General features: G+C 41.7%; 6 protein-coding genes across 10 annotated transcripts; 2 read left to right on the top strand and 4 right to left on the bottom strand.

The window, feature by feature from the left end:
- Positions 1-11,293: 11,293 nt before the first annotated feature.
- On the bottom strand, positions 11,294-12,160 carry bhlha9 (basic helix-loop-helix family, member a9; the record flags this gene model as incomplete). The annotated part of the gene is made up of 1 exon (XM_079566094.1): positions 11,294-12,160. The coding sequence occupies one exon, from the start codon at positions 12,158-12,160 to the stop codon at positions 11,294-11,296; it is 867 nt and encodes a 288-aa protein (XP_079422220.1).
- An 11,006-nt stretch (positions 12,161-23,166) lies between these two features.
- On the top strand, positions 23,167-41,669 carry sptbn4a (spectrin, beta, non-erythrocytic 4a; the record flags this gene model as incomplete). 3 transcript variants are annotated; one of them, XM_079566014.1, is made up of 20 exons in its annotated part: positions 23,180-23,904; positions 24,115-24,269; positions 29,905-30,168; positions 30,665-30,898; positions 30,983-31,072; positions 31,151-31,429; positions 31,505-31,635; positions 31,715-31,919; positions 32,198-32,443; positions 33,443-33,577; positions 33,773-34,014; positions 34,140-34,278; positions 34,349-34,433; positions 34,635-34,846; positions 35,152-36,443; positions 36,563-36,623; positions 36,699-36,967; positions 37,690-37,860; positions 37,949-37,991; positions 38,186-41,668. In XM_079566014.1, the coding sequence occupies exons 2-20, from the start codon at positions 24,147-24,149 to the stop codon at positions 38,483-38,485; spliced, it is 4,521 nt and encodes a 1,506-aa protein (XP_079422140.1). In that variant the 5' UTR covers positions 23,180-23,904; positions 24,115-24,146. The 3 variants fall into 3 exon arrangements, with proteins under 3 accessions (XP_079422142.1, XP_079422140.1, XP_079422141.1); XM_079566015.1 differs by lacking the exon at positions 23,180-23,904 and having other exon boundaries at positions 24,126-24,269; positions 38,186-41,669; XM_079566016.1 differs by lacking the exons at positions 36,563-36,623; positions 36,699-36,967; positions 37,690-37,860; positions 37,949-37,991; positions 38,186-41,668 and having other exon boundaries at positions 23,167-23,904; positions 35,152-36,447.
- A 716-nt stretch (positions 41,670-42,385) lies between these two features.
- Positions 42,386-49,959, top strand: micu2 (mitochondrial calcium uptake 2). Of its 2 annotated transcripts, none has more exons than XM_079566056.1 (12): positions 42,386-42,663; positions 43,334-43,466; positions 45,576-45,607; positions 45,695-45,770; positions 45,844-45,891; positions 46,058-46,140; positions 46,623-46,682; positions 46,773-46,867; positions 48,935-49,106; positions 49,182-49,290; positions 49,376-49,533; positions 49,604-49,959. In XM_079566056.1, the coding sequence occupies exons 1-12, from the start codon at positions 42,466-42,468 to the stop codon at positions 49,703-49,705; spliced, it is 1,266 nt and encodes a 421-aa protein (XP_079422182.1). In that variant the 5' UTR covers positions 42,386-42,465; the 3' UTR covers positions 49,706-49,959. The 2 variants fall into 2 exon arrangements, with proteins under 2 accessions (XP_079422182.1, XP_079422183.1); XM_079566057.1 differs by having other exon boundaries at positions 42,389-42,663; positions 46,776-46,867; positions 49,604-49,958.
- A 905-nt stretch (positions 49,960-50,864) lies between these two features.
- Positions 50,865-52,864, bottom strand: LOC306970840 (interferon regulatory factor 2-binding protein 1-like). Its single transcript, XM_079566871.1, has one exon. The coding sequence runs from the start codon at positions 52,627-52,629 to the stop codon at positions 50,872-50,874; it is 1,758 nt and encodes a 585-aa protein (XP_079422997.1). The 5' UTR covers positions 52,630-52,864; the 3' UTR covers positions 50,865-50,871.
- Positions 52,865-53,385: 521 nt separating this feature from the next.
- LOC306969838 (heterogeneous nuclear ribonucleoprotein L-like) lies at positions 53,386-59,368 on the bottom strand. 2 transcript variants are annotated; one of them, XM_079565539.1, is made up of 14 exons: positions 59,216-59,368; positions 58,908-59,026; positions 58,585-58,822; positions 58,420-58,505; positions 58,206-58,302; positions 57,345-57,417; positions 55,191-55,226; positions 54,880-54,948; positions 54,561-54,811; positions 54,361-54,482; positions 54,085-54,286; positions 53,948-54,005; positions 53,731-53,826; positions 53,386-53,654 (listed from the first exon to the last, which is right to left on the bottom strand). In XM_079565539.1, the coding sequence occupies exons 1-14, from the start codon at positions 59,336-59,338 to the stop codon at positions 53,596-53,598; spliced, it is 1,629 nt and encodes a 542-aa protein (XP_079421665.1). In that variant the 5' UTR covers positions 59,339-59,368; the 3' UTR covers positions 53,386-53,595. The 2 variants fall into 2 exon arrangements, with proteins under 2 accessions (XP_079421665.1, XP_079421666.1); XM_079565540.1 differs by lacking the exon at positions 55,191-55,226.
- A 2,788-nt stretch (positions 59,369-62,156) lies between these two features.
- slc8a2a (solute carrier family 8 member 2a) lies at positions 62,157-67,061 on the bottom strand. Its single transcript, XM_079566232.1, has 9 exons — positions 66,853-67,061; positions 66,493-66,771; positions 65,979-66,416; positions 65,438-65,799; positions 64,637-64,740; positions 63,602-63,714; positions 63,128-63,227; positions 62,791-63,057; positions 62,157-62,711 (listed from the first exon to the last, which is right to left on the bottom strand). Exons 1-9 carry the CDS (start codon positions 67,009-67,011, stop codon positions 62,335-62,337), a joined length of 2,199 nt encoding a protein of 732 aa, XP_079422358.1. The 5' UTR covers positions 67,012-67,061; the 3' UTR covers positions 62,157-62,334.
- Positions 67,062-70,434: the final 3,373 nt, after the last annotated feature.

Here is a 70,434-nt window from a genome sequence, read left to right as displayed (position 1 = left end):
TTTAGTCAAAAGCTTGACCGGACTGTAATAAATAATAACAGAATACACTTGTATTGCACTTTACGATCCTGTGTAACAAGTTCCTCAAAGTACACTGTAGTCATTAAACTGTAGTCATTATTCATTCACTCTACACTCTGTGTGCTGCTATTGTAGCCACAGCCGACCTGGAGCAGGCTGACCATTTACTATGTGGCTATAATGTGTTTTTTATATCCTATCTCTTATTATGTCAGTGCCCTCTGCTGGACACGTGTGTGAATTCTGTCCTTTTTTTTAACTTAAGTTGCCCCCTAGTGGCTGGAATGAGCATACTGTTTATTTCCTTAAAATAATCATGACTCCGCACAGGAATGGGCTAGAGACGGACATTCACAGGAATTTGTGCTCTACAAGCCGGGGGCCACATCAGCCGCCTGCGTGACTTGTGATTTAAATTAAGTTGAGGCATACTTTATTAATTTCCGTAGAGAAATACGTCTCTGCATTTGACCCATCCTCAACGCCGCTGGGGCAACCTGTAGGAGCAGTGAGCAGCCAGCGTAGACTGGCGCTCGGGGACCCATCTCCAGATGTGGAGCCAGGCTAATGATCAGAAACACCTGGTTGGAGGATTAACTTATTGTACATGTTTTTAGTGGTAGGGGAAACAGGACTACCCTGACAGACACAGGTAGAACATGCAAACTCCACACAGAAAGGCCCCGTCCAGGTGGGAAATTAACCCTTCTATGAGGCACGAGCACTAACCACGAACAAGTGGTGCAAAACTTGTGTTTATTACAGTATTAAGGCCCCAAGTGGGATATGTAAATTAAATAATTGCTGTGTGAGTAAAAAAGAAAGTGTAGCTGCTTTTGCCATACCGCCTTTGCTATGCCCATCAGATCTCAGAAGGTAAGCAGGAAGGGCCTGTTCTGTACTTGCATGGAGACCATTTGGGGAAACACAGGAAGCCTGGGTGAAAGTAGTGAGTGAGTGGATGGTGGTGGCCGGAGGGGCCGATGGCACAGATTGGTAGCCTCACTTCCATCAGTCTACTCCAGGGAAGCTGTTACCATAACCAAGTATGGAGTGAATGAATGTAAAGCATCTTCGAGTGTCCAGAAACAAATGTAAGATGTAGATACAGATGGTGTAGGTACAGATGTAAATTATCATCTTTGTATTAATTTACATTCATATTCAAGACACCCAATAGTAAAATGGGAAATTTACTTTACTGACTGTTGAGCTGCATAGGGTCCATAGGATGCAAAAATATGTCTTTGTGAGTGTGAGTGCAAGTGTGAGACAACAGATAAAGCGCCCTCACAAGTTTACAGGCAACATGCACTGAAAACCCAAAACTCAAACAATGCTAAATGAAGAGAAATAAGGGAATTACATTTTTTGCTGGTACTAATTTTGTAGTGAAGTTTACAGCCTTTAGCCAAATCTAGATTGACAAACCCAGCAGAATGTCTCCCTCTTTGATCTGTGTTTCACTTGTATGATTTGACAAAATGCCCGTCTCACTGGCCCTGATTGCGCTATCTTACTTCAGCCGTTCATAATAAAAGCTATGTAATTGCTTTTTTTAAACATGATTTCTATTTCATTATGCAACAAGATTTTTTAAACGCTTTTCCTCCGATCCAATAAAAGCGCGGTGTAGTTTGGCTTCAAGCTGACTCTACATTATCGCAATAAATATGTAATGCTAATTTTAGAACAACTCCGCTTTACTCCCCTGCCCGAGCAGCATCACCACAGGCTTTTGAAGTGCAGTCAGCAGCTCGGCAGCCTCTTTGCACGAAATCTAATTGAAGCCAAGCGAAGAGTGCACAAGCCAACAGGGAAATGGACAAATCAAAGACTAATGAACAGAGCACAGGGCCAATATGGACAAAACCGCAGCACCACGCCAACACTACAGCAGCCTCAAGTTTCAGGTCGAAGGAGGGAGTTTTTTCTTCTTTATTTCTCCAGGGAAAACATTCGATCAGTTCATTTGCTTTGTTCTAGACCACACACTTTCAAGCACCTCCTAAAACAATTGGGAAGCTTCCGCTCAAGGCTGGCATTGAAGTAGTTGCGTGCAATCTTTCCTCCGAATGCCGCATACCTGTGCAAAGCTAAACCTCTCCTATAATGATATTCCTCTTAATGGATCTCACACCGCAGTCACTTTTTATTTGTGCTGACAGTTATGAATAGTGCATTTCGCACAGCGCACAAACACTTCTGCTGAGGGGGCTCGATGCAGAGATCTAAGGCGCGGCAGTGTGGACACAGACATGTTGACAGACGGCCCAGATGTTTTTCGCACCGTGTTTTTTTGTCCCTCTATTTAAGATGCAGGTCTAATTGGAACAGACTGTCCTCAGAGCTGCAGTCAAAGACAAAAAAGTCAGTGGATGTGTTGTATACAGACAGCACACTTTACTGGGATGTTATGGGTGTTTATAGCACATAACGCTTAAGGAAAAATGGAAAAACAAATTGCCCTTAACCTTACTGTTCAAAGGAGTTTTGTTTGTGTCTGTTTGTGGCCTTTAATACACTCGATACAATGCACAAAAATACCCCGAATGGTAAATGTCATCAAATTCCCCTGCCTCTAGTTATTTCCGGCTGCATATCAACAGTCGACTCAATAGCTTTTTCCCATCACCGAGTGGATAAACAACTTGTTTCCGTAAATGAAGGGAGCCTGAATTTAATGAAAAGCCGACCACGTCGACAAAATAAAGGTAGAAACTCCATTAGGGACGGCCGCTCATGGGCAAATGGCATCTTCACCTTGGCGTTCAATCCACCGCTCTGATCCCAGAGCCAGAGCTGCCGCCTTCTATTCTCAGCTTATCCCCCCGTGTCTGTAACCTCAGTGTCAGCCAAGCAAGTTATCCACGCCGGATTGGGAGATGTGTCATCTTGTCAGAGAGTCACCTTTGTGCACTCTGCCACAGTCTGCTCATAGCTCAGCTGCACACTTCAGCAATCTACAATCATATTTCTGCAGAACACATGGCCATGCAGTCCTATTTTACACTTTCTCCACTGTGGTGAAGATTCTAGGTCAATGGTAAAAATGAGCATTATATGTATAGATGCCTACACTTATACGCAGTTTGACTAATTCATTTAAGATACGATATTACAATAACATAAATATAGTTAATTGTCAATTCACAGAGAGATTAACATTGTGTCTCTCTAACCCTTGCCGCAAGTTGAATTCAATAAAAATATGTGCACAATATATACAAAACTGGGGGAAGGAGGTGGTTGGGTTTGAGTTTGACTTTTCTGTTGCCGGGTCGTGGGGTCAACCATTCGCACTGCCCAAATCACATTGCACCAGCCCCCTGTTGCTCCTCCTGCAGGTGGTTGGTCCACAGAAGGACAGCCTTACGATTCTTACCAGGCCTGTTGGCCTCTGATAAGGGGCTTCTGAACCGCACTTTGTCTGACCCGTCACCTAGGACCTGTTTGCCCTGGGAGACCCTACCAGGGGCACGAACAACAGAGCTCCCAGTATTATTCGGGTGCTGAAACCCCTCCATCATGTTAAAGTGACGGTTCGAGGAGGGGTGACTGTGTTATAAGATAATACTTGATTGATCTCACAATGAAGAAATCCACTGGGTGTTTCTGAAGGCTGTGGGGGAGATGGCTGAAGTAAATGTCCTGAATGGAGGAAAGAGGGGCATAGGCACGGTAGCACAGCGGTTAGTGCTTGTGCTTCACAGCTAGAAGGTCCGGGTTCGATTCTCACCAAGGACTGGGCCTTTCTGTGTGGAGTTTGCATGCTCTCCCCGTGTCTGCGTAGGTTTCCTCCGGGTACTCCGGTTTCCCCTACCACTAAAAACATGTACAATAGGCCAGGATGTTTGAGAGTGTGCATGGGGGACGACGGATGAAAATTAGCCTAAGGCTACAATCCCGTGTGGCTTGTTCATTAACTTGCACTGTCCCTACCAAATAAACCATAAAAATAAATACAAAAATTAATCTTCTTAGCTGATCTCACGATTTGCTGGAGGCTCCAGGATGTAACACGCAGTCATACAGAGACAGAATCTCTTTATTGTCATTGCACAAAAGCACAAATAAAATTAAAAAGCAGCTCCACAGTGGTCTCAATAATAACAACATTAAAGTTCAGTGTAAATTGCACTTATTTAACAGCATCAGCGCGCTACACAGAGTTCAGTGCAGCATGTGTCCCTCTGTAGATGGTGAAAATGGAAAAAGTTCCGCACAGCCGGTAGCTCCCAGGAAAAGGTTTTCTTTCTTAGCACCAAGTAACGTTTCGACATGATGAAGGGCTGTAGAATGTGCACATAATGGGGACTGGCTCTTCTCAATTCACAGAGAAAGTAGAGTCGCTGCTGACCTTTCTTGACCAGTGCAGTAGAGCTTGAGGAACAGGTTCTCTGTGATGTGCACTCGCAGAAATTTGGTGCTGGCCACAATCCCCACAGCAGCATCGATGATTGTCAGAGGAGCATGCTGCATTTGCGCTCTTCCAATGTCCGCAATAAACTCCTTTGTCCTCTCCACATTTAGAGAGAGATAGATATGTGTGCACCATGTGACCTGGCTGCTCACCTCACTCCTGTTTGTCTTGTCTCACCACACAACCTTGAGGGACCCTATGTTCAGAGTGATGGTTGTGGAGATACGTGGCTGCCTGTGGTGACCCCTGTCTCAGTGCACGGCCTGGAGTGTTGTCTGGACCCGGCGCTCAGGGATCTTCTTGCACTGTCAGGAGTGTCAGCCTGGTGGGGGTGATGACTTTTGTGCAGGGGAGCTGTTGAATGCCATGACGTGAGAATCATTCCATGTATAATGCCTGATCCTGCAGTGGTTTTGTTATTTCATATATATATATATATATATTGAAAATCATCACTTCTAAATTACACGGTACTACCTACAGCAAAAATAAAGGACTTCAATTTTGACAATGGTCTAAAAATTAGTTTGAGTATTTTTTCAACAACAACATGGTTTTTTTGACCCATGGCAAGTGAGATTCCGCAGCACCCACATCAAATCTTAAAACCTGGTGTTTTATAAATCACAGCTTGCATCAGTGCGCTTTTCACGGTCAACAGTTCATCCCTCATGAGAAACACCTCATCTGAGCTGGATAAAAAAAAATCCATTGTCTGGTCTGTGAGAGAAGGTATCTATTCTTTCTGATGGCTTAGAGTTCGGGGGAACTCAGCTTGTTTCTCTAACACATCTCTGCTCAAGCTTGGAATCGATAAATAACATTTTTGCATGAGATGGCATTGAAAAGGCTGACTAAAACCGCCCATGTGCCAATACTCTGTTGTTAAGGCTGTGAATCACTTTAATATTACCAGCACTTCAGTCTCTGAAATATAAGACCAGACCAAAGAAGCCTTTATCAAAAGGAGCAAAGGAAAATAGAGTGGATCTGGCAACTGCACGGTTAGAGATGTTCTGGTTTTTTAAGCTCTGCTGCACTGCATCAGGGCACATCAGGCCCTGGTCTTAACCAGAGCAGAAGATATTGTTGAAAGAACTCCGACGTAACGAGAGAAACAAGAGCAAGGCAGTTAACATCCATATAAATGTATAATTTTATATGTGCACTACCGGTCAAAGGTTTGGGGTCAGTTCTATAGCTTCAGTTTTCAGCAGTGCTAGCATAATTGCACAAGGGTTTTCTTATCATCAATTACCCTGTAATACGATTAGCTACGATTAACACAATGTACCATTCGAACACTGGAGTGATGCGCCTCTCCACACATATGTAGGTATTCCATTAAAAATCACCAGTTTCCAGCTAGAATAGGCATTCATAACATTAAAAATACCTAGACTGTATTTCTGAAAAAAAAACAACAACAAAAAAAACAGTGCTTTTCTTTAAAAAAAAAATGAGGACACCAAACTGTAGTGTGTATTTATTATTTTAGATGGTCTCCTTATACAATGAGCGACCTTAGACATTTAGTGCTTTTTCATAAAGGAACCACTCACCCATTCACATTCATGCACCGCTGTGCACAGACACAGTACAGTGGCAGAGCTGGTATTCGACCTTCCAGAGCAGAACAAAATTATATTATTGCTGTACTTTGTTTATAAAAGAACCTTTTAATTGCATTTCCATATTGTTCCACACGTTATCTCACCTTTTAGATGATTTTGGTTGACAGTGTTAGAAGTACATATCATTTTTATCATCCCTAACAAATGTTGTCTTATTCGGAAGTGTCTGGGTTACTTTATTTAATACCATGAAGAGATGTAGTTTTTGATGCAGTGTGATCAATATTTCAAAATAACATTTCTTCATACCACAAATAGAAAAGGAATTGTCTTCAATATCAATTGAATGAAAACTAGAGCCTTGTCACTCTGCCTTTGTGCTCGTCTCTAAATAGATTCAGTTCTGCAGACACACAGTTATTATCCTGGCTATAGCTTCTATTGATCCCTGCGTTATGAAAGAACTTTTCTCTCCCTCTGAATGCTCTGCTTACAGCTGAATCTTTTATACATTGTCCTGTCTCCATCTAGTGGTGTAAATGTGCCAAATGTGTTGGGACAAGAAAACAAAACAATGTTTGTTTGCCATTACAGAATTTGTGAAACAACAATTCATAAATAACAGTATTTATTAATTTATGTGGAGGTTATAGAGCCACCTGGTAGCTTTGGTAGGATCCTGCTTTGTCACCCATTGACCTCACAAAAACTGTTTAATTGTTTTTAGACTACCGGTACTCCCTTGTTATCAAAATTTTCTTCTTATCTATCTTTAAGTAAACAGAATTCATATCGAGAATTGAAGTGCACATGCTACAAGTGGGCTCTTGTCAATTCAATATGGGGGAAAATAACATGACATCATTATTTTTTCAGTTTTGTATCAATGAAAATGCTGTATAATGTTTGTTCTTAATAGGAAACACTGCACAGCATCTTCTCCCTTTGGTCTACAATTAAGCTAAGAAATAAATTGGGATATGAAATCTTGCTTATTGATTATTGCATTCATTCAAAACATTTACACTTAAAGGCCCTATACTTAATTGTTTTATAGTATCACAAACTAGTTCACATGTGACAATGCTGTTTCTAATGGGGACGTTAGAGCTTGCTATGCATTTCCAGCCATCTCCCTGCGCTTTAATGTGTCTGTTTCTGCATGTCTGCCTGTCAGCTCTGTCTTCCAGCACCTTCACCTGCACCATGATGTCATGGCAGCTTTGCTTGCGTGTCAATTATTTGTTTCATTGAGTGGGCAATGAAAATCAGCATGCCTTCCCACCGAGCGTGGCTGACTCATTCTCATATATCAAGTAAACACACCCCTATGTCCTGACACCGTTTCGCTCATGTTTTCTTGTTTTCATTCCATTAGCCTGCCAGCGGGAGATGTCAGGGAGGCGGGACAGACTCGAGAAGCGATGCATCACTGGCACGCTCGCATGTCAGAGGAGTGAAGTAAATCCTCAGGTGAGTCACACGCATTGTAAAAACAGCGGCTCAGAGAAGAGCATTCCTCCAAAATAACAAAGGCCTGCTTTTGCTTGTTTCCCAGATATGCAAGCGACCGCTGAACAGTAAAAGATGGGACAAGTAAAGCAAGGTGTTAATCAAAGGCAATAGATCATACCCACATATTTGATATTTGAAAACTGACAAATACACTTACACGCTCTAATATTTGGTTGGATTGCCTTTAGCTTCGATTGCAGCACGCATTCACTGTGGTTTTGTTTCAATAAGCTTCTGCAATGTCAAAAAATCCAGTGTTGCATTATTTTTTCTCTCAGCTCTTATATTGTTGATGGGAGAACATGACCACGGTGCAAAACCTTCTCCAGCACTTCCCAAAGATTCCCAATAAGATCTAGAAATGAATGCTAATAAGTAAGTGTTTTGAATTTCTCAGTGCTGATAAAGAGTGTTGAGGCACCTTTACAGATCTAGTACAAAATAGTACATTTATATAATTACATATATAGGATTGGCACAATAAAAGAAAAATCTGGTTAAAAGTCCTTTATTGGATGGATAATATGCTGACGCGTTTCAGTCGCATTCGACCTTCTTCAGGGCATGCAATTAAAAAAGTAGTTCAGGTTTGCTTAATAAGCCCAGTCTCAGTCACGTGATAGAGCTTGAGACAAAAGAGTCATATAAATAATACAGAGAAAATCCAAAAGCAAATTAGGACAATTAAAAATAGACGAGGATGGTAAGGTATAGATGGCAATCATGTAGTAAACAACAGGCGATATAACATTGAATACCACATAATTAAAGATCTACAGCACCCTGGAGTATGCTAAGTGGTTGACCACACTAAACTAAACTTAATTTACTTACATTACAAGATAAGAAAAAGTACAGCATCAGATATAATGCACTATAAACAGTGTTGAAGTGGAACAGGATACAACAATGCAACACGCAACGAGAAAAATATATAAGCCATAATGAAGCACACAATGAACACTGGAAAATGACTGAATAATCAACATCTTCATTAAGACCTGGAAATGTTGTTGATTTTAGGGTCTCAATCCAGTAGGTTTCCCTCTGTGCGAGAGTTCTCAATCTATCACCCCCCCGTAGGGGTTTTGAATGGTTTCAATGACCATAACAGTGAGTTGGTAAGGGTTGCAGAGAGTGGAAGTTTGGAAACAATAGGGTAGTTTAAGTTTGATGTTCTTATAGCGTGTGTTCACCAAATTGTTCTCTGAGTCTTCTTTTTGTTAGGCCAACATAAAAAACAACAGTCCAATCTGTAAACTACGTGAGTGGAGTTGCAGTAAAACGTTTTGGTTCCTTGAAGGTGGTGGATTCGTCTGTGAGCAATGGCTGCAGGATCCACTCAGATCCACTCAAATTTCTTTTAATAATAATAACAATAATAATAATGCATTGGTTTTATATAGCGCTTTTCTGGACACTCAAAGACGCTTTAGATTGCACTATTCGTTCACTTCATACTCGGTGGTGGTAAGCTACTATTGTAGCCACAGCTGCCCTGGGGACTGACGGAAGCGAGGCAACCAGTCTGCGCCATCGGCCCCACCAACCACCCACTCACTCACTCACTCCATTCGCTAGGCCTCCTGGTGTTCCCAAATGGTCTCCCATCCAAGTCCTGCCAGGCCCTTCCCTGCTTAGCTTCCAAGGTCTGACGGCATTGGGTAGGGCAACGGTGGTATGGCTTTTAAAGTGGATATGTTTTAGTTAGCACAATTTGATGATAGTTAGCTCAATTCGATGAAAAGTGTTTCCTAGTTTTACCACTTTGTGATGTATATTGTTGATCGTCGGGCGTAGGATGATTTATGAGATTTACAAGTCATAGCATGGTCACACGTTTGAGAGAAGCATTTGCACAATGTAGCGTAGTGTATGAATCCTCCTTTAAAAGTATATTTAAACAATACTTGATGATAATAATTACGTGACATTACAAGTCGGAACATTCTTTAACGGCGCAGCGGCATCAGTCCACTTTTACTCCCCGCGTGCCCTTGTAGACCCAAACAAGTCAATAAACCGCCACAATAATATGAGAAAAAGTGTTCTCGAGCCAAAAGGGGAGGAGAGAGAGACATGCCGTCACAGAGCGCTGCCAGTCACTCTCATCTCTCACTGGTGACTCAAGCTTTTCCCGTGATTCATGTCTGTGAAGAAGACCCACGACAAGAGATGAGTAGAGAAGAACAAATATATTCTCAAGCAAGTGTGGCGTTACGTTAATATCATTACTCAAGTAGGTCAAAAGTCGTCATCCAATGGACTTCTCTTTTAAGAATAAGAAAGGGTTTGGTGAAAAATACATGTACTTTCCTGACCAAAGAAACAAAAAAACACTAACAAAAAGCACTGAGCCACTGTTAATCCAGCATTGATGCAGAATTTAAAAAATAATATTAATCTTTGCCCACAACTCCAAGTTCAGCCACCTGTATCCATCCTCTCACTCCACAAATCCCTTGTCCCTTTCCGTTCCACCCACTAATTGTTGTTCTGTATTTGCACTGTAGTTCCTCCCTGGCTAACTTATTTTTCCCCCTCCCCGCCTCTCTGGGCAGAGGTTTTCAGAGGGACCTCCAGGACGTTCAAAAACTCTCCCACTCGAGTGCACCTGCGGGCCCTCGCAGACCGACAGGGGATTTCACCACGCTGATGACGGGGCACACTCTTCCTTCCTGAGCCCACATAAATCTGTCGGTGGCTTCAGCCCCGTGCTCTAATATTAAAGCTGTTTTCCATTACCTTTGGCCCTGCAGGAGAGGGAAATCTTTTGTTGATGAACGTGTTGTGGTTTTGCTCGGTGGTGTAAAACGTGTTGTGGACCAGAGTGATCAGACGTTTATTGATAATGGTCCTAAATTGCAGCCTTTGCCTGGAGTGTATTGTCTTCATTGTAGAAACCAAATATCATGATTAGCATTTTTATGTGTTCACTATTTACAAGAGGCAGTTCAGGCACTTTTCATGCCCCTGTAATATGCATCGATTTTGAACACACCAGGTAAAAACACTGTTGTCCTTCCCCTAATGGGCTGTGCTTTTATATAGCTGTGTGTAAATAGCGCCTTGACTTCCCTTCTCACAAAATGACATGAATGGACTTGTGAGGACATTTCTCAACAGAGTGAAGGACCTCTGTCATCTCAGGGGCAGACTGGTAGAAGATACCGACCTAAGGCTATAATCAAACTCACACACCCCCTCTGCTCTCATGGACATGCATGCACGCTGTTGTGCAAAACATGTTTAAAATAGAACGAGTCCAACAATGTTCATACTTTTAAATATTTATTTTAAAAATCAACACATGGTACAAGAAAATTATACAGCCAGAAATAATAAAAGTAATAAATACATTTCAAAACAAGTCACATTTTTAGTTTAACCAGTGTAATACAGTTGGGTTTTTAAGTGCATGACCATACAGTATATACATGTACATTTGTATTATGTCATTTCAGCATTTCCACAACACTCATGTTGTGTGTTGTGTTTGCCATGTGACTAAATACAACCGTTTCCGTAAACAGCACAGTGTGACACAATAACGAGAACATCAGAATTCCTGCATGATTTATAATATATTCTAACATTCTGTGGTCTAGATGCCATTGCACATTTATGTATCTGTACAATCTCCATTAGTTCAGCCATTCAAAGCCCTGTCATGATCTCCCCGTGTATCCTCCGGGATGTTCTTGTTGGACTTTGGGTTTTTTCTTTTTGCAGTCATGGCTCAGGCGAGGTATATTGTATGTTAAAGTACCTCTGAACACAAAGACAGACTGTGCTCAGGCTCTTGCACATAGCCTACCTGCCAGTGGAGCCCTGAAGTTGTAGAGGGCTCTACAAACTGATCAATGTATCCTTGTGTACATGAGGCCCATACAGCAGACTGGTATCCCAGGCCTTCCCCCACCTGGGGGTACCTCAGGGGGCTGGTTGGGTGCTCAAGAGAGCTTCCACAGTGTCCATGCGTGGAGTACAGTTGTCCCTCTGGAGGGAAGCAGGGGTAGTGAGGTGATGGAGGGCATGATGACCCAGTGTTGTCCATGTAAACGTGAGGCTCAGTGGGTAGCCTGCGGAGATGAGGCATTTGTTGTGGCTGCATCTGGTGGGACATGGGCACGTGCCAGGGGACGTAGTTGTGCTGCTCCACTCGAGGGACTGGGACCCTGCTCTGCTCTGTGTGAGAGGCTCCCATGGATCCCGCAGGCGCTCTGACGCACTCCCGGTGGCTGCAGGCTTTGCTGGGAGGATTGGAGTTCAGGAAAACAGACAAGGCAGAGATGCGGTTGATGGCTCGCTGCAGAGTGGCGATCTTCGAGAGTCGTTTCCCGCTGAGGTCATGATTAAGTGCCACCCTTAGAGCATTAAAGGCTTGATTGTAGTCCATGATGCGCTTGCGCTCACGGACATTGGCTGCCATTCTCCGAGCTTTGGAGCGCACAGGGCGGTTGCGTTTCTTGGTTTGGCCCTCCTCTGGTTCACCTGGGCTGCTGGTTGAGCTCTCACTGTCTGGGAAGCATTCTTTAGAACTTGTTTCTTCATCACCTTGACACAGTGTGCCAAGTTCTAACTCTTCTTCTGAGAACTCTGAGCCTGCAACACTGCTGCAACTCATGGTGCTTACTGTGATGAAAGCCCAGAAAAATATATTTTAAAAAAAACTACCAAAATGTTGCAGTAATGTCGGCCGGTTTCCCTGCTGGCTCAGTCCTTGATCTTTGTGAGGGCTGTCGGTGTGTGCCGCTGCGCCGACAGCCCAGGTATTCTCCTGCTCTGACTCCTGCTCTGACTCCTGCTGTCTTGTGATTACTTGTAACTCAGTACGTCAGGTTGGCCTGCCTTTTAAAGCCGCTGTAGTCACATGGTACAGGTACCTGTGAGGAACTCTCTCCATCTCCTGGTTTATGAGGCCCTCAGGCCAAATGGCACTGTTGCCTCCTCCTCTGACTCTCCCTTCTATCTCCTACATGATCTTACACAACCATTTCAATTCTTATATTGTAAACAAAACACATGGAATCAGTCAACCTCACTCTTTTTTTTAAAACTAACTATTTATCCATGTATGTAAAAACATTGGGCAAACATTAATTTATTATTAAGAAGAACCAATTATGCAACTGGTTCATGAGCCTAATGTCAATGTGAGCTTAAATAACTTTAATTCAAAGCGGTATAGTATCCGTTTTGGAGCATACTGTGTGTGCGACTGTTTGTTTGTTTGTTTGTTAATTTGTTTGTTTGTTTGTTTGTTTGTTTGTTTGTTTGTTTGTTTGTTTGTTTTTCTCCCGTGTGGGAAGAGAGGAACCTTCTTATCTACAGTGCTTTAGATTTGTCCTTACAATTAGCTGTCCAAAGAGTGTCCATTCCACTCCGTGTATCTCTCTGCACCGAGGCTTAAGGGCCATGTAATTTAGAGTAGCTCCGCTGGAACCACTCCTCATAAATCAGGCCTGGGCAGCACCTGAGGACAGACGCCGCGCAAACTCTAGACTTCAAAGAGACACAAAAACAAGGGCAAATATTTTACAATTAGGACCTACAATTGCTGCCTGCTTCAACCATGGATCTTTTGACAGCATTTTTACATTATGGAGATGTTTTCATTTTATATTTACCACGTGTAGTTCAGCTTAATGAATAACACAAACCATGACTCGGAGTTTTGTGGTTAGTATTTCTTTAATAGTAGTTATGAGCTTCTTATAATGTCCTTGATTGGAGGTTATAAAAAGAGCACATCTCCTCAGAATGTGTGTCAGATACTGTGGTGAGCAGTGAAAGGTGATTGCGATGACCTTTAGCTAAGCTCCTGGCCAAGTGCAGCAGGTCAGATAAGTAAAGGCCAGGCCTCAGATACTGAACCAGGGGTCGTTCACAACCATTGCTTCCTTCCTGCTCCCCACTTTTTATTGTACGTGTTGCGGCTTTGAGACGCCAACCTTTACAGCAATTACAGCCCAGCGTTGCAGCTCTCAGAGAACAGCTATTGATTTGAGGTCTAGCTTTTTTACGGCTTCGTTCATGGGGTCAGCTAACTGTGAGTTTTACTCATTATACAGCCGTTTCCCACCCATTGTGTTTTAACAATATCTTCTAATGCCAATACCCAGACGCTTCGGAGAAAATATGTGTTTTTTATGCAAAGAGCTTTCACTGAAACATGAAGTCAACCCACAGGCCCACAGGTTCTAATATATCAGCCTAGCAGGCCTTTGTCTTTGGTGCTCAACCCCGGGTCATCGTCCTGTCAGTGATCAGTTAACACTGGCAACTTTCACTAAAGAAGAAACATTAAAGACATCAAAGACAAACAATACATTTTAATGCCATGTTATATAATGAGCATTTGGGTGCAGTGCTTTCAAAGAAAATCTGATTTAACTAAAAGAACCGTAGCCTGTACTTAAGCGCTCGCAAATCTCCCAGAGATAACAGTGGCCATGATGGTGTTTAAGCAAAAGCCCTTTGACGAAATCAGGACAGACATTTTTGCTTTAGCTTATCTCCTTTATCTCCTTCTCAATAAAAGAATAACTTAGACATCTCAACTTGCACCCCTCTGTAACAGCCAGCGCTTCCTCCATTTATAATCGCTGTAAGAGTTTGAAATGTAGAGGCTTGTGTCGAGCGGAGTTTGATTTATGGCTTCACAAACATGTCAGATTTACTGCTGTGGTGTAAAGAGCACGGAGACTACAGCCTCGGACGCTCCCCGTCCATTCATTTTGACAGGTGACAAGACACCAGTAATTATCAGCCGCCGGGAATAAATCATACAATTTTATCACGCAGTTCAGCGTGTCCTTGATGGAATAACCATTTTCAAGTGAGGGAAACCTGTCCAACATCGCTGAACCCTAGATTTGTAAATCTCCTGCTCAAGCCCCCATAATGACCGGTTGTTAGCTTCTTGTTATTAGAGGTCTGTGTGCCAAACGTTATAGATGTATATTTCCAAAGGGGTAGTTAGGCCTAATAAGTGAGTAAGTTTGCTAACCTTGGCTTTGCAGTGGTATGTTAATGCATGTTTTTGGTGTCTGCCATGGAATTTTCTCACCTCAATAAAAAGGAAAAAAGGTTAGTGGTAATCTTATCCCTCTACTGTTTGTCACACCACAATAATGGCTCTAACCATAAATGCTGTCAATGGTACACCACCAATCTGTGGGTAATGGATAGTATTTTATTCAGACATACCTTAGCATTTATCGTCTGCATTACTATTACAAACTTATAATCACATTCAGCTGAACTCACACTTTCTCTGTGAACAAAATTTTATCTTTCTATCTCAGAAACAGGTTTACAGTTCCACAGTTGATTATTTTCAAACACATTGCCTTAGTGGTATAGAGCATAGTGTAGGGTCCAAATGGTTGACTGGACATAGTGTTTAAATAGTGCTCTTGAACTCTTTATATTCTTCAAGCCCAGGCCTGTGATGCTTATATTCCTCGCCACTTGTTCAGGCAGCACTTGTCTTGTGTTACATGAGGTTTTGGCTGCGTTGTTGAAGGACACTGGGCTGTCCAGTGAATCCATCAGTCAGTGTGATCTCTGCTGTCAGCGCTCATGTTGCCCGTCATGGCTGAATGTATCAGACACCTGCCGCTGAAGAAGCGAAGGTCTCCGCTTTGACTCACACTTTCCTCCTCTCTCCGCTCACACAGAGACATGAAGTATTTGCAAATCATTTTGAAAGTTTACACAAGGCCAAGCAGGACACTTTGATGTGAGGTAGAGTCTGGGATATTGTCTGTCAGCTCGCGTCCATGAGATGCATGTATTTGTCACGCGTCTGCATCGTCCACCAACACGAGAAATGACAACAAGGAGACGCCTCAGAGCACGTTTGTGAATCATTCTGTCTAAAATTACTGGCACTTACGCGTAGTTGGCTGCCGTAATGCCTTTCGGTGTACGACTGCTATAAAACCTGTTGGTGAGAAACAATGCCCCAGGTATTTCAGCAGATGCAACTCAACAAAACGTATTCACAGGTTCTATGTCGTAGCACAGGCTGTTAATCATAGAGCTTATTCTTCAGCATTAAAGATGTTTCCAAAGGTTTACAGCTTAGGAGCAGCGTGATTTATGAGGGGGGAAAACAACCCCAAAAAAAAGGCTTACATGAGAGTTACTGATGTTAGTCACAGCACTGCCGGGTTTACATGAAGAGTTGTTTCTGATCGACAGCTTTTACTGGCAAAGCGTTGCTATGCAGAGAAAAACAGAATAGCTTTGGTCACTGACAATACTTTACCCTTTAATTTAGCCATATTCCGAGTGTTTCTCCAACTCCCCCCGCGGTGATTTATTCCTTGTAACAGCAGCGTACAAATCTGTCAGTGCTTAATGTCATGACATGTCTAACAGTTTCCTTCACATCGGAATGTCAGGGCACTTCCTTCCCTGCCCCAAATACTTGAGTCATTATACTAATTATCAAAGTCTTTGTAAACAGTCCTACTTACTGACAAATGCATTAACCGATATCAGCCATTAAACGCCCATCCTGTATAAAGCACTCAGTAATATCAATGGTTAAAGGGATATTTCAGGATTTTTGACATAGGGCCTAATTTCCTAGTTATCCAGTGTTGCTGGTACCTAGAGATATTTTTTTTGTAATTCATGCAGTTCTTATGTTTGAAGTGTTTCGTGGCGCTAGGCCAATGCAAGGCTAGTGCATTTCTACGATATCAGCTAGCCTGCATTAAAAACAGTCTGACCCGCTCCACAGAGCACCTGAGGCAAATCACTTGTAACGCCAGACTAACCATATAAATGTCTCTGTCGATAGAAGAATTTTAAGCATTTTGCATTTAAAATACCTTATATTTGAGCAGCATCAGCTTCGTGGTTGTATAAGCTACACAGTGGCGGAGTGATCTGCTAGAAAATAGTCCCTCAAAATGCGATCATTCATGTGATGCAAGGTCAGTTATATTCCAAAAATTATTCTATCGACATTTATATGGTTAGTCTGGCGTTATAAGTGATTTGCCTCAGGTGCAGGTCAGACTGTTTTTAATACAGGCTAGCTGATACCATAGAAATGCACTAGCCTTGCACTAGCCTAGCGCCACGAAACTCTTCAAACATAAGAACTGCATGAACTACAAAAAAAATATCTACAGAAATCAGCAACACTCTGGATAACTAGGAAATGAGGCCCTATGTCAAAAATCCTGAAATATCCCTTTAATGTCGGATTTTGGACTGGCATCTGGCATGAAAAAGGCAGCATCTGAATGGCACGAAGCTACAACTGTGCTGTTAATTTTAAGCCACACTTCGTAGGATTTTACCAAAAAAATATAATTGAAATACAAGCATTTATTATGACTTATATTTTCATCATTGAAAAATACCAAAACAAACATGAGCTTTTGCAGTGAGCGGCTCATCTATCCTAAGACATGACTGTAACTTTACCGAGAGTGGGTGCGTCTCCAGCTCGTTTCCATGGAGATGTCGACTAAACTCAGCAGAGTTTGAGATTTAAACAAGTTAAGTTCACATCCAAATACATTATTTGACTACACACTGCAGTAATAGCATTTGGTCAAACTGGTCATTAGGACTAGGTTTTGTACTGATGGCCACGGTATAGTCCAAAAAGTTACGCAGTGTGCCTTTAAGTTTGAACCGAATCGTGAATAAATCGATCGGCAATCACGCTGTTTAGTAGATGATCTTGCAGTATTGATAACTCATAAAAAACTCATTAGAAAAGTTAAGGTACACAAACAAATTCAAGAACTCAAACCCCAAATGGCCGACACAATGGCTGTATGGGTGGTTAACATGACCCCTTTACTTTCCATCACAGTGGCCTCTACAACTCTACACGATCAATTGTTTGGTAGGTTTTATAGTGAGAGGGTTCGTCAGCAGTAAAAACCTACCAGAAATTCTAAAAACAATTGGAGCAATTGTTTTTAGACTATGATGAAAATTAAAGGTACATACAGCCGCTGGGTCACTTAAAGGTCAAGTACAAGTTTTCGGTTCATATATTTGTTTGAGACCAATTGTAAATTTTTCAATTTTTTTTTCTTTTTTACAGTACTAAACTGGCACTTCTATTCAAGCTGTTTTTTTTCCATAATACATCTTTAAATACGGCGTTTTGATGCCTGATGTGTCCTGAAATAGCACTAAACTAGGTTGTCCCAGCTCACATAAATGATAAGAACTAAAGTCATTATCATTGGATTTTATTCAAGACACAAATCATTATGTTTTAGGGGGTGAGACGGGGTGTTAAGACCATAACACCATGGTGTGTTTTTTTTTTTTTATTACAAACAATGAAAGTGGGCGCCAGTAAATGAAGTTCTTAGTTTTGGTCCAAAGTCAAAACACAGCACTTCAGGGTCACTTTTTGTCAGAAATGCTGAACAAAAAACTAGCCTGCAAGTTCTTGAAATGTATACAAATGTATTTCAAGTAATTAGATGTGCAGTAATATGTCCACAAATGTTTCTTCAGTATGAAAAAGGAGGACAAGACAAATTGTGTTACACTACTAGAAAAAAATCAGGTACAGTTGTGCTGTGCCCTGGCAGCACAGGTTTACATACCCTGGCAGAATCTTTGACCATTTTTGACAAAGATAACACAATAAGTTTTTTTTTTCACTCATAGTTAGTGGTTGTGTGAAGCCATCTGTGGTGAAATTGTGTATTATAGTATATAGTATTCTGTGTTATGGAGTAGGTTCTGTGTATAATCTAATAGCAAAGCCCATTCCTCTTGATCATAAACTTTTGATCAGGGTCATTTAGGTACTTTATTTTTTCATTATGATTTAAAAAGAGCAAACTCAGTTTTTTTCAGTATGAATGACTTCACCTATCCACTAACCAATAGTGAAAAAAACTTTTTGTGTTATCTTTCATATTCTTTGAAAAATAGTCTAAAAAAAAAAAAAAAAACATTCTGCCAGGGTATGTAAACCTTTGAGCTTAACTGTATTCTTCCATATGGGGTCTCTTCTTCCACTATGAGTGAGTTTTGCAAAATGAAGAGGGCGGAGAGCTGCCTGAAGAACAATCTGGAGTCTTTGACCGTTAGTAGCCATCGTGAATATTTCAACACCAAGAAAGAATGCAAATTTTGTTTCCTCCCTATGATACCTACAGTATCTAATCTTTTGTTGCACAAGTGTCGATGCATCTAAATATGTACATATAATATATCTATCAAATTTGAAAACTATGATCAAAATAACCAAACTGTGAGTCAGGGACCAGAGGGTGAACATTTTCCTCAGGCCTTTAAAACTCTTCATTCACCTGCAGCTACAGAATATGAAGTGATGAGGCGTCCTAATCAAGAAAACATGGTTGTTAAATAGTGGGACAGGACCCAGAAGGTGGACAGGATGTTTCGGCCCTAGAAGACAAATTTCACTGAACTATAAAATATAAATAACTAAAGTCTGACAGTGGCAAAGTAGTAAGCTAGTGAGGTCATTATGTTACACTTCTCACTAAATGGGTCACGGTGGGGGGGTTTGTATGGGGCCCCAGAAAGACTCGCACCCACTCTGCTTCAAGCTTATGTAAGTATGTAGAAAGCCTGTGGAGAGCCTCTGAGTATCCCCCGAGCCACACGCTGGAGACCCCTAGTGTAGAGTGTCAGAAGTTCTTGGGGCTGCACTGTACTGTAGAGCATTCTTTCCAACAAGAAGTCAGTCATTAAGTCAAGTTATCATTACAGGGTCCATTTGGGGCGGGAGAACATGTGGTCAAGGTTAACTGTCTGTAGGCTAGTTCCCACACAGCAGATCACCAGTGCAAACAGTCTAATAGGTTTACAGGCCTTTCCTTTAAGTGCATACAACATGTTTTTAGATTTGATGGAATAATGCCTTGGTTTAGTGTTTTACACCAGTGAAGTGGCTTTTTAACCCCTTAACCCCCGCCTTAACCGGGCACATTTTCTCCAGCTCTACCCGAATCTAAAAGCTTCTCAAAAAGCTTTCTTACAGTCTATAGGGCAGTTTAACACCTCATTTGAAAGCTAAGATCTACGTAACTCATCTACATTTATTTACAGTTTTACATTGCATTTTTGCCAAATTTTTATCACGTTTTTGTTGCTTTTTTTTGGCCACATTTTTGTCACGTTTTTTGTTTTTGCCAAATTTTAATCATGTTTTTGTTTATTTTTTTACACTTTTTTTTTTTGCCAATTTTGTGTCACGTTTTTGTTGCTTTTTTTGTCACGTTTTTGCCACATTTTCGTCACATTTTTGGTGCTTTTTTGTTGAGTTTTCATTTTGACCAAATCATGTCAAAAAAGGCTACAGAAACCGTGATAAAAACACAACCAAAAAGAACAAAAACGTGACGATCATAACAAGGAAGAAGTCCTGTAGGTCTTAGCTTCCTAATGAGGCCTACAATCTGTAAACTCCAGAAGCTTTTAGATTTGGGTAAAGCCAAACTGGAGAAATGCGCTCGGTTAAGCCAGGGGTTAAGACGATAAATTAAGAAAGGTTGAAACAGTGTCATTGGAGGAGGTAAAATTCCTTATTCCAAGGCTAGAACTGGGACTTATTTATGGCCCTTTAACAGAATATCTGTGCGGTGATTCTTATGCCCCATCCTGTGCCCATTTCCCAAAAGGAAGTACAATAAGAAATGTGCTAAAAAGTGTAAAGTAGGTAAAGTTTTTCATCATAATTGTGTTTAGTTTTAGTGAAAAGGGAGACTGATCTGTCAGACATATTTGTGGAGGCAAACATTCGTAAATACAGTAGCTCCATGACTCAGAGCAGCAGTAAAAACAAACAACTGTCTGAAGCAGCGTTGGAAAATAAAGGAAAAAGGAAAGTTTGTAATCCCCAGTCATTGATAATTATAGTGTTGCTCTTTAGATAATGCCTCCAGCTCCGTATGACTTCATAACCTTGTGTTGGCTCTGGTCATTAACCCCTGAATCCCAGTGGGCCCGGATGTAACGGCTGATACGGGATACTATTGATTTTCAAAGACTATTTTTCCCTTTTATTAATTGATGTAGGATTATGGCTGCTAAATACTCAGGAGTAACATTGTTCTTATGTGATTATAGTTGATTCTATGACTCTATGACACAGGACTTTCCCTCTTTTTCTTCTTTAGTTTTTCCCAGATTAAAGGCAGTGTTTTAGTTGAACAAATTCTGCATCACTGTATGTTTTTGTTTAGGTATTTATTACATGTTTTCTAATTGCACACAATCTTCCTTCTACGTTGGTTGAGATATTGTCTGTTACGAAAAGAATTTCCCCTCAGGGATCAATAAAGTTATTCTGATCCTCATCCCTGTCATGATACTAGTGCTGATTTCATGCTGAAATGTTGCCACCTACTGACAGAGAAAGATCACTCCCTGAACAAACCGTGCTATTTGTTTTTATTCTCACGGTCTGCATTGTTGTTTCTTTGCAAATATAATGAGGATCCAAGCTGCAGCTGGGAGCTATGGACTGAAACGCGGCATATTGACTTCCTCTTTCAAAGTTGAAAGGGACATGTGTGCAAATGAGAAGTCTTGACATGTGATTATAGGAAAACACAAAGTCAAGTCAGGTTACTCTATTTTGACATTGAATTTGTTTGTACAGCGCTTTTAACATGACACAAGTCACCCAAGAGGATTTTATTCATTTGATAAGATACATGTGGGCTACTACTTCTACTACTACTTCTACTACTACTTCTACTACTACTACTACTACTACTACTACTAATGTGACAAAAAAAGCGTAAAAATTGTGACAAAAAAGTGTCAAAAATGAGACAAAAAAGCTTTAAAAATTTGACAAAAAAGCGTCAAAAATGTGACAAAAAAGCGACAAAAACGTGACAAAAAAGCAACAAAAAAAAGCAACGGAAACCTGGCCAAAAATGTGACAAAAAAGAGACAAGAACGCGACAAAAAAGCAACAGAAATGTGGCAAAAACGTTACAAAAAAATGTGGCAAAAAGAAACAAAAACGTGACAGAATCGTGACAAAAATGTACCTACTCGGTCTTAGCTTTCAAATGAGCCCCATAGGTCGTGAACTGCAGCTTTTAGATTTGGGTAAAGCTGGACTGGAGAGGTGAACAGGATCTTTCCTTGAACTGTATGAAAATGGACAGTGTTTGACCTGAAGTACCTCCTTTTGTCCTGTAGATGGTGTCAGTAGGACGCGTTTGCTTTTGTCAGCAAACCTGGCTTTTCTCCATAGACTCGTTTTGTTTTTTCATCCTAAAATAGGCTAATTGTACAAGAGAAATTCACAGCAAATTTGGATGCACTTTTTGTCATCACCGATCTTTCCTTTTGAGGTGATCATTTTATCGATTGTTGCTTGTGGGTTTCTGCTGTGCATTTATTTATGTAAGAGCCATGTACTTGCTGTGATGAAATGTTCTTCTTTTTTTGATGATTTGTCTCTCGTTGTTTCGTTTTCAGGTATTTGTTGAATTCTGTCTTTGCAGAGATGAAGGTGAGTGGGTCGTTTCGAGAAAATACAAGTCGTGTCACATGATTCCAGCACATACCAGAAGAACCTTTAAAAAGCACTAGGTGGCACCAAATTCTTCACTCTGCCACCTTCACAAGTAGAAATCTATAGTGGAGTAATTTATGGGCTTTATAGGTTGGGCTGAGTGGTATATAGTGTTAAAAAACAAACTTGATTAAAAAAAAAAAAGTACTGTAGCTTTTATATTAGACATGGAATGATGGCCATTAAATACAAGTGATTCAGGGAGTCACATTTTACCGTAGGCTTTTTAAATGTGTTTTTCTCATGAATGTACTATTTTGTTATTTGTTCTAATAGTTTACATGTTGGCCTGTTTATTCTCTTGCACTCTATGCATATGATTATTATTAGTTATATTATCCTAATTTTTTCTGTATGGTCAAAGTAATGCCCTAGATGTTCTGTATGAAAAATTGTACCCGAGTACTTTTATGGTCATCATGGGCTGCACTGAGAACTATTTTAAATCATTATTCATTTATTTTTTAATCAATATTACCTAACTTTATGGTTTCATATGTCACTTTAATTTCTATGTTAATTTTTATCATCACAATTCCCTACATCCTTACATGGCCATATATTTTTAAATGCTTCTCACTCCTTGCACACAATTTATCGTCTCTTTTAAAACATTGCCAACAAAATGTTGATTCCCTCCAAAACTTCTTCTATACATTCTTTTTACATGTCTTTATAATTCATGGGGGATGTAACCCAATAGCCTCACAGTCCTTCTCATGGTTCTCTCTTCAGCAGCCCCTCCAACGCCAGTAAAGCCCCTGTAAAGCATGAGAGTGGAGAGTGATCTGATCAGTCAGCTGTACCGTGGGCCATGTGTGCACACATCTTTCTTCCCTCTCATTCAGCTGTTTTAAGACGACACCTCCCCCTTCCCTCCATCCCAAATCCTGCCCCGCTGCGAGTGCAGTCATTTCCAGTGCAGAGAAATGTCCCTGGTGACACTGAGGGATGACGCAGGCCCTCTCTTCCCTTTTTGAATCCACTACCCCCAAACACCAACACCATCTTTTCCACCTCTTTTCACTTGCTCTCTCTGCTTCCCTTTTTATTTTTTATTTCTCACTCACTCGCTCCCCCCTCTCCCCGTTTCCTCCTCTTCTGGCCATCCCCCTCCCTCTCTCACAGCCTCTCTGCTCCGGCACTGCAGTGCTGATTGTGATTGCACACACACACGTACACACACAGCGTAGCTGAGAGGCAAGGACTGCAGCAGCATGCACCAAGCGCCGACGAGCTGTTCGGGGACACAGGGAAGGGGAGCTGAGGAGAGAAAATAGTGCCATCTCACAGCATCCCGAGCGTGCATCTTTGGAGCAGAGGAACAATGCATTTGAGGAGAGGATAGCTTATGTTATCCGGCCTTCTCTGCACTGCCTCTGCATCCTGGTCGCCCTGCTCCTCCCACTCTAACTCTTCCTCCTCCTCCTGTCTACGGCATCATTAGACCGGACTACAGATTGACCCGGACTGGCTAGTACTGGACGGTCCCGTTCGCCCTGGCTCAAATATTCTTCGTGGCTATGCTACGGTGCCACCGTTTCTAATGGCTGGATTGTAATTGACATTTGGTGCTAGAAGACAACCCACAGGGATTCTTGGATGCTGGTGTCATTCTTTAGCTGTGTTGTCATTGGTGCATTTCCTCTATTTGGCTGCTTGTTTTTGCCTTATCCCAGACTGGCTAGCAGGCACTGCAGCATCAGGACCGCAAGACCCATGAAGCGGTAGGGCATGAGGACCCAGGGGCGATTCCGAGGAAGGGCTTGAGTTCTTCCATTGCTTCCACTGCTGCTGAGGTGCTTATCTTGATTTTTTTTTTCTTCCAGAAACAGGGTGTCTGGTGGGGGCTGGGGTGGGCGGTGACAGCACAGGTACCCAGGCCCCTACAGAGAGGAGCCGGTGGCCCTTGCGTAGTGGAGCCAGGCAGGACGTCCTGTGGGAAAGGGGGGGAGAGGGGCTGGCTCGAGCATTGGGCTCCTGATGGTGGCTATTTTTGTCTCCCCTAGCTGAGTGACTGGGACAGCGGGTGCAGGAGAAGATGCTTATGGCCCGAGACACGGCGCGGGATGAGGCCCAGAAGCTGCACAGGAAGTGGCTGAAGCACCAGGCCTTTATGGCAGAGCTGGCCCGCAACAAGGAATGGCTGGCGAAGATAGAACAGGTGAGTGGAGGCGAGCAGCGGGGAGAGGGAGCTGGACGGGGAGGTCAGAGAGGCTGTGCAGGTGAGTCGTGGAGGATGCATGGTCTTTAGGTGTGTGTGTGTGTGTGTGTGTATGTGGAAGGTGTCATTCCTCTGTTTTCATTTCATCACTTAGCTTGGGGACATCCTGAATTACACAGTCAAGGTTATTGCTGAGGTGGATGTGTTGTTTTCAGTTTCACAGGTGGTGAGATCCATATGAAATGAATGGTTTTCTGTGCCGTTGCCTTATATTTGACGAAACACCTCCGTAGCCTTGTGCTTTGGCTGTGGTTGTATTTACGCCTTAATGCACAGGCTGTCAATATTTTCAGACACTTTTCCCCCAGGATACCCATGATAGAGCCACAGCACTTCCACTTGAATGTTCGGTGTGGGGCATGTGTTGTAGACAAGGCAATATTTGGTTGAACATTGATTGACTGGAGTTAGTACACTTTACTATGCACTAACTTGATGTCGTGCTGTGTGCAATATGCTGTTCTTACTGGCTGAACAAAGCAGAGTAACTCATACTTTTGACTCATATCAAGGCAATTTAAGCAATTCAATAATCTCTCCTTGTTGCCAATGACTGCCTGTAGGGAAAATGTTCGACAATTCTGAGGTGCATACATTTCTGGCATTGTATTGGCATGCTATCATATTCAAATTAATATAGAATACCAATCTTTCAGAGTATTATCCCACAGGATAGTGCTGGATTTGAAGTAGAGGGAATTGATAGTTGTGCAGCATAAGAAGAACCGTGCACTGGAGCATTTATGGAAAAAAAAAGAAAAAGAAAAGATCCTTTGTTGCAGATTGCATCTCTTAAACAGGTGTAAAACAATGCAGTCCATAATGGCGGATAGTGCTGAATACATTTAATCAAAAGGTACATTTTGTTATAATCAAATTGTTACATAATAAAGCTTAAGTTTCCCTGTTCTCATCCCGCTGCCTCTTCACGTTTAAAGGCTATTTTTTTCCCCACTGCAGACGCTTCTGTGTTCTTAAAAAGGTTGGTTGGTTTCTAGGCTAAAGTCTTTGCATAATTTTAGCTCAGGTTGAAGTTTGATGGTCTAAAAGCGAACTCCAATTGTCTCAATGCTGCTTTGGGTTTTGGTACTGCACATTTGACTCACACGTGCACTATTTGAAGCACTGGGGCTTCTAGTTTAAGTCTTACTTCATAGTTTGTCTCTATTCTGACCTCGCTATGTATTCATGGGGCCAATTCCTGGATTTTAATTATTTGATCGTTTTCAATCTCGGAAAAAAATGGAAACTTTCCATGTTAGGAAGAACAGAGGCATGACAAGGCATAACCAACACATAATCCTCATATTAATTTGTAAGTGTGGTTCTTGCAAAAGGTTGTTGCAGACCACATGGTATTAGGCATCAGTTGAATCTGGATATTCGTCACAATCAAATTCACAGTACATTCACAGCCCTATCTTTTATATGTTTATTAACTAGTCAGTATTTGGCAATGGCAGGTGCTACTGCTGCCTTGAGAAAGCTCGATCTCGGAAGCTAAGGAGCGTTGGGCCTTGCTTGGGTCAGTGGTGTGTGAGTGAGTGGTTGATGGTGTTCAGGTGGCGCTGATCGACAGCCTCGCTCCCGTCAATCTATCTCAGGGCAGTCGTGGCTATGTAGCTTACCACGACGGGAGAGTGAATGAATGATGCACGAAACCGTAAAGGGAGCATTTAGAAAAGTGCTGTATGAGACAAATGAGACTAAATTACATGACCTGATTATTTAATTGTCTTGCTTGTGTGTAAAATGCACTTTTGGATTCATCCTAAAGAAAAAGGCGACATGCTATGAAATATGAAGTTTGAAAGTAGATACACACAGGGAGGTCTTGGTTTGAATCCATAACAAGAGAAATTAAAATAAAACAGCTCTGTGGTAAAGATGTTGTGTTGAATATACTACATAGACAGTGTGGACCAACATAATGTGAAATGTTGTTAAACTGTTGGTTGTCATATAGGTTTAGATTCTGCATTAGTCTGTTTATATAAATAATGCAGAGTATGTGGTAACTTAGCTGATATACAGATACAAATGCTGTTAGATGCCTTTATCGCTGTGCATCAGTGTGTGTTTGTGTGTTTAAGAATTTATGACTTTTACAATGCAATAATATGTGCATTTGCAAGTAAATGGCTGTTAAGTTTTTATTCAACTATATAATCTACTTTGTCTTGTTTGAAAAGTTGATAGCGTTTGTAGATGAGAGTAAAGCTTATTAGGTGCAATTGTAAAGCAGTGAGAGGATCTGGGCCTAGAATGACATCTCAGCTCGAAATGAAAATGAACTGAAACAGGATCTTGCTTCTTTTCTGAATGATCAGCACATTTGTGTAACCTTTCATGCCTAATACCAGATAAATAAACCAAAGGCACTGACACTGAGTGCAGAAGATGGCTGCTGTGTGAAGCCCGGCCTATGTGCTGACGGGCAGGATTTTCCTTAAGTTCCTGTGCGTAGCTCAATGCAGGTTTTAAGAAATCCACTACTATGTCCAAAGCCATCGCGTCATGGCCCCTGTGTGGTTACCTGAGAGACACAGTGGGCAGATGACACTGCGTCCTGCCACGGTCCGAGAACTCGACGTCCTTTTGGAAGGGTTCCCACTCTCGGCCCCTTCCCTGGATTATCTCAGTCCTTACTCAGCACATGAAGCTCAACACGGCTGTGCAGGCGCTGTGCAGCCTGGGCGTGTGGACGAGTGTGACTGTAACCATCTTTGCTGTCCTTGTGCCAAGCTACATGGGCTCAGGGTCAGGCCTGTGTAAACAAACACATTCAATTACAGGCGCACACATTTGCCTCTGCAAGGGAAATTTACAAATATTTATGAAGTGAGGGAAAAATCACTATTAAAGCTGTAATTTTCATGAATAGAGTGCCTGAGATTTTTGTTTTCTCTATATGACAAAATCAAACACAGTGGCTCTTGGTCGACTTGAACACTTATTTGACAGGCTGAGGCTCCATTTTACTGCATATAGAACCCTTGTCAAAGGAACACGACTTGCCACAAGAATTTAAAGAGAGTGTTGTACTACAAACTATATGCAGACTCTCTGGACTAAAACAACATGCAGGTACAACAAGCTCATACTGATAAAAGCATCAGAAATGTGAAAATATACAGTACATCCAAGTACAAATTACAGCATGTACATAAAGGACAATGGGCCTATTCACTATGGGGTATTCCACTACTGAATTAGAAATAAGCAGTGATTTTACAGTTATTCAAATAATAAATAAATAAGTAGTACATAAATGGAAAGCACCTTTATGTATTTCTCAGGATGACATTGCCCAGTTGCCTGGTTGTTACAGGAAGGGCATCTGTCTTGAATGTATGCAATGTATGGTTTCAAAGGCCAAAATAGCTTTGGTTTGTGTTTCCATCTGCTCTTTGGCAGCTCACCTACTGTCATGCAAAAGCCTGAGTGTGAAGTATATAAATCACACACTTATACAGAGCCTGATGATTGAGCTTTAATATTAGTATTGGATTTATGAGTTTTTTATTCCGTTGGTGTGATTTGTGAGGTGAAACTTGCAGTTTACTATGTGTTGTATGGTGTGTTTTCTATCTTTCCGTGAATAGATAAAATGCAATATTTATGTAGTAACTTTCTTGTAGATGGACTTTATAAAAGGGTCCATGTTACTGTGGAGTGTCTTACTGCAGATTGTGCGTAGAGCTACTTTCTAGTGTGCAGTAGGTGTGAACACATTTTGTTTGTGTCAGTACTATAAAGCAAGGCGTTCAATCCCTCCCACTATTTCACTATGCTGCATCAGCATTACCAGCCTGCAGATTTTGGAAACAAAGCAGCTATTACAGCATATTTCATACATGTGACAAGACAATTCTAACAGACAACATTACCAGGGATCGTGGCTTACAAAAGCCCTTCGGAAATCTCCAATGCCTCTCGGTTGAATCCTTGATTCCTTCCTCTCTTCCCCTCTCTCCACCCCCTCTCTGGTTTCTTCTCAGGCCTTTCTGTGTGTCAGTAAAGCCAAGCAGTGGAGAGAGAGACCTGCTTTCTGCTTGCTCTGCATTATGGGAGGGAGAGTGAGGGAAGATAGGAGTGGAGCACAGGGATGGGAGAGAGTGAGCACTAGCAGCAGTTAAGCAGCAGGACTCTGCCAAGAGGAGAAATGCAGCACTGCATTATGAAAGCCATAGGATATACACTATATGTGTGTATATTCCACAGTGAGTCGACTGTCAAGAAGATAAAGGGAGCAGTTGGATTTACTCGATGCACTCATTCATGTGTCTGCTGCATAGAGCAATGTGCATGAAGTTCATTACTTCATCTCCCACAGTCAATGACGGACCGTGAGCCTTGTTTCTCAGTTGTAAGCATATTATGAAGAGTACAGGGTATATATATAGTAAAAGAACGGGAGAGTGAACTGTTGTCAAAGTGGTTATGGCTGTAACTAATGGATAGTCACACCCTGTTACTTTGTATCCTATGGTTGTGCCAATTGCCGGTTAACCAGTTTAATAAATTGTCGCATCTTTGAATGAGACATCTTGGCTCAGTCTCTTTAAATTAATTTGATCATTTGAAATACTCAGCCAAATCAATCATTATAATATTTTTTGTTTATTTTTGTTTTTTTGCATTAGCTATGATGTTGACTGGAGTTTGGAGTTTCTCCATGTTGTAGAAGTCCTTGCCCTTTCACCAGGTCTTTAATCATTTCAATGCACTATGCTGTTATGACTCTTCCTCGTGCCAGCGGCTGTTGTTTTTTGGGCCTCGACACCGTGAACAGACGATAGTAGTGTGATGGCGAGGCGCTTTGTTTTTAGCCTGATTTAAACTGCTGCATTGTTACCAGAGGAGGAGACTTTGTCTCATCTATTCTACTTGTCACATAGATTATTTCAAGTAGTAAAATGTCAATATTGTACCAAGTGTCCGCAATTAGTTTAAAAATCTTGAGTAAAGTAAAAATCTAGCAGCTCAGGAAGAAATCATTCTAATGTGCACAATGTAGAATTTGTTGAGATTTGGTCACATATGTTTGTATATTTCTCTTTGCTTTATAAGTATTACTGTCATAATTTGCTCTATTAAAGCATGTGCGGTCATAATGATCAGCAGATGTGGGAAGAGCCCATAGTAACAAAAATGACTCAAAGTGAACCGTCAAATTCTTTGATCTGATGACATCATGTACAAAGCTGAGATTTAGAGAGTGGAGCGAAAGCAGAAAGGCCCAGCTGTAGGACAGAGCGTGGTTCTGTTAGTCAGTATGTATGATTTTAGGTCAGCCTCAGGCCACTCTCTGCCCCATACACCTGCCCCTTACTGAGCACAAGGCTTAAACAGCCACACAAATCTTGTTCAAAGCTATATTGGGATTCACAATACATCTTTTATAGGTCATTTCAAATAACAGCAGCGTATCTTTGGGAGATGCATGTTAAGTTATTTATAAATCACTAATCGAAATATTACAGCATTTTATCTTTAATCTACTATCACAGTGTCTCTGTAGTGCTAACACAGGCTGTGTCTGTTGTGTCTGTGTCCTGATGTGTGTGTGCAGGAGGGGCAGGAGCTTATCCAGGAGAAGCCTGAGCTGCGCTCCGTGGTGCAGCAGAAACTGGAGGAGATCAGAGAATGCTGGTCTGATCTGGAGATCACCACAAAGGCCAAGGCCCGGCAGCTGTTTGAGAACAACAAGCCTGAGCCTGCAGTCAAAAGCTACTCAGACCTGGACAGCCAGCTCTCCCACTTGGAGCAGCAGCCGCCTCAGCTGGAGCAGGCCCACCACCTGCCCACCTTCAACCAACAGCTGCAAAAGTTCCAGGTCAGGCCTCCACCGTCCTGGGATACTTTGATCAAATGTTTGCAAGATAAACTGTAATGTTTACAAGATTAATGATCACATTGAAAACATGGGCGGTACGGTAGCGGTTAGCGCTGGTGCTTCACAGCTAGATGTCTTTCTTTCTGTGTGGAGCTTGCACGCTCTCCCCGTGTCTGCATAGGTTTCCTCCGGGTACTCCGGTTTCCCTTCCCACTAAAAACATGAACAATAGAGTCCCCTCTGGGCCCCTGAAAAAGAAATTCTTAATCTCAGTGGGACTTTCCTGGGTAAATAAAGGTCAACTAAAATAAGATTATTAAATAACATAATAGGAAATAAGCTTTGAATACTCTCAGACATATTAATGCTGTTATTTCATAAGGTTTTTCATAATGCTTCAGCTAATTATGGCTTATAACTTTTGCAGTGTCATAACCAGCTGCTTTACTATAACCATTGTCAGTGGCTCTAACATGACTCATATCTTGTGATGCAGGCCATGGAGTCCCAGATTGGGGACTTTTATAAAGACATGGGGGACCTGGGGGCCTTACAGGGGGTATGCCTCCCTCAGCGCGGGCTGATGCCAGGTGAGAAGGAGGAAGCTGAGCAGCCAGAAATGGTCGAGACACGGATTGTGCGGCTCATTGAGCCTTTGAAGGAGAGGCGCCGCATCCTGCTGGCCTCCAAAGAGATGCACCAAGTCGCACAAGACCTGGAGGATGAGATAGTATGCTTTTTTCTGTGATATACACTGTACAGTTTCCAATATCTGCTCAGGAAATTATTTTAACATGCCCTGTTTGTTTGACAGTTGTGGATTCAAGAGAGACTTCCTTTAGCTACATCTAAAGATTTTGGAAACAACCTCCAGAGTGTCCAGCAGCTTGTCAAGAAACACCAGGTACTGTACATAAAACTATCATTCAAACCGTCTGTCTTCTCAATTGTGTCCTCATTGTCCGTCTGCTGTGACCTGCAGACCCTCCAGAGAGAGCTCACAGGCCGGCGGGCACGAGTGGAGGAGGTCCTAGACCGCGCTGGCATCATCGCGTCGCTCCGGACGCCCGAGGTGGAGTTTGTACGAGAGGGGGCGGGGCATGTGCGGCAGCTGTGGGAGGTGCTGCAGTTAGAGACAGAGAGGCGATTTGTGCTGCTGGATGCAATGCTGCAGTCTCAACAGTACTACAATGAGGCCGCCAAAGTAGAGTCCTGGCTCTCAGAGCAGAAGCTCCAGCTGGCCAATGAGGAGAAGGGCACGGTAAAACACCTGTATACTGCACAATACATGTGTGTGGCTGTACATGAGAGTTTACAGTGCTTCTATATTTACCAGGACGAGGCCAGCACGCTGCAGCTGCTAAAGGCTCATCTGGCTCTCGAGCAGACAGTGGAGACATATGCAGAAACAGTGGGCATGCTCTCCCAACAGTGTCAGTGTCTCCTTGGGCTGGGACATCCTGACAGGTCAGTCTGCTCTCTGTGTCTCTTGTGTATGATGTGCACTTTAGTTCAGTGAAAGATAATTATCTCTGTTTTCACACAGTGAGCAGATCACCAAACAGCAGTCCCACATAGACCGGCTGTACGTGTCTCTGAAGGACATGGTGGAGCACAGGAAGACCAGGCTGGAGCAGCAGTACTGGCTCTTTCAGCTCAATAAGGAGGTGGAGGAGTTGGAGAAATGGATTACAGAACGGGAAACAGTAGCTAGTTCCACAGAGCTTGGCAAACACCTAGAAGAAGTCACAGTAAGTATTAGCAACAAAGTGAAACAGTGCACTATGAGAAAAAATATTTTAATGTACCTGTAATTGACACAGATGAAATATAGATGTGTTTTATGTATGGCAATTTTGTATACACTGAAATTTGCTGTACAATTAGGTGCACGACCCAATCACTCTTGGTCCACTCCTCTGTCGCCCTTCTACAGCATCAGTGAACCCTCCAAACCACCACCTAGCACTCGGACATAAAAAGCACAAAACAATATCACACTCTTATTTGTTTCTGTGTTTGTTTTCAGGCACTTCAGGAAAAATTTACCAAATTTGCCACAGAAACCAATAGCATTGGGCAGCAGCGCTTAGAGCAAGTGAACAAAATGGTAAACGAGATGATCGACTGCGGCCACTCGGACGCCGCCACCATGGCCGAGTGGAAGGACGGCCTGAACGAGTCTTGGGCCGACCTGCTGGAGCTCATGGAGACTCGCCGACAAATGCTGGCAGCGTCACACCAACTGCAGAAGTTCTTCACTGACTGTAAAGAGGTACTAACAACCTTCCACTGTTCATTATCGCACTATATTATTATTATTCTCTCATATATTCTATTTAGTTTCAGTAATTTGTAAGATATCTAGTACACCAAAAAGTGTTTCACGGTAGTGGAGCGGTTAGCGCGCGTGCTTCACAGCTAGAAGGTCCCGGGTTCGATTCCCACCAGGACGAGGCCTTTCTGTGTGGAGTTTGTCTGGTCTGCGTAAGTTTCCCCTAACACTAAAGACATGTACAGTAGGTTTCCCTTTGGGGCCAGGACTCCCCGGAAAAAGGGATTCTTAATAAATAAAGGTCAAATTAAAATAAATAAAATAAAAAGAAGAGCATTTTTCCCAGTAGAGATTAAGCCTCTTCAATTGAAAAAGAAGGCTTTCTTTCAAATTTATTTATACAGCACATTTCATGCACAAGGCAACTCAATGCACTCACAGCAACACCAAAAACACAATAAAAACACAATAAAACCAATCAATCAATACACTCATGAAAATATACAAAATTACAAATATGGGTATATTAAAACTATATATTAAAGGTAGTAATACCATCAATTGCCATAGGCGACGGTAAATAGGCATGCTTTCAGCCTAGACTTAAACATAGTAAGAAACAATTATGTGTGCTTTACAGAACAGCAATGTATTAAAAGTGGGTTACATAGACTTGTCATTAGAGGCAATAATCAATAAAACTAACAAAAGTTATACAATGAAATGCTAATTGATTTCAGTTTGGTTTTGAACTTTACTGGTTTTGAATCCAGTTAGTTGTTTCAGGCCTAATCTTTAGTCATACATGAGTCACCATGAACTACTTTATAACGATTTTTTGTTTCGTTTTTAGTTAATAAAATCTTTGACAAAACCAATTTTAAGTCTCCAAAAATGACTGCAGCTTTGAATGCTTTGGAAGGTCACAGGCCACGTGACCGGACCAGATGGGGTTGATTATCAGAGTGCCTGCGATGATGGAATTGTCTTGTGTTGTAGGTTTTGGCTCAAATCATGGGGAAGATGAAGCAGCTGCCAGAGGTGAGGGCGTGCCAAGCCAACATCACCAATCCTGCCACTCTGCAGAGGCTCATGCACTCCTTTGAGCACGCCCTTCAACTGTTGGTGGCGCAGGTAAAGCAACAAGGCTGTTTCACATTCACTCACCGGTTTACAAAAACAAACCTACAATCACAATTCAACTCTTTTCCTTCATGTCATACCTCATTCGATAGCTCAGAACCTCCAGAATTCACTGAGCTTTAACTAACGGAGGCTGTACTTTAGATTTTTTAAGACACATTTGAGTGAAGTATCTTTGATATTTAGGTGAGGCAGCTGCAGGAGAACGCAGCCCAGCTCAGGACCATCTATGCTGGGGAGAAAGCTGAAGCCATCATGGTAAAAGAGCAGGAGATCATGGAGGCGTGGAGAGAGCTGCTCAGCTCATGTGAGGCCAGTCGAGTCCAGGTCACCTCGGTGACAGACAAAGTGCAGTTCTTCTCTTTGGTCCGGGAACACCTGATGTGGATGGAGGGCGTCATGGGACAGATCATGTGGGACGAGCCTAGGTATAACAGTGTGTCTCAGAACAGACTATATTTACAACACTTGTGTTGTTGATGAAAATAAAATGAAAACCTACCTGTTATACTAATAGTTTGACCTCTCTGTGCTTTGTTTTGTACTTTCTCAGGGATCAAACATCTCTGGAGTTAATGATGAGACAACATCAGGAACAAAAAGCCAAAGTAGAAGGCCGCAGCAAGACCATACAGCAGTGTGCAGATCTGGGCAAAATCCTCATTGCTGCTGGTAATCCTGCATCAGAGGAGGTTAGTCTGATGAATTAACATTAACCTTGGGAAGTATGTTCTCATATGAAACCATACTATATCATTACAGATAAAAGAGAAGTTGGACAGTCTTCTGGCAAAGCAAAATGCTCTGAATGAGAAGTGGGAAAAACACCAAGAAAGATTACAATGCAGTGAGTAGCCGCTGTGACATAATTTAGCATAGTGTGTTTCTCCTTCTGAGATTCTAGTTACTCACATGAATGAATTATGCATGGTTACTATTGTTGTGACATTAGATGGAGCAGTTAGATCGTGTGAACTAAATCCCATGCGTAAAACACAGCAATGGTGTTCACACGACGGTAACGTGTGCTCTTGTCATGCCCATACAGAGCAGGAGCACTTCCAGTTTGCGCAGGAGACGGTGAAGGCGGAGGCGTGGCTGAAGGCCAAAGAGCCGCTGATCACGTCCCGAGAGGCCGATGGGGGGCAGGCCCAGGCTCAGACAGACGAGGTGGAGCAGCTCATCCTTCGCCATGAAGCCTTCCGCAAGGCTGCTGTAACCTGGAAAGAGCGCTTCAGCTCCCTCCGCCAGCTTTCTGCAGTAAGCTTGACTGGAGATAAATGTTTAATCAGTTTGTGTTAGAGTCACACTTTAATGGCTTTAAAAGAAAAATGTGACCCAAGAAATTGCTTAGTCGGCGCTGAACGCAAACCATGACTACAGCTTTTTTTTTTTTTGTCTTTCGCATGTGCTGCATTCACTTTGAATTCATAACATAACTGTTTTTCTATAATTGCCAATTAAAGTGTTTTCATTTTTTCAAGATTTCATCCATTCAGTCATACATTTAGATTTGCTATTAAGTGCTATAAAGTACATATAGTTATTTGTTGTTGTTTTATTAGGCTGAGAAGAAAAAGGAGGAGGAGAAAAAGATGCCCTTGTCCAGCCGGAGAATGTTCCCGTTGTCCTGCCTGACTCCTGGTGCTTCCTCTGTTTCTACCTCACCTTTTCTGAGGCAGACAGTACAGGCGCATATGGAGTGCAAGCCTCTACAGAGCGCTCTGGAGCTCGGGGCCACCCCTGCGTCCCAGAGACTGTCCGCGGCCCTAAGCGGTTACAATCCAGTCCTGAATGGATCGGGCTATCACACACTGGACCAGCAGGGCAGCTCCAAGCTTCTGAGCTCCGCGTATCTGGGAATGAACCACATGACATCTGCTGCTGCGGCTGACTCTGGTCTGTCTGCCATGGCCTCTCACGCCGCAGGAGCAGATCCCTCTTCTTATCTCGGAACAAACCATCAAACTGGGGCCATAGCGGAAAGTTCTGGATACTTTGGACTAAGTGCTGCAGCGGGCTCTAGTCACTCCATCCAAAATCATCTCGGGAGTGGGAGGCTGGGGAGTTCAGGAAATTTAGCTCAGCAGCCAGGGTGTGGAGTGTTGTCGAATCCAGGCTTTCTCACTCAGCCACAGAGCAGCGGAAGCTCTGGATTTCTGGCACAAACACAAAACTTGGGTTCTGGATACTTGGGTCAGCAGCCCAATTTAGGAAGTACGGGATTCTTGGCACAACAAGCTCATATGGGGAGTTCTGGATACTTAGCACAGAATTATCAGGGCAGTGGTGGCTTGGGCAGCGGTGGCTTGGGCAGCTCAGGCTTTCTGGCACAAAATCACTACAGCAGTGGCAGTCTGGGTAGTTCAGGTTACCTAGCGCAGAGTGGGGGCATCATGGACCCTAAAATGGCCTACGCCTGGCAGCACCTGAAAGCTGACTTCATGCAGCCCAGGATAAACCACATACACAAGGCAGTGAATCCGCTCTTGGAGGCCAGCAGGATCCAGCGTGAACAGTATGGAGAGATCCCCATGGCCGACATGGGCCCAGAGTCTGGTCTGGAGCTACTACACGGCCGCCTCCAGAGGGACCCTCGGGGCAGCCGCTCTGACCCCCAGATGGACCATCTACGGCGAGAGCGGGAGTACAAGCTGGGCAGGCAGACCTCCAGTGAGCAAGAGATACAAGCCAGGCTCAATGAACTGCCTATGATTGTGCGGCAGGAGCGCTACCGCCGGCGACTCGAGAGGCAGTCGTCCAGCGAGCAGGAGGGCAGTGGCAAGCAGCGGATACAGAGGCAGGACTCCAGCGACCTGGAGGGATCGGGGAAGGAAGGATCCGACAGGCGCTCTGGGTAGGGTCAACCTCACTGCTACTTTTAGTTCATAGTACGTTTAGTCAGCACCGTCTACTGCTGATGATGGTTAAAGTGGCATAATTAATGTGCTGTGACGCTGTGTGATGTCCCTGCAGGGAGAAAAGATCCACAATGGCAGAAATTGTCGAGCAGGTTCAGGAGCGAGAAGCTGCAAATGTAAATATCACCACAAATACTCACAGGCAGGTCTCATTGTTTTGAATTAATTATGGCACTCTGTTTCTTCTTCAGGCACGAGGAGAGCCTTACCGGCCTCCCAGCAGCCTCTCGGCTCCTGTCACTAGATTTGATGGACGTCCCAGAGCCAGAGACCGTCCCAAACCTCGGAGAAGGCCCCGCCCAAAAGAACCAGAGGAGCCTCGACGCTCCCGCTCAGCCCCAGCCACTGGTGCACCCACTACACCTCAGCCCCCCTCTCACACTGCCCACAATGAAGGCTTCCTCTACCGCAAGAAAGCCACCACCTCTGAACTGGAAGCAACACAGAGGAGCCCCAACAGGTAAAGACAAAACATGGACATACTATTTATTTTGAGCTTACTTGTATTTAAATAACAATAATACTTGGAATGAATATTATATATATATATTATATAAGTAGTTTGTTCCCATTTTGTGGAATGTGAAGAGTCCAGTTAATCTCCATGAAAATGATACCCATTAAAAGAATTAAGCTCATATTTGTTAATGGATGTTTTTATATGTCAATGCACATTTTAAACCAAACTTATATAACCTAAAATGGAACATGTTTTTGCACACAATAGCCTAAAGACTCTGAACTGATTTAGAATATTATCATGGACCAAAAATTTAAAATCCTGTGAAAATATATATAAGTATAATAATGCTATTTGTATTGAATAATAGTGAATAGTGGTGGTCTAGACTACAGTAAAATAGATTAGTTACTTTACTCCACCTCTGTAGCTTTGTCCACATGACTTTTCCTCTGCTCAGGCTCACGTCATGCTCTTGTCATGTAGCCGACACATATGTAAGTTCAGAAGGTGTTTCTCTGTATTTACATTGTCAGTCATATGTAAAGGGGAGAGGTGTTTTAGGTGCTTATTTGGCACATCTCTCTTTTAAAAAGGGCTTCTTTGAAAACACCTTGTTAATCTGACAAAGAATTTTCTCATAACTTTGTTTAAATTGTACTTACAAATGTACTTTATTTAAGATAACACTCATGAGTGATGCCCGTTGTTTGGATTTCTAGTAAGACGTGGGTGAATGTCTACTGTGTGCTGAAAGAGGGACTGTTGACCTTCTACAAAGATGCAAGGAATCTAACTGCAACTTACAACGGCGAGCCAGCTGTGGACATGAGCAACTGCACTTTCGATCCTTCGATGGGATACAAGAAGAAGAAAAATGTCTTCATTGTTCAGTAAGTTAGCAATTATACATCGATGATAAACACACTGTAAGAGCCTGTAATTTAAACTAAACGCGCTTTCTGTTTTACTCTGTACCAGAATGAACGATGGAAACAACTTCATATTCCATGCAAAAGATGAGGTGAGAGCCATTTTAACACAGACAAAAGGGATATACTTATGTAACATAGGAATAAGAAAGAAGTCAACTGAAGGGATGTGTTCTTATGTAAAAATCAGTAATAATGCTGCATAAATCATATTACTTTTTACTACATTTACTCTGTGCTGTCGTTGTGGCGCATACTATGAACTGCTTTTCCATGTGTTGTATAGGACGATTTGAAGGCCTGGACGTCCAATGTCACCATGTCTATAGGAGAGCACGATGCCATGGTTAAGTGGGACCAACCTGGCACTTCGGGCATTGAGATAGATCGCTCTGAGCGAAAGGAGAGGTCAGAGGGCGACGCCGACGCCAGGTCCGAGCGGTCTGAACTGGTGGAAGGCGAGGAGCGTTCGGAGAAGGAGAGGTCAGAAAAAGGAGATGGCTCAGAGAAGCTAGACACATCAGAAATTGCAGATAAATTGGAAGGTGGGGCTGGGGGCTCCAGCACCTCTGGAAAGAGCAAATGAGGAGCCCCGTGACTCGGGGTTATCACTGACTAAAGGTGTAGGAGCGTTGTGTGGATGAATGGACAGATGGATGGATGAGAGAGGATGGACGGGGAGCATGCGCAGCTAGGTTTTCAGATCCTCAGTGATTCGCTGGAACACACTGAGGCCATTGGACTGACTCAACTGTGACAGACTCTTCTCTCAGCCCCTCCCCTTCACCTAGGCAATACATGAGCGCCACCTGCTGGTAGATGACGGACCGAAAGACTCCTACAAACGTTCCAGGAATTAGTCACTGTCACATCTCATTGTTGATAGTTTAATCTCTTGGATTCACAGCATTTTTCTGTATGTATCTTTGACTGATAATGTAATGCTCTGTCTGTCTAGACAACTCGAGAAGTGGTGAATGACATTTCACAATATTCAAAAAAAAAAAAAAGTTTTTTGAAGCAATATACTTTTTTTATTTCTTCTCTTTGTTAAGAATGAGAAAATGGGAAGGAAACTTGTTGCAAATGTAGACTATGATTTGTCACACCCATGTAAGCTTACTTCAGACAGTTGGGCACCTTAAACACAGACGTGTAAAGTAAACATGTTTAATCCCATCTCACCACTAGCTTTGAGTGATGTTAATATAACGGAATGCTGGTGCAACTCACCTGAGCTCATCAATATCAGTAAATATTCATGACCACTGTTCTCTTTACGTTTGATTATCATTGTTCTTTTACTATGATTTATTTTTTTACTAATGTCTGGCAAAGAGCTCGCCATCCAATTGTAATCCATTACATAGGTGTGTTCAAAATGGCAATGCTCAAAGTAATAGTAAGCTTATGTGACACAATGCCTTTGTATACATGATGAAAACCCAAGCATTGCATGAAATAGTTTATTAGTGCACCTGTTTAACTTGCTTTTATTTTTTGTTATTGAAACCATTTGGGCAAAACAGAGCTTGAACTGCAATAGTTGAATGTGAGGAGGAGGTGTATTCTTTGTTTGCAGCTGTTGTTGAGAAGAGTGGGATGTACTTTATTGTCAGACCAGAGAATAGTCTTTGATCTGTGACTTAACAGGCCAAAATGGCCGCTATATTGTTTGTAATGTTCCTATTCACAGAATGAAAAGATTTAAGCTGTGATATATGGACCCTCCCCAAAGCACTGGGGCCAAAAAAATCTAAAACGTGACACAGTTTACCACTGTGTGTTTTATTTCTCATGTCTAGCAGATTGGGAAAAACTATCCGTAAAAGACAAGTTAAAGTGTCATGATTTAATTCATGAATTGTATATAATCTTTGTATTTATACCATTAAATCCTGTGCTCTAATAAAACAGTACTCTGAAAGGAAATGGATACAATTTAACATTTGTATTAATCCACATAAGTTAAATAAAACAATCACTCCAATATCCAAATGTTTATCACTTAAAAAAGAAATATGCAAATTAGGAATTATGAAACTATACAGTGTATATAAGTACACAATTATGGAATTGTATGAAACACCTTTTACCAGGGAAGACCAGCAGGCCATACTGTAGGTATGCTTGTTCTATTTTTATATGTCTATGTATCGACATCAGGTCGCATATACAGGAGTTTTCCTGTTGCCCCAATAAGATCTCATACTAATTGTGTGTCTGTGGCAAGATAAATGTATGTATTACCAACTAGTACATGTTCTCTATACAAGGAAACTTATCTACCAAATGGTTCAAGGCTAAATAAGTCCAAGACTAATGTCTACACAGGTGAAACAGTATTTTCCGTTGGCATGATTTTTATCTATTTTTTTGTGAAACGGTGCCATTCTCCAACTCAGCTGAAAATCCCAAACTTCTTCTGATTGTAAATGAATGTTTTCTGTTGTTCTATTCTGTTGATCAGTCACATAAATTGTTTACAGTCTTCCTCTCTGAAAGCACCAAAAGTCATTTGTAGACGTGAAAGTGCAATGGACTCAGGACGCTGCAGTGTTAAAGTTCACTGTCATGAAGAGATACAGGTTTCTTTGTTCTTGGGGGAGTATTTTGGCTTGGTGTAAGAGTCAGATGCAAACATGAACACAATACAAAAAAGGACAATTAATCTGATGGAGTATGTGTATCTGCTGTGTTTTTGAGAGGGAAGTCGTTCTCCCAGACTGCAGAAGCTCATACAGAGATTTGAGAAATGTCAGCTATGATATTTCAAGCCTGTATTAATGTTGACTGTTTAAAAATGTCAGAGGAGTGGACGCCCCATAATTTTACCAATCAGAGAATTTTGTGTCTTATATTTTACAGTCAGGTTTCCAAACCAATTTACAATTTCATACCTTAGCACCGAATTCTGTACTTGCTCTGTAGAATGTCGTCAGCATAATGTTTTTGACTGACCCCAAACACTCTTCATCTCCTGAGAAAATACAAACGTTGATGTGTTTTTGCACACACAGTTAGTACACGTTCATGCCAGCTCATTTGCTCATCCATTTGCACTCTACACTTGGTACTTATACGTGGACATTTGTTCTACTTTAGTGCGGCCTCCTGTACATTTTGGGTCTCCAACATTTTACTTTGTTCTGTTTACATTAACCTGCAGATAATGTTCATCTCACCATTTTATAAAGCTGTCCACTCCAGACGGGACGGCAGCAGAAGCCACACCGGAGTGTTCTGCTTCTGTCCACAATCATAGGGTCTTATTTCAAATCAAGATAAGCTATGTTCAAATGTAGACCTTTTAAGTTGTCGCAATCATTATTATTTGTACATAAGTGCCATGACATGCAGTTTGCAAAAGTCACGGGGTTTGGAAGAGAAAGCTATTGGTTTATTGACAGTGAAAGTAATTTTATTCAACCAATCAATACCAATCAAATTGTCATTGCAATACATATTTTTACCATAAGAGCTTCAGTATTTTCACGTGGCTGTGATTGTTCTTACTCATTGCTCATGGCAGATATTTAGCCTGCACCACTGTGTGTGTTTGAAATGTTTGCTTCTCATCACCTTTTCTGAAATACACAGGGCAAATTCAACTATGTTATAAAGGACATAGTTATAACCAACGTAATTAAGAAGAGTAAACCGTGACCGAAGAAAAAATATTGTGAAACCTTTGTTTCCTTCATTGATTATCTTACAGTGTGTATGTCTTTGTTACTTTACAACTTGCTGCTATGACATTAAATAAACCTCCAAACTTGCTAATGCGAACTTGATGTCAAGTTAATGGTGCTCTTTGCAAACTTAACCTTTTAATCCAGTCACTACATCAGTGAAAATAAAACCCTGTATGATTTTTGTTTTCATGAGAACCTCAACCTGAGGTCCAGAACCACAATGAGAGTTAAAATTCCATGTACTTAAGATATATGGCAACAAACAAACGCCTGTCTTTTCTCAGGTACATTGATTATTTTTTATGCAAATTATTAGTTTTACAGTTTTGGATCATTTTACAAAGAGCAAACTTTTTGGGGCACATGATTTATTTTATTTTATCTGCTGTTTTTCACCCTCAGTTGTTCAGGCGCTGCACTGCAGTTGTTTAATGACAGGTTGCTGCCCCATTGAAGAATGGGTTAATGATGCAAACAATGATGCAAAGTTAACCCAGTGCCTAACCCAAGAAGTATACGTGTTAATGCGTAATTCAGGTAAGTATATTATGTTTTAGCTTTATTCTAGGCTATATACAAATATGAATGAATGGATTAAGCTCAAACATTAGCCACACTAGCCTAAATTATGATTGGTCGTGTTGTAAAAGCTGTGTAAAGTTAACTTGAGGTCTCTGCTTTCTGCTCACAAAACACTTTACTTTGATTATGGGCATTTTGAGCAGGTTGTTCTGATTTTTCAGTGGATTGTGCTCAGAGAAAGTGCTACGCTACGTGCCTGATATGACGCACCACTGCAGCCTTTACGCACAGTACGGAAGTTTTGGGTTGGGACGGCGCAGCCAGCTGAGCTAGCTCTCTGAAGAAGAAGATGGCCAGCTGGAGAAGGCTCTCTATTCTGCTGAAGGGGGTTCTGCGCACCCCTCGGACTGTACAAGTGTCGGGGGTGCGTCGTGTTGTTGGACCAGGCATCTTGGGGTCCTTGATCGGAGCCGGAGTCGTTTGTTATTACAGTTATCACGAAAACAGCCGAATATCTCCGTGCACCGTGCTCGCAGACGAACAAAAAGTAAGTATCCTGGAACAGTTCAGCCAGAGAAGCTCGTGCGTCTCTCGATTGCTCGTCAGTGCAAAACAATGTGAGTCTATTATTAAAGCAGTACTAAGTAACTCCTCCCCCTAGAGGCCACAAGCGCAACTGCAGGTGTAGTAGAAAGTTACGATGTTCTAACTTATTGTCTTGGAGAGTAAATACTACGCTGACAGGAAAGGCGAAGGGAGAGAGGGTTACTGTGCATCCAATTATACACTGAAAATATTTTTTTTCCGCTCAAACTTGGCTGTAAATACTGTTTAAAGTGACGTTAGCCCGCAGTTAGCTTTGCCCGTTAGCATGTTAGCTTCTTCGTGATTCCATTAGTGTGTATTGCTCACTGCAGTCAAGTTTCAAACATGGTTTTCTGTCCAGAGACACCAGGGGGAGATGAAAGACCCTCCAATCATCCCATAAACACTTGTATTACCCCCACAGGGACTACGAAAATGATTTATTAAGGTAAACACGTTACTTAGTACTGCTTTAATGCGTGACTGGAATTGCTTCACACCAAACGAGTAAAGTGTGCGCCAGTGTAGCTACTTTATCATCAGTAACCCCGCCCCGCTGCCGCTGTCAATTACGCCTTAAACAAACAAACTCCAAAGCGTGTGTCGACTCCAGAGCTCCGTTTCTGTTTCAGGAAGCAGAGAATGGCCAGCACCTGTCAGCCAGGAGGCGCCGCTTCATCCAGTTCGCCTCGGTGGTTTACCAGGACGAGCCCTACATGACACCCAGAGACTTCCTGTACTCCGTGATGCTCGAGAATGTCGACAGTAAGCCATGAAAACAATGTAGCAAAAACATTGATCACAGGATGGAGCAGCAAACAGGAGCTGCACCTCAAAATAAAAGGGGATTTAAAGGCACTATACTTGATTTTTGTTGTTGTTGATATGGAGCAGTAAGCTATAGTGTAAACTCAGATATTCGTGGGGGGAAAAAACAATATAATTATTCCATTTGGACCAATTACATGCAAAGTGAGATCGGCTATGTATTATTATGGCTCAGCTTGTAAAAAACACAAATGAAAAATCTCATAAAATTAGAATATTTTGAAAAAGGACTGTAAGTAAATAAAGGCTTGACATACAGTATGTCACTTTGCATGTAATGAGTGTATATCAATCAAAATCATCATCAATCATGATATTCTAATTATATGACGAGCACCGTTTGTTAGGAACGTTTTAATTTAGTGACTTCCTCTTTCAATGTAACAAAACCAAAAATCAGGTATATGGCCTTAATTTTACATTTTAAGCATGTAGAGATACAGTACCAGTTTTTTTCAAGACCGAAGGCATTAATGAATGAATGAACACATATGGCTATGTTTTAAACAAAAAAAAGTTTAAATTGATTCTGTAAAATAGCCGCCTTTTGCTTTCATTCATTCATTCATTCATTCATTCATTCATTCATTCATTCATTCATCTTTTTTATTTGAGCGTCTGAGTTCCACAAAGTTCTTAATGGGAACAGAGTTCAGCACAGTAATCAAAACCAAAGAAAGAATACATGAGTAGTTTTGTTCATTCATTTCTGTAATTAAACTTCAAATGTGAAACTAGTATCTGATATAGACTCATTACATGCAATGTGTGTGTCAAGCCTTTGATTGTCATAATTTAGATGATTATGGCTTACAGTCCATTTTCAAAATATTTAAATTTTATGAGATTTTTAATTTGGGTTTTTTTTGTAAGCTGAGCCATAATAATGAAATTGATAACAAATAAAGGCTATAGTCTATCATATTAGTTTCACAGTTTAAGTTGAATAACAGAAATTAATGCACTTTTTAACAATATTCTCATTTTCCCAGTTTTCCCTGTCAAACATATTAGAGTTACCCTTTTTAGTTCCCGTGTGTCCATTCATAGTTTAATGTCTTCAACGAGAATCACACAGTGTGTTGAAAATAAAGAATAGCCGATACGTTAAAAGCGTTTCCAAACCTTTAGCGGATACTGTAGTTTAATTTATGCTTTAGGAATGCATGTAAAGTCTCTCAGCGTAACATTTTATCCAACAACTAGAAGGAAATGGTAGCGTTGAAAAAAACATGCTTGTGTTTGCGGCTCTCCTCCTTAGAGCTGACCGTAGCTTTACTGGGACGTCTCCAGCTCGTCGCCATAGATATGTCGACTAAAGGCAGCCAAATATGAGATTTAAATAGGTTGATCTTCATCCAGATCCATTCTTTGATTACCCATTGCAAAAAATAACATTTTCTGCCTGTCATTCGGAGTATGTTTTGTATTTGAGGCAACAGTGTAAATCCAAAATGCTACGCAGCGTAGTTAGGTGTTTTTTCTGGTTAGACATGGTTTACACCCAGTTTAGACAGGCGTTATCCAAATTTAAGGTTGTTCTAGACCCGTTTAGTCCTAATTTGATCTTGATCTAGTCCTGGTGGTACTGGGAGGGTCCTATATTTATGGGGTTGCACTTTGTGTGAAAAGTTTGAGAATATATGACTCATGCAGTATAGAAACTTTACTCTTTTCGGTGATCCAAGTGCTAGATCTGCATGAATTAAGCAAAATAATGAAACAAAAAGAGTTCAAATTTAGGTTTAGTAAACATCTTTAAAATGTCAACAAACTGTGTTAGCAGTTGAGACCTTGCATTAATTATACCACATTAGAAAAACCATCATCATCTTACAATTTTCAAATTGTGGATCAAAAATGCCATCAATTTTCAATCCAATGCAGAATCTTACCAACTTTTTTACTGCCATAAAAGACTCATTGCTCACTATTAAAAGTAAAACAAAGTGTAAGTCGTCAAGCAAAGCCCCCAAAGTCTCCCTTAGAGTCCTTTGAACTGTACATGTAATAACCCCCATGCTGTCTGTGTGTTGTGTGTCATAGGAAAGCTGCATATGAGAATTTTGGAAGAGTCGGTACGTAAAAAGATTAGAGACATTTTAAAATGTCTCTAATTAATCAACCTATAACAATACTATGAATTTGAATGTGTCTTTTTGTAGGAAATAAGTAATATGTTGGTGGCAGCTGCAAAAGCCAGGGGAGGGAATTCTCTGTTCCGTAATCTGGGGGACAATGGTAAGTTTAATTTTATTTGCTTTTATGTTACATCAACATAATCTTGGTTCTAAAAAATCTTATGTCCCTTCAGGTCTGATATCATACACAGAATACCTCTTTCTGCTGACAATCCTGACAAGTAAGTACCTTTTTCTTTGGTTTTAATTATTAATCATGTGTTTTCATTCATGGATTTAGTGTTTTCCTTTTGATTTTGAGATCACACATTCCATGAACTGACACCTGCTACAGTATTGCATGTCGCTACCTAATAACAAACCCTCAATAATCTGAGCTGTTTCCAGAGCCACGCACCGGGTTTCACATTGCTTTCAAAATGCTGGATGTGGATGGCAATGAGCAGGTGGACAAAAAGGAATTTCTAAAGGTAGCTATCACACATATACTTGACATTTGATAATAGAGAGCAAAAACAGAAATGTCCTCCTTGCCCTTAATGTCCCAATTGTTGCTGCTCTTAATGCTGCCTGTCTTTGGGCTGTGGTGACTCCAGCCCCTATGAAAAGGTGAGGGACAAGTGCCTTATGTGTTTGCATCAGTCTGTCTCGCCTCTTCACATTCGAGTGCTGCAGCCAGACTCTGATGTCAAGAGGGAACCAGTTTGCGTAGATCAGGCCGAGGCTAGTTCAACTTCCGTACACCGCATGTTGGCACCCGTTAAGTAGCTACATGTTGTGACTTGGTGCACAACTCAGAAATGCATTGGATGAAGTAAGAGGGAAATGCATGGTTGTCATGGAGTGAATGTTTTGTGTTGTATTGTACGTGTTCGTAAAATGTAACTCGGAGCAAACAAATGAGCTGTCAAATGATTCTTTTGATAACAATTGTCTTTTGTTGTCACTGAAGCTCAAGAAAATCATTTCGAAAAGTAAAAAACGAGCGGCGCTAGCAAAAGACAATGCCGAGGTGGGTACACACTTATTGTAGTAAATGCATTATCCTCTCATAAAGTGTATTTGAAAATCAGCCACTCATTTGTTACTTGTATATTTCCAGCAGAACTCAGAGGAGGGAGGTGTGAATACCTCACTTCAGGCTTACTTTTTTGGGCAGAAGGGAGAAAATAAGTTGCAGTATCAGGAGTTTCGCAAGTACGTTGTACGCAGAGTTAACCTGAACAGTATTGAGCACACACATAAATCCTCTCGGTCTCGCTGGTCAGTAGATATTACAGTGCTATTATTACACTTATATCACCCTGTGAATCTCTGAATTAAATAGTGCAGGAAGAGGATGAACCTTTATTGGGATATTTAGAGGGTCAAAAATGTAGTATTGGTGTATCTAGCATGGTCTAAATAAGGTCTAAACAAGTAAACCACTAACTCAGGTCAGAACAGAAGCAAAACCAGGTCTAAACCAGATCTACACGATGTCTAAAGGAGTAAACCACTAAACCAAGTCTAAACAGGGACTAAACCAGTTCGTCACTTTAGGTCACTTTGAAAATAATATACTTTTACTTTTAACCCAATTTAATAATGTAGTGGAGTAGAAAGTACAGATACAGGCTCTAAAATGTAGTGAAGTAAAAGTAAAAAGTATTCATCATAAATTAATAATTAAGTAAAGTACAAGTACCTATAAAGATAATGTACAGTTCTTCAAATATACAGGTGCTCGTCATATATTTAGAATATCATGACAAAATGTTCTGTTATTCAACTTAAACTGTGAATCTAATATATGATAAACTCATTACATGCCAAGTGAGATATGTATAGCCTTTATTTGTTATAATTGTGATTATTATGGCTCACAGCTTGAAAAAAATCTAAAATTGAAAATCTCAGAAAATTTGAATATTTAAAAAATGGACTGTGAGCCATAATAATCAAAAATATAACAATCAAAGGCTTGACACATGTCACTTTGCATGTAATGAGTCTACATCATATATACTAGTTTCACATTTTAAGTTGAATAACAGAAGTGAATGCATTTTTTCATGATATTCTAATTATGACAAGCACCTGTATATTTGAAAAACCGTACATTATCTTTCTTTTTTTTTTCTTTCTTTTTTTTTTTTATTTATTTATTTGAACAGGGACAGTGTACAATATACATTAACCTCAAAGGGAGAGATGCATTGTACCAGGTTATAGCACTTGTGCTAATTTCCACCTGCAGTCCCTGGGCAGACTGATGTCAACAAAGTCATAAAAATACTAATACAGAATAATACATTTCCCCAAAAACAGCATTAAAATCAACACACACTTCATTCATTCAAAGCATTAGATTTCACGCTCTTGCACACACACCAATTACAGGACATTATGGGAACAAGTTTGTTTTAAAATAAGCCATTTTTTAGCCTGGTGTGAAAAAGTGTTAAAATTTACACATGTGGTCAGCTCTGTTGGCAACATATTCCACTGTTTGATGGCCACACTGGAGAAAGCGGAGCTGCGGAGTGCGGATTTACACTGGGGCATCCTACACTCGCCCCGAACAGTCGACCGAGTGGCTCGAGATGAAATTTCTGAGCTCAGTGAAATAAACTTTTTTAATGGAGGAGCTGCTGTACCATTAATTATCTTGAACAACAGACAGAGATTTGAATATATGATTATGTTTTCAAAACTTAATATACTATGTTTTTTAAGAATATGACAGTGATGATATAAGCGAGATTTTTTGTCATGAACTTTAAGAGAACTTTTGTACAATGACTCCAGGGGCCTTAATGCTGTTTTACAGGCCTGCGACCAACTCGTCATGCAGTAGCGAAAGTGCGGGATTATCATCGCATTTAGATAAAGATTAGAAGCATCTATAGTCAAAGAGTTTCTAATATATCTAAAATTCGCTATGTTAAATTTCAACGTATTGGTTAATTTTTTTATATGTTTTTTGAAATTTAAATTTGGGTCCAGAATGACTCCTAAATATTTAATTTGGTCTACATTTGAGATTTCCTGACCTTCAATGGTGATTTTTGGTCCAGTCTCACATAGTGAGGATTTAGAGCGATTTGTGAAAAACATAGAAACCGTTTTGTCAATATTCAAGGTTAAATGAGAGTTTTTCAACCAAATAGAAATGTTTTTCATTTCCTCGGTTAACTTTTGTGTAACCTCTTTAACAGTTTTCCCATGAATATACTTGTTCACTTGTTATCATGAGACTGAGGGACTTGTGTTTGTGTGCAGGTTCATGGAGGACCTGCAGGCTGAGGTGCAGGAGATGGAATTCCTGCAGTTTTCCAAAGGCATGGACACCATGCGGCGCGAAGACTTTGCTGAGTGGCTGTTGCACTACACCAACGAAGAAGACAATGAGGTCTACTGGCAGAACATGAGAAAAAAGATCCCCGCTGGACAAGTAATTGACTTACCCCTTCTGTAGCCCATGTAAGTAATTTGTGAAATGATGAATGTGTTTGGGCATGTGTTGCAGAGTATCACTTTTGAAGAATTCAGAGCTTTCTGTCTCTTCACAAACAATTTGGAGGATTTTGCGGTTTCCATGAAATTGGTCACAGAGGCCAATCGTCCTGTTGGGATGGGTAAGATTATCTGAAGATATTTTCAATTATCAAAGTGTAGAATACATCATTTAACTTTTTTTAATATATATATATGTAAATTCAGCTCAATTCAAGCGTGCAGTCCGAATTGCCACAGGCCATGCTCTTTCTGACAACGTGCTGGACACTGTCTTTAAACTTTTTGACATGGATGGAGACAACTGTCTGAGCCATAAAGAGTTCATTGGTGTGATGACAGACCGAATAATGCGAGGTTTGAAGGTAAACTTTTCACTGAGAAAACATTATTCTGGACTAATTTCGGATGGCTCATTATGATCTTTGGCATCAGGTGCAGCATCAGACTGGCATCTCAGGCTATTGGAAATGTGTGAAGAGAGAGACCCTGAAGGGCGCAAAGGAGGCCCTTGGAGCCGGCGGGTGTCCCATTTAGAGCCACTTGGTGATAATGATCGCTACAATCACTGTCTATACATTAGAACAAAAGGCATGAACCTATTTGAAATGTGAGCACTAGTTAAGAACCACTTTATGCTGTTTACACTTATCTGTGGCAACTTATTACAGATATGCTTTTGTAAGAATTTGAATTACAGCGTGTGAATTTAAATGAACTACTATGATCTGTATGGAAAGGTCTTTTATGTAAATGCAATATCATGATAAAAATGCAAGTTGAAATAAATGACTTGGCCTCCAATTAATAAACAAGCAACGCCTATTTTTGTCTTTTATTAGAGCTGACCAAGTACGATCACGAGTATGTGGGTTAACCATTTGAAGATTGTGACGCTAATTACTTTACCATACATAGAATTCCAAAAGTAAATAAGACAAAGCAAGCTTACACCTGTGATGAACAAATGTGACAAATGCCAAGGTTTTCAGCAAATACAGGAAACACAGCTACAAGACAGACATTACATTGAGCATGAAGCCATCTTTGGTCTTCTCATAACTATAAAACAAATACATATAAATTTGTATTGTATCAAAAATAGAAATTACAGAGCCATATTGAAAGTAAATTCACATTTTGATATACAATAAGAGACAGGCAATTGGTTACATTACAGTTCAAACCTTGGCTTTTAAGGACCCAATGGTTTTGCCACATTTTGGACATTCGTTATGTTTGCTTTAAAAAGAAATGTATTGTGTCAACAAATATCAGAGTCATTCGTCAGTATAGGACAATATGCAAAAGTACATAAAAGTAAAACAAAAACAGATTGTCATTCATAAAAGGAACATGTGCTTTCAATCTTGGGTGTTTGAAATGGAGCCTAGTGACCAGCCTCTGCATCTCCTGGTGGAGGAGAGGTTTTGACATTCAGCTGTGATGCACCGGGTGAGCCCTACCAGACGCCCCTCAAGTAAGTGGACCGTGAGTCTGTTTCTGTAGCTGTTCTCCTGGATACTCTGCTCTCAGAGGCACTCATCTGCAGCCAACATGGACCTCTGCTTGACGTTATGGGAAGTGCTTTAAGTTTATGCTCCACTGTGAAAGACAAAAGAGAATTTATATGAAGTTCACAAATACCTAAGCACTGACAGTGTTTGTCATCAAAATGTATGTTTCTTACCAATGGCCACACGTCAAGGGTCGCTCTCCTTCTTGACGGTGACGTCTGCATCTGCTGCCAGGATGGTGGAGATCTCTCCCTGCATGAAGGCCCAGGGCACGTTGGAGCCCACCAGGGGACAGCGCTCTCCACTGGGGCAGTAGACCTCACTCCCTTGACCTTGGCTGCGGATAAACCCTCGTGTACATGGGAAACAGAACTTGTGGTGTGGGACAGAGGGACACTGGACGAAGTGTGTGTCCTCCAGCCGCTCTCGACACAGGGTGCAGCAAAGCAGGGTTGGCTGGGCTCCGCTGCTAGACTCTCCTGCCGTAGTGTTATTAGATGCCCCAGAGGCGGATCCTTGCCCCATGGCAGCCTGGGACACAGATGTGGAGGCTGTGGAAGGGCTACTGCTGGGGGGCCGACCCACTGAAGAGGTATGGCCAGCTGACATGCTGGGACTGTCCCGGGCATGCTGACCAGAGCTCAGGCTGTCTGCTACTCCCATAAGAGCTGAGATAGGAGAAGGTTGGTTATGAAGACGAGGAGGACCATCCGTGGGATGTGGCTCCATGCCAGGGTACGTTCCCCTGGGCCAGGCCTCTCTGCCCGAGTGATCCGGTCTACCTTCACTCTCCCCATTTTCTGAGCCCGGAGAGGCTTTGCGACGCCGGCCAGCACTCTTAGATGATGCTGGGCGTCCCGTGACTGCCATAGAAAGAACTGGATCTGGCTGGGGCAGGACTTCGGGGATAGGGGGCTCTTTGAAGAGGCGGACTCCATCGTTGAGCAGCTCAGGCAAGCCGCGCCAGTCCCCACTGCCATGTCTCTTCTCATACTCCACATAGCGCAACCCAGAGTTCACTGCTTTGCCAGCATCCTTTGCCGAATCACGGAACATCTGCCTTACCAAGTCTGGCACCCCAGAAAAGACCATACCCGAGCCACAGGGGTACTCCACAAACACTTTGAGCTCAAACTCTGGAGTGGAAGTGGAATCAAATCCTAGGACCTTGCCCATTAGATTGTGGTCTTTCCTAAACCGCACACTGAATGGGACACAGCTGTTGAGTGCAACAAGTACATCCCGCACTGCTTTGGGACGATTCGACCAACCTTCCAAGCGATTTCGAGCAATCTCATTGAGATCAGCCATGACTTCAGTGTTCCTCCACACTGAAGGGTCTATGCCAAGAGCAGAGGTGCTAGCCCCAGCCCCCAAGGACAGAACCTGCCTTCTGGTACCATCTCCCATCATGGGACCAGCAGACACGGCTATAGGAGCAGTCCCTGCTCTGGATATTGGGGCTAAAAGACCGTGAGGACCTGCAACCAGGCCCTGGGCTATAAGCGCATGAGCGGGTAGTGCTCCATGCAGGGTAGGTATTGTCCCAATGATAGCACGCCGAGTGTTTGGACTCTGGCGGCTGCCCTCTGACAAAGCCACATCTTCTGCTCTATGAAGGCCGTTGGGGAGCCGTGAAGATGACCCGTACTCACCCCTCCCCCTGTCTGCACGGTCCCCATGCTGCCTCCCCGCATCAATGGGTCCAGAGGAGCTGGGTTTGTTGGGCTGCGGACCCGGAGACCTGCCGTCTAAAACTCCGTGAGTGCTTTTTAATTGCCGAGCCGTTTCAATCAGCAGCTCTATCCTGTCCGCACCGTCGTAGTTCACACAGCCCCGGCACACAGCCTCGCTAAACTCCCACAGCATGGCCCATGGCATCTTGGGCAGGTCGCAGAGGTAGCACCACTGCCGTCTAGAGGAAGACTGCGAGGCGGAGGACATGTTGTTTACAGGCCCGCGACCAAACTTTCTTCGGAGGCCTTCGCGCTGGAATCTACTTTTATCAACAATTCTTCGGTACGTAGGAAGTGCCTAACACATGCTGTAGTGATTATAGACAGAAATCGATCAGAATTAAACACAATAAGCGCGTGTTGACCGCAGCATTGGAAAGTTAGCGACGTCTTCTTTTTTGGTTTGTTCGTGTCGGTCTGTGTAGAAGGAAGTAAAATGTTACAAGACACCGGAAACACCTACGCCACTGGGGTCACAAAGCATTGTGGGATTTGTAGTTCAAAAAGGGGGAGATATAAATTTAATATTACATTAAAAAGGCAATAAATCACCGTGCATAAACGGTTCCAGACCAACATTAAGGCATTGCATAAGAGCCATATTTGTGTAATTATAATTGAGGGCGTGCCTGGTGATGCAATGGTTTGTAGTAGCGCACTCTAGTGGATGGTTAAAGAGCTGCAACTCTAGCAAGACTATGATGAACTGGAGGCAGAGATGAGTAAAGTAGTCCTTTGTGATTACTTGAATACACAGACACAAGTCACATAAGAGTGACCACAAACTGCTATTAACATGTTCTTAAAATATTGCTCAAATTTAGGTACAAGTACAGAATTACACGCGCAAGTTTAACTAATCTAATTACCACAGGTCGTTTGTAAATGTTATACTTTATGAAATCCTTACCACATCATTAACAGTGTACCAAACCTATATACAGCATCAGTCATATCCATAAAACAGAGGTACTCCACTTTATTTAAAAATAAAAGACTCAGGTGCACATTACTCATTCATTTACATAACAATGTCACACAGTTGGAAACTTGTAAAAACTTAAATTTAAGTAAAATGGATACAAAAGTGGAAACATTAAGGAGCAACTCTTTTTATGCTTCATTGATTTATGAGAAGCTATAGCGTTACACTACACAAAAACAAATGATTAGTTTAGTTGGCATTGTGCGTGGTTGAGAAGCAGAGCTTAAGTGTGTAGGGATATGGCCCACCTAAAAAAACAAAGAGGAAAACATAAGAAAGACGACAAGCACTGATAGATACATCTTTTTGTTCAGGTTGGCTTACTTGAATTTTTCATTAGATAATGGTTCAACAAAGCAAGGGCTTCCATGGCATCGTTGATTGATTCCCACTCCAGCAAACCAGAGGAACTCCGCTCGCCTAATGGGTCAAATGACATTATATTACAAGCCACTTCAATTTAGCAAAATGCTGGAATGTCATAAGTATTAAATAAGACAGACTAGAATAAACCATATTGTACACTATCCCATTCTCTTACTTTTTCCAGTAAAGACTTTCACACTTGAGGGACTTTTGACCCCTAGCTCCTCACAGACCTGTAAAAATAATACATTGTATGATGAACACAACACACTGACTAACAGATCAACTCAAATCAGATGGCACTCTTTTTACCTGGGTGAAGAATTCCTCAGTGATATCTGGCGCTGCGTTAAAAAAATGCAGAACATTGCTTGGGTGCTGGATCCGGTTTTTGGCAGCCTGCTCTGGCGAAGTGAAGCGATTGTTGCGTGAGCCATGGAAATCTTTGAAGCTGCTGGTGTTGTCTTCTAACTGATAGCATTGGCCTGGAACAATCGCCTGCTGCTTTGAGACACTGTGAAAACAACTTTCAGTTAAGATTTGTATATCCCTCAGTGTACAAGCCACTACATTTTCCTTAGTTTGTACCAAACATTGAGTTTCTGCCCAAAAAGAAATGTGTTGTTGAGGTGGGATATGGCTCGGTCCACAGCATAGCAGTCTCCCATCTCCACCATTGCTGCCCCAGGTTTACTCTTCATAAACTTGACCTTCAACAGAAAGGAGATATTTAATGTTGGTATGGACCATTGTTAATGATTCATACTATATTTGGTATTTTGACTCACCCTTTCTATGTTGCCATAGAGACAGAATATGTTGAAAACTTTGTCTGCATTGACTTTAGTTGCTTCAAGACCATAAACCATGAGAACAGGTGATTCGGCATGTGGTCCATACTCTGGGGGTGGAGGTCCAAACCCTGGACCATAGCGCTGAGTTCCACGGCCTCGGCCTCCCATCCCTGTACCCATCCGGTGAGGAGGAGGGGGCCCATAGCTGTCCTCGTTGTAACCATGGTAACCCGCTTGAGGACCTCCTAAGGACATAATATGCATAACTCACACATGCATGCAAGCACAATCAATGACAACTGGCAACAATTACCATAATCTGGTGGATGGTCTCCCAGAAGAGCTGGCTGTCTCTGCCGTTTGTTAGGGTTAGCATTCGGATCTAGAACGGCAAAGACATCGCCAATGAAAATGTATTTACGTTACGCTCGTTTATGGATGGGGCCAAATTCTTCCAAAAAATGTGAGAAGGGACATGGTTTGATTGACATGCAACAGAGCCAGAGAAGTAGGATTTTTAAGTCACTCTTCCAAGATACATAATGGAGATTTTTACTGCCCGAAGCCAACCCCAATTTTTTTTCTCTGCAAAATTGTATGCGCTATCCTTACACAAACACACACCTTGTGAATTGTTCCAACTGCCTTCACCATCAGCATCTGTGCAGGGCAGTACACATACACATGTCAAAACCAAAGCAAACTTGCCAACACTATAGTGCACCACATACAACACTTTGCATTATATGTCAAAATGTCACTTGTGGAAATCCTGTTGCATTCTACATGCTTTATTGGAATACAGTCTACATCAATGTCCAAGTTTCTACATTTGAGGTGTATTTAAACAAGTGTTATACAACAAATTCAGTGGTTATGATTTTACATTAACACCAACTACAGAACTGTAGGATGAGTTTTTGTACAAAGCCATATACAAAGCACAATCATTCAGAATGCAAATTTCAGATGTAGTTGTGCAGTTGTATGTCGTTTTTCATAAATACTTACAGCACCACACATGGAGTGTGGGACACAGTGGGCAGGTATGGTAGTCTTCGGCAAGGATGCCGCCAGCCAAACTTTTGACCGGATCTTCAGCTCATAGTTCCACTTCAAATTTGCCTTCCTTTTCTTGCTTTATTGCCAGCAGATAGCAAAGTCCGACCTCATGCTCACACTTGGTTTTCACTTCCTTCTTGCCGTTGCCAAAGTAGTGTTTAGGAGATCATTTCCATCTTACCAAGCTCTGACCACTTAGCAGGACATTTGCAACTTTTAGAGAGTGGGCTGTCTGTCCACAGAAACACTGAGCCAAACCTGCATCACACGGGAGGTGTTAAGGCATCACTATGGGCCAGTGCAAAAAAGGAAAAAATGAAACAAAGAACAACACAGGAAAAGCACAGAGAAGAGGGAGATGAAGAGTAGGGAAAGAAAGCAGAATAGCAGTCCATAAATGAGGAGAGCTTTGGAGGGTATCTTATCTGTTTGAGTCTGTGCTGTATGCTGGGCAGGTGTTTGATGCTCATGTCTCTTCATAGGCCCCCCTGTGGATGTTTCTTCTTTGTGTAACAATGGACTCTCATGGACGTACGTGGTGCAAAGTTTAAAAGGCGTCTAGTGCACAACAGTAAGACCTCTGGAGTATCTGCATGTCCATGTGCTGTCATGGCCGCTCGGCTCTGTATGTCGGGTTTTCATGTTGTGTTCGGCACCGTAGATTGGGAGGCAAGCTGTATTTGAGAGCATGTGTGTCGACATCTGTTGCCTTGTCAAGAGTGTGTTTGAAATTTCCTTTGTTGCTTCCTGTGGTTGTGTTAGAGCAGTTCACTTCCAGGGCTGGGAGGCATGGTCACAAAGACCACACAACAGACTCCCGCCTCATCAATGTGTTGTGATTCCTCAGGCTCACCAAGGTGCTGGAAGATGCTTTTAACTTTGTGGTGTATATGAAAGATGCCTCAACGTATTTTGTCTTTGAAATGACAGCTATTGTCCATCAACAGTAAAATGACTTTCGTTGACACATGCTGGAGTGGTGGATGCCCATTGATGCCCCCAGGTGCGGAGTTGAGGATGTGTTCCAGTGTTTGTTGCCCCGCTGTGTCCGATGTTTGACGAGGTTTGGATCTGTTGTAGCTGTAGGTGCAGTTATGCGGTCACTGTAGAAGGCAGTGTGTCTTTGGCAGCATGTGTCTGCTTGCAGGTTGAGGTAGGCCTGTATACGTTTTGCAAAGTGAGGACACAAGGAGTACCAGTGGATTCTAAGGCAGCCACGCTAAACAGAAATTATTACATTGATCGTCTTATGTATTAAGCTATACTTAAACAAACACAATGACTTTAGAATAGCCAAACCTTTTGAGTCAAACTCTCACAAAAAGATGTTAAATGTCAAAAATCTCCACCATGTTTGAAAGCAGGCAAAGAGTGTTTAAGACGTGTTTACAGTTGCAGGGCTGTGAGGTTGCTTGGCTGTGACATGCTCTACTGGGAAGGTGACCTTGAATAAAATAGTGGCACTTTCATGAGATTTGTCTTTACATGCATTAGTCCGATACTAGGGTTGGCTGCACTTAAGGCTGCTCCTCCTGCCCTTACTTAGTGCATGAAGACTGATCACAGAAATATTGCCTCTGACATTGAACACTACAGTTGTGTTACATCAGTGATCAAAGGCAATATCCCTTGAGGCAGTGAGCCCTACATCCCATAAAGTGGCATGAGAGAAGAAGAGAAGAAGGAGGGGTCTCTATGGGTGAGGCTGCGCGTTACCTTGGCCGCTCAGGTTGGGATTGGTATAGTCCCAAGTGTCCTGGTCATTCTTGAAGACATTGAGGCGTGTTGGCTGTGGACACCAGCATTATCACAATTACACTAACTAGTACACGCATCTTAAAGGAATAGGCCACCGTTTTTACATACTGAGATATGTTCTTACCTTAGCTTTGACGAGTTCTTTAGGACCTGTCTGGTCTTCCCCGTGCCTTCAATCACGTAAACACATCGCAGACGGCGTTAGCATTTAGCCTCTCCCCCTCTCTATAGCTCCAAAACAGGTCAAGATAGAAGCTAACAAGCTCTTCCACGTTTTCCCTATTTAAATATGGTTACGTGAAGTGTTCCACTACAAAGTGTAATTACACAAAATTAAACAATGTGGATTTTCTAAGCGGATAAAAGGGGGCACTATATTGTAAGGCGTAATAATACCAGGAGTAGTTCGAAATCTGCGCAGTAATCTTCACTTTACTGCGCAGTAATCTTCACTTTACTGTGCGGATGCCAAACTACTCATGGTATTACTACGCCTTACAATATAGTTCCCCCTTTTATCCGCTTAGAAAATCCACATTGTTTAATTTTGTGTAATTATACTTTGTAGTGGAACACTTCACGTAACCATATTTAAATAGGGAAAACGTGCAAGAGCTTGGTAGCTTCTATCTTGACCTGTTTTGGAGCTATAGAGGAGTTGTGCGTTGTGTTTACGTGACTGAAGGCACGGGGGAAGATCCGACAGGTCCTAAAGAACTCGTCAAAGCTAAGGTAAGAACATATCTCAGTATGTAAAAACGGTGGCCTATTCCTTTAAAAGTAAGTTAACACAGTTACAGCTATTACACTAGCACTTACCTTAGCATATTCAATCTTCAGAGTGCAACATCCAGAATAGATATCTGCCCCATTGAGAGATGCTTTAGCACGCTGAGCACTTTGAACCGAGTCAAATGTACAAGCATTGTGTTAAGGTGACAAGACTTGGTGATGAGTAAAATGTATCGACGGCATTTTACAAGCTACAGATACCTCCTACACAGTGACAGTACTAATGTGATCATAAGGATATTCAACCATGGCCTGAACGCCATTCTTCCTGAAGATGACAATCCTCTGAACAGGACCACAGTTGTTACATATGGTGTATAGCACATCCTGTGAACACAAGGCACAGTGTGTTAACACAATTTAGTAACTTGAGTCAACACATAAAACAAATGACTGGGACTTGTACCGTGGTGATTGGGTAGATGGGGTTTATGATGGTGAGCAGCAGGACATTGTTGACACTGCGCGTATCATCGGAGTCCCCAGGACGGGAGATCTTTTGGCTGGTTGAGTAATTGATGAATGCGGGGTGCCCTGCAATGTACACTTGGTTCTCCGCCGCATATGTGACCGCGTTACAGGAACCATTCATGTCCTCGAATTCCACCAGAGCTTGACGCTTCTTGGGCATCATAACAGCATAACTTAAAAAAAACAAGAACAATTATTAAAAGACTGCGCCCACGTACTCCAGGTCGACTGGTCATGTACTGTGGCATATGGCGATACCTGATGGTGCCAAACTCTTGCAGTGCCTCCACTAGGTCTGCCTCCATGACGCCGTCAACCAGGCCCCTGATGTGCACCACCGGGGAGGGCAGCGGCTTGTGGGGATCATCGTAGCCCTCCTAAAGACAAACTCTTCATTCATTGTCATCATCGGACACAATCATTTAGGCTGCAGGTAAAGGCCTGCTACTACTAGTGTTTTAGCGAGGCAGCTAGCATTAGCTACAACACACCGCTACACAAGACAAAATTATCATACTCGTTAAGATAAACACACGAACAGATCAAGAAAGAAACACGGGGCACACCGTTGTCATTCCTCCTTCATCCGTTTTGATTCTTTTCGTAGCCCTGCCGCCTTCCCCGTAGTGTCGGCCTGCAGCGGCAGCCATGTTGTCCTGTGCTCCGCTCGGCTCCTCCGCTGCGTTCATGGCACCTCGGTTAAATGAACATTGACCCAGAAAGAGGACGACGGAAGAAGGCAGACTCACTGACGACAACGGCTATCATTCCGGTTTGTTTGGTTCTTACATTACGAAAAGAAGAAAACATGGATGGATGGCAGATCAGATTTGTAATTATTGCTCAGGTTTATAATATTGCCCAGGACCGGCCCATGTTTTAGTTTAGTTTGTGTTTTATTTATTTTTCCTCATTTTGATAGATTTTCAAAATTATGTATGGAACAGATACATGTAAACATACGGTATTTTCAATTAGCAACAGGCAAGGGTTCATTCATTTTTTTTATTAGGTTCATAAGTAATAGTCAACATTCTTTTATGCTTTTTGTGCACGTGCAAAACAAGTCACTGTAAGCTTGAATTTCGCTGTGTTGCTATCTTACAATTTGACATATTAATAATATAATTGCCACAAGATACAGTGTGATTCTTTTACCATGACAGTACGCTGAATGTGTTCAGGATGAAAATAACACATCCTAAAAAAAATACCACTCCCTAAAAAAATGTCTTTGAATACCACGATACAATGTTTAAAGATGCATTATGGAACTTTTTATGTGGAAATAGAAACTTGATATTTGTGCGAAACTGATCTTTTTGAGTGGTTATCATGGCGCCTTTACTTTCCATCACAGATGAGGCCTCTACAGCACTCAAGTGTCCATTGGTTTGTAGGTTTCCTGGTGGGAGAGACCGTCGGCCGCTAAAACCTACCAGACACTCTAAAAACGATGGAAGTGATGGAAAATATAGGTGAAATAAAGACCGCTGGGTCACTGAAAGGTCAAATATGCACAAATAAAAATAAAACATTTCCACATAAAAAGTTGCATAACGCACCTTTAAGTTTCTTCTGGAGTAGCCTATGTTGCGCATTTGTTTTGATTAGTTAACACTAGTGAAGTAACCTCGTTTGCGGTTTATTTGTAGAAAATAATGATTACGAATCCTCTATATAAAGCTTGTATATAGTTCCACATATTATAGGTTAATATTGAAGAGACAACCTCAAAGTAATGGCATTTCTAATCCAATGTTGCCAAAGGTTTGGCAACTAATGACAAACCTTGGTCTTACTTTTAAGGTCCATAGGAGTTTAAACTCTTACAATGTTTACAAAGTGCAGCATGTTCTGATGGTAAATGAGAGGTAATGATGTTTTAAAATGCAATCAACCTGTGCAATCAACCTGTGATTGTAGAAGGGCTGCCATTTCAGGTAGGCTACTGGCCACCAAAATAAAATGTGTAAAACTCAACTGTTGGATATGGGTGTGTGGGTGGGTGTGTGGGTGGGTGTGCGTGTATGCGTGTGGGTGGGTGTGTGGGTGGGTGTGCGCGTATGTGTGTGGGTGGGTGTGCGCGCACATTGTGATGTGCTATTGTGTAGCGCTTTGAGTGTCCTGAAAAGCGCTACACAAATTCAAGGTGTTATTATTATTAAAAGACAATATTCCTTGATTTCAAAACGTAAAACAGGTAGCCCATTTGGTTCCATTATGCACAAGTAAAATATTCGAAGCATTGTTTTAATAAATAATTATATTAATAATAAAATGCTGGGCGCACGCTCAGATATACGATGATAAGCTCCGTCACCTGGGAGGAGCTTGGGGTGCAGTTGCTGCTCCTTCTCATAGAGAGGAACCAGCCGGAAGCTAAGCAGGGAAGGACCTGGTCGGTGGATGGGAGACTGTTTGGAAACACCAGGAAGCCTGGTTGAATGTAGTGAGTGAGTGGTTAGTGGTGGTCGGAGGGGCCGATGGCACAGACTGGTTGCCTCGCTTCTGTCAGTCTACCCCATGGCAGCTGTGGCTATAACAGTAGCTTACCACCACCAAGTATGGAGTGACTGAATAATTACTACAGTGTAGCGCTTTGAGAAACTTGGTAGTAAAGGCTTGTAAAGCGCAATACAAGTGTAAGGCATTATCATTATTATTATTAATATTATGTACGACATGCTGGATAGGGAAGTCTGGGAATCTCTGCCCAGACTGCTGTGTCTGTGACTATAAAATGAAGAAAATGGATGGATCCTTGAGAATGAAGATAAGAAAAGCCAATAGATCCATCAGTGTCAGTGCACTGTTGCACATAATACATTGAAGGACCTGAGGCTCATATCTGTCTTTATAATGTAATATTTATAGGACATCTAACAATTTGGGTATTTGAGTATTTAACAGTGTTATGTTTTCTTAAATAAGAATAAACCATACCAGTAGATGTGTTTTATTCATGCATGTGGTCCTTTCGTGTATATAAAGTTTAGATGACTTTTCTGGGCTTGTTCTGATCATTTCAGGACTTAAATTGTCAACTATCATTAACATCTTGCTAGTAGCTTTTATTTTTTTCCAGCATTATTTCAACATTACATCACTCCCCTTTGTGCCAGCAGAGGATGAGTCCAGATTGTTAGTGAGCACTGATATTAGGACCAAATCATTATTTTGGTCAAGTTGAGAGGAGCCCGTTATAGAAGGTGCCACACCCCTCCGAGATTTGATTTGATTTGATTAGAAACACTGTGAAAATACTGTTTTAGTAAGTGCATTTAGGACCTTCATGTTTTTTTGCCAATTATGTGGTATTTTCTGATTTTAAATGAAGCTAAACAATGCTTGGAATGTCTTACTTCATGTACAACAAAACATTCTGTGTTTCAGTTTCTAAATACTGAGAAAAAAGTGTGCTTGACACCAGTACAATGTTTTTACATCATTGTCTTAATGTTTGGTCATCTAATGTGACCTGTGACACATAAGCATTCAGGGACAGGTAGTATAAAAACATGACAGTCTTCAGCTGACTTTAGCCATATGCAATGTCTCTATAAGAAAACCATGGCAGCTTTTGAAATGTGAGATTTCTTCTCCACCAACAGTTATGGCAGGTTCGATAAATGTCCTGCAGATGTGTACAAATGACTGTTGGTAGTTTCTCAGCTCTGTTTTCTCAGAAGCCTTGAATATGGCAGTAGGCCTCCAAGCTGGAGAAGAGGACGTACAGGAACCACAATCCAAAGAATAGTAGTGACGTGAGGACCTTTGGAATCTTAGCCCCACCTAATTCTCCACCTATGGATGGCTTTCGACGTAGCATCAACACTCCCATACTGAAGAATGCAAAAATGGTGAACAATGTGACCGAAAAAGCAAGTGAGCCAGGATCCACGCGAAACTCCTTCCCTTGGACTTCCCAATACACCGCTGCTATAGACCAGGCTAATCCAATGCCCAAGAAAACATTCACTGCATTGCTTCCGGTCACATTTCCCACTGAGGCATCAGCATACTGGTCTTGTGTGGCAGCCACTTTACTTGCAAAAGCATCTAGGCAAAAATATCTTGTCAAACAAACAAAAAAGCAATACTTGAGTGCATCTATTATTTACAAATATTATGAACTCACCAGGAAGTGAGGTTCCCAAAGCAACAAACACCACTGCAGTAACAGTGTCTCTGAGGCCCACAGTGCAGCCAAAATGAGATGCAAGGTCTCCAATAATGGCCGTCAGTAAACCAATGACACTGATAGACACGATAAAGCAGGCCCAGCCATTCCAGTATTCAGTGGGAGGGACAAAAGCAAACAGAATTTTCCAAAAAAGGCACAGAATGTGCATAAAATAATCAAAGCAAGACGGCACGCGTCGCTCTTCCCCTTCATCTTCATCTCCTGAAAAAGAAAAACATTATTTATTTATTTTTTAAAGGAAACTGGGGGAATAAGATAGTGTCACACCAACCTGCACTGACAGTTACAGCTTCAATGAACTGCTCTCTCCAGGAATGCGTTCCTAGCACATCTGCTATATTAGCATCTTTGATAAGTTTATCCACAGTGTTCTGTAGAGACAGATTACACAAGAATGAACACACATTCTAAATGGCCCATGCAGAAAGGCATACTACAGCAGCTCAAGTCACATGCAATGAGAATAACATTCATACAGTGTATTAATTCATGTTTACAGGGTTCTGTGAGAAAACACTAGGTATAGCTAAGAGGCAGAAGTTGCAGCAGAAAACAAACCACAGCATGCTCGTGACTATACCTGGTCTATAACTCCATTGGGAGTCTGATGTGCATGATTAAAAACCAAACAATCATGTTTTAGATGCATACATTTTATGTAGTTTTATCACAACCATTTATAAATGCAAGGTTTCACATATACGTAAATACTAGATAGGCCTAGAGTATATACATGTACACATACCTTAAATTCACATGACTCCTCAATGATAATTTCAAGCCGACTGTGCTCTCCTAAAATGGGTTTGCCCATCTCTGAAATCCGCCTGGCTTCCTCCTCTTCGGGAGTTGGATTATCTGTTAGTAGAAAATGTCAAATATTCTCATATTGCTCTCAGTTAGGCTGACATAATATTAGGGACAGATTATTTAAACTTCAACAAAGACAATGTTGTGTTGTTTGTAACATGCAAAAGACTTTTCTCAACTGCATCAACAACAAACCAAAAAATACAGCAAGAAAATAGAGAAATATAGATGTACATCAAATATGCCATGGTGACAGAATTACAAATAGAACATTCTAATAAAGGTGATAAGAAATCTTTGCAACAGCAAGCAATCAGTGTGCAATATTATTATCAGAATTGACACACTCTTACCCTGGTTCAGGAGCAAGGCTGTGAACAAATACAAAATACAGTTTAAATCAGGGCTGCAACAAATGATTATTGTGATGATTACTTTTTGATCAGCTAAGTGATTGTGATCAGTGAAGTATAAGTATAAGAAAAAAAGAATAAGGAAAAATCTTCAACAAGCAAACCTACAAGACAAAGCTTAACATTATGCCATGTTATGCTTGGTGACGACAGACAATGCATCAAATATTTTTAGTGTATTTTTATTTGTTTGTGAAATAAAAGCGTCAGATTTTTCAAATTATGTTTATAATTATTCATTAAGCTTTATTTTCACTCATAGCACATTTAGCCCAACTATATGGCCTCCCAAAAAAGCTTTAAACTATAAATAGTAATATATAATACAAATCCACATTGAGAGAGTAAAGCAATGCTGTGACAGAACCAGCAGAGGGAGCAGTGTGCTCATTGAGCTCATGTGTTACTGGAGTTGTTTTGATACTTGATCTTCAGGCACCTACTGTACATGACGTGCACAGTACTGCCTGGTGTAAATGAGAACATCCTCATGACTAAACTATATTATGGCGCATGTATTGTATATAATATCCAAACATACATTATGTATGACTCACCAGAAAGGCCTCGTTTCAGCCATTTGGGTTCCTCCAACACAATGAAAAAGTGTTCCTGCTTCTCATACTCTGACACATTTATAATGTGCACCTGTAGAATCTGACTGGAAGCATGCAAGCAAGAAAAAGAACATTATGCAGACATTTCCACACAAATGAAAACAATCACAACTCATTATAGAAACTCAAATATTTTTTCACATTGGACATTTAAATGACTTAGTTCTAAACATATTGTTCTGTGTCTTTGCTTTATTTGATCAGTTTTAATTAATCCTGTTTCATTAAAAGTAAAAAGTAACAAATTGCTCTTTTTTATATCAGACTGACTTGTGTATTCAATATGTTATCATCAACATAACATATATTGCATAACTGGGCATCTCCTTAAGTGCACAATTAGCCCATGTGCACACACACCTTATATAGGCTGAAAATTTAATGGTAAAAGGATCTGGCATTATCCACGTGGCTCAGCGGTTCCCACACCTGACCACAAACGGGATTATCTCAGAGTCAGGCCAGCTGCTAATTCCTCAGCTAACAAGTAAAACTAACAAGCTAGGTAGGAACAGCCCATAAAACAGACTCTATGCATATTGTTAAAGCAAAAAGACAGCTGTAATATTTGTTTTATTACTTAGCAATAGTGATTGTTCCCCAAACATCGGATACATACAGTATAATGATAGAAATAGAAATAGAAAAAATAAAAACTTTATTGTCTGCCTTGCACAATGACGGCAGAAATTTGCCTTTGGCTTGCTCACACATTAGATACATTATGCATACTTAGCTCACCTGGTTTGTTCATTGGTGAACTCCAGCTCTCCTTTGGTCTCCTCATAGTCCACCCCGGCCTTAGCGCTGCCATCCTCTGTGTGATAGGGCACAGACACTGTTCCCCTGGAGCCTGAGTTTCTGGCTACAGTCACTGTGAGTATTCCTGTGCTCTCGCTGACCCGCAGCACCTGCTGCCCAAAGGTGAAGATTCCAGCATGGTCATCATCTAAGATAGTGATGGTAGCCACATGAGGCTCCACCAGTCGGCCCTTAGGTGGAGATCCCAGACCCTCAGAACCACCGTCCTCTAATCTAAGGTTCTGAAGACGTACAAAGAAATGCTCATCCTCCTCAAAGATATCATCATCTAATATCCCCACCTGTAGGCATAAAGTATCGAACATTATCTAATTGTTCATTCATAACTGTATTGTATTCATATAGTAAATCAATTTGCTCGGTTGAAAATTTTAAAAAACACACACATTATAACATATTAAAACATATTCCTCAAAACGAAATATTCAGTGTTTTATATTTTTGCTTTACACTGTCTCACCTTTATCTCTTTTCGTATTTCACCTGGTTTAAACATGAGGGTACCCTCAGAGAACTCATAGTCAGCCCCGGCATTTGCTGAGCCATTTTCAGTACAATAATCAACAAGGAAGATGTTCTGTCCCGTGCCACCTTCGAGGATTACCCAGAGGCTCAGCTGTCCACAGTTCTCTGTACATTGGTACTGGGCACTTTCAAAGCAGACTTGTGAGCATGTGGCCAGGTCTGTAGCCTGGGCTGCAGCACTGCGCCGCGCATGGTCCGCTGCATGTTTCCTCAGTATGTTTCCAGCACCGATCAGCATGCGAGTGGCCTGGACACGGTAGAAGGCACGGCTCTTTTTCTTATGAACCAGGGAGGAGTAGTTGGCCATTTCAATTAACTGGTCTATATCTTTGTCTGGATGTTTCTCCTTCAAGTCCTTCAGGATTCTGACTACCTGAAGACAAGCAATCAGCCTCTTAGTTCACAGGTCAGTACGTTGTTGAAGCTAACACCCAAAGCCACACATTTACCTCATCTTTGTTCTGATCTAATTCATTTCCTGTCTGCACAGAGACAGTCACACTGGAAGAGTTTGCAGGGCATGAAGCACAGTCTGAGAACTTTCCATCTATTACTCCATCAATGCCTTTGTTTTCCAAGTCTCCCTCCATTTCCACTACAATACCATGTCTTTTATCAGCACGGTAACGCTTGTTCATGTATTTGTAAAAAAGTAGCCGACGGTCAGCAATCCATGCCAGGATTACACACACGGGGAAATAACACAGCGTTACTATGGCCTCCCAGACCTTGAAAAACACAGTCATCTTTAATAGATAGTCATTTTCACAAATTAATCAGTAGATTGTCATTATGATCTGAATACAAACCTCTACAATCCCAGGGGAGATGACAGCCAGAATGAGGTAGAGCCAAATATAGGCAAAGATACTCCAGAAAGATGTGATGAAGAACACACGCAGGTGTTTAATTTTTCGAGATTCTCCATTTGGGATTACCGACACACAAAAACCTATTATCACAAACATATTGAAAGCTGCACTGCCCACTATGGTGCTTGGCCCAAGTTCTCCTGCATCAAAGTGGTGTCCACACACCTGAAAAACAGTAAAAAAGTAACATTTACTTTCACATATCTTAAAATGTTTGACTGTCCAAACACTTGCCTCAATAACAGACAGCAGGATCTCTGGTGCAGAGGAGCCCAGAGCCATTAATGTGAGGTTGGACACGGTCTCATTCCAAATGCGCACTGTAGTGACGACACTCTCCCCGTTTGGTTGGGTAATAGTCACCTCCTTTTCCTATGAAATATTTGTTACATCCTCTATCTGATGACTTCATTGAAACACCAAGTATGTGGTTAAATGTACTGGACAGCAAACATACCTGGGAGGTAATGACTTCGATGGAAGCCATGAAGCGGTCGGCAATAATGGATACCCCCAGAAAGATGTACATTAGACTGAGGAAGTAAACTATAGCCCTCCCTGCCTGTTCCCCCACTGGAGGGTTGAGTGGCAGCCACACCGGCAGCAGGATGCCTGGTTTACACACTACTTTGCCTGCGCAAGACTTATGGATAGTGGTGTTTCCCAAAGGCTGGGGCTGCTGGGGGCCAGAGGCTCTCTCCACAACCTGAGGCTTGATGGGGCTGCAGGGGTGAGGGAGGAGGATGAGTGAGAGGAAGATGAAGAGCAGACGGGACTTGGGAACTGAAGAGGAGTTCATAGTGATGCGGGTGGGTGAGAGGAGTCAGCCGCTGGGGTTAGATTCCTGGAAGAATGAAAACACAAAGTGAGGCACATAATTGAACAAGCTACAAACAACAACAACAATAAATTACAATGATGAAATCATATAAATAAGAGCAACAGTTGAAAAGAAAGGTGAGTACATCTGGGACAGTCAGCATCCACTTACTCACAATAAAGGTGTGATTCAGAGCACATGGTCTTTCCAAAGTCATTCTGTTTGAAAAGAGTTGTATTATCAGTCTCTTTTTAAATATTATCGTTACACTATATTTTACAATATTAATTAATCTTATAAAATAATATATACATAAATCTAATTGGTATCCATGGCTTTAAATGTGTGGATTTGAATGTGTTGTTTATGTTTTCAGGGACCAGTGGGCAGGTGGGCATGCACCACAGCACAGCAGTTCAATGCAGAGCTTTGGGTCTGCTGTCTCAGAGCCCATCGCCTCCATTCCTCTGTACAGGTGACACTCCTCTGTTGTACATTGTGGACTGAAACAGATACTCAGGTGCTGCATCTTTGATGCAGCCTGAGCTCTGCAGCTCATTATGGAGTTGTGATTCAGAAACACAGCCCAGAGGTCCACAGTATCACATTTCACTTTCCAAGGTCTGCTATGGTTACCACGGCCTCAGACAGAGGGCCACGTTACGCCAGGCTGGCCAACAAGGATCGAGGCCCAAAAATAACTTGCTTAGACATTGTATGGAGATAATTGCAAGAAAAATAATTGTTATAATTGATAAGGAATGCATAGTGCATGAAGCAGGATTATTGAACAAAGAGGTATACCAAAGAAACGTGTAACAATTATTAATAACCTTCTTAATTTGTAAATACCTACAGCAGACAAGCTTTTGTTACATATCCCTGTGATAGTCAGGTCATGTGAGGACAACAGAGAATAAATGCAGACAAATCAGAAAGTCTGTACTGGAAGAGCAAAATGCATTATTGATTATAGCATTTACTTAAATATAGATGAATAATTCCTCCTTCTAGGAACTCTAACCATTTAAGATGAACCAGAGTGCCCTCTCCAGTTAAAGAACAAACATGACATGAACGAAAAGATCATGTTATAGAGACTCAAACTGAAGATTTGAACTTTTGTTACACATCTTTATATCTTGTTCTAGCTACTTCCTATGAAGCTATTAAAATGGACACAAAATAGAACATTATGAATGTACAAATGCTCTCTTCCTCCCCATTGAGCGGGAGGGGTTAGGGTGTTGATAGGTCCGTGGACTCTATTGCCACTTAGCACACACGAACAGTGAGCTGGCTGACAGCTCTTCTCCCATTACTGTCTGTGACACAGCCACGATCTGTCAGCACCGCAGATAAGTGATTGCCTGGGATAGGCTTACCCCGATAGGAGTGCCAGTGAAAAGGGAGTTAACACCTTTAACACTTTAGTGTTTCCTGTTTAATACCTTGTTGGTAGGATGCTCTAGGCCAGTGGTCTCTGACAGATCTTTAGTACAGCCTCAGAAGATCTCATAAGAAGAATTCATAAATTATCAATTCAAAGTTGCCCATGCAACTTGCTCATTTTGAATTTTTGTCCCCTAATAAATATTAATTGGGCAACATGTAGGCTGGAAATAGTGAGTTTCATCTGGGAACAGATTATACACTAATAATACTAGTAATCGTATCAACTGTAGCTTGATTATAACGCTATAATGAAGAATTCATTAAAAAAAAAGGTGATCTTTGATTGAAAAAGGTTGGTGACCACTGCTCTTTTCTATTGTCAATACAAACATTTGTTTTTGTCAACTTCTAGTTTGATTGAAATGTCAAAATAGAAACTCTCCCCGAAGCATCTAGTTCCCCCCAAAGCATGGGAAACTATGCCCTCCGCCTCTAACAAATTGATATCCTATTCTTCTCAGTTAGTGACCAGAAGACTGTCACTGACATCCCCCCTTGCAAGCTTGAACATAAACCTGCATGTAGATCCACCAAGATCACCTTTCCGGGATGTAAACCTGATGCAAAAGTAAACCAATAACAGGCAGGCTCTGTATCAATTTCCAAGACAGCCAATCAAAGCCTCGCTGCCCTTAATCTGAAAAACGCTGCCTCCCTTAACGTCCAGTCTCCAGTGTGTTGTACAGCGGTCATCTGAGAAGATGTAAGCTCTGTACTTAAAGGAAGAAGCTCCTGTGTAAAAACATGAGATTTGTGGGTAGAATAACACTTCATGTTCTAGTAGGTCTAAATGTGCAAACATATTGTAGTCTAAGTGCCATGAACTCATTAATTATTTCCACCCAAGAAACAGAAATCTAAATATCCCACTGTGAAGACATGTATAGTAGTCCCGAATGAGGAGAGCAACTTTAGTGTAATTAAAGCGAGCCTAATCTTACTCTTAAATTCCGTTAGTAAAGGCTAGAAGCAATTAATTACAATTCTTGTTAAGCCAGGAAGTCAAGGTCCCATCTCTTTGTTTGCAGTTACAGTACAGAAAGCAAGAAGATACATCCTTTTAATAAATAACACGCATGTTGGCACACTGCAGAGCTCTTGTCAATGAGGCTGAATCAGAGTGTAAACTAATCCCAGTGGCCACAGGGCAGACAGATAAGGAATGGGTCAAACCACTAATGTGCATTACACATCTGCCTTTTGTAGATTTCACTGGTAACAATGAATGAGAATGTCATATGTGC

The sequence above is a fragment of the Gobius niger genome (genome assembly GCF_951799975.1).
Source record: "Gobius niger genome assembly, chromosome: 11".
Classification (NCBI taxonomy): domain Eukaryota; kingdom Metazoa; phylum Chordata; class Actinopteri; order Gobiiformes; family Gobiidae; genus Gobius; species Gobius niger.
Note: the sequence above shows the minus strand (reverse complement) of the source record. Positions and strands in the feature narration are given on the sequence as shown.

Bases quoted from the DNA above. Each gene is read 5' to 3' on its own strand.
- micu2 (XM_079566056.1), top strand. From the start codon at position 42,466: ATGGCCAGCTGGAGAAGGCTCTCTATTCTGCTGAAGGGGGTTCTGCGC. The intron at 45,771-45,843 runs GTAAGTTTAATT...ATGTCCCTTCAG, and splicing joins CCGTAATCTGGGGGACAATG to GTCTGATATCATACACAGAA. The intron at 49,291-49,375 runs GTAAGATTATCT...ATGTAAATTCAG, and splicing joins CAATCGTCCTGTTGGGATGG to CTCAATTCAAGCGTGCAGTC.
- LOC306970840 (XM_079566871.1), bottom strand. From the start codon at position 52,629: ATGTCCTCCGCCTCGCAGTCTTCCTCTAGACGGCAGTGGTGCTACCTC.
- LOC306969838 (XM_079565539.1), bottom strand. From the start codon at position 59,338: ATGAACGCAGCGGAGGAGCCGAGCGGAGCACAGGACAACATGGCTGCC. The intron at 55,227-57,344 runs GTAACGCGCAGC...TGCCCTGCACAG, and splicing joins TCCCAACCTGAGCGGCCAAG to ATGCTGATGGTGAAGGCAGT. The intron at 54,483-54,560 runs GTGAGTCAAAAT...TTTCTGTTGAAG, and splicing joins TCTATGGCAACATAGAAAGG to GTCAAGTTTATGAAGAGTAA.
- slc8a2a (XM_079566232.1), bottom strand. From the start codon at position 67,011: ATGTTTGTGATAATAGGTTTTTGTGTGTCGGTAATCCCAAATGGAGAA. The intron at 66,417-66,492 runs GTAAATGTGTGG...GCTTGTCTTCAG, and splicing joins TAGATCAGAACAAAGATGAG to GTAGTCAGAATCCTGAAGGA. The intron at 64,741-65,437 runs GTGAGCTAAGTA...GCATGCTTCCAG, and splicing joins TTCACCAATGAACAAACCAG to TCAGATTCTACAGGTGCACA.